General features: G+C 33.5%; 4 protein-coding genes, 1 non-coding gene and 2 pseudogenes across 7 annotated transcripts; 5 read left to right on the top strand and 2 right to left on the bottom strand.

Annotated features, from left to right (window-relative positions):
• Positions 1-1,428: 1,428 nt before the first annotated feature.
• On the top strand, positions 1,429-5,308 carry LOC112784543 (stearoyl-[acyl-carrier-protein] 9-desaturase, chloroplastic). Its single transcript, XM_025827783.3, has 3 exons — positions 1,429-1,864; positions 3,396-3,900; positions 4,400-5,308. Exons 1-3 carry the CDS (start codon positions 1,713-1,715, stop codon positions 4,958-4,960), a joined length of 1,218 nt encoding a protein of 405 aa, XP_025683568.1. The 5' UTR covers positions 1,429-1,712; the 3' UTR covers positions 4,961-5,308.
• A 10,221-nt stretch (positions 5,309-15,529) lies between these two features.
• LOC112783115 (uncharacterized) lies at positions 15,530-20,901 on the top strand (annotated as a pseudogene).
• A 1,062-nt stretch (positions 20,902-21,963) lies between these two features.
• Positions 21,964-24,566, bottom strand: LOC112782291 (proline transporter 2-like; annotated as a pseudogene).
• Positions 24,567-29,803: 5,237 nt separating this feature from the next.
• LOC112785790 (UDP-glycosyltransferase 76F1) lies at positions 29,804-32,258 on the top strand. Its single transcript, XM_025829220.3, has 2 exons — positions 29,804-30,535; positions 31,175-32,258. The coding sequence occupies exons 1-2, from the start codon at positions 30,061-30,063 to the stop codon at positions 32,050-32,052; spliced, it is 1,353 nt and encodes a 450-aa protein (XP_025685005.1). The 5' UTR covers positions 29,804-30,060; the 3' UTR covers positions 32,053-32,258.
• A 16,930-nt stretch (positions 32,259-49,188) lies between these two features.
• LOC112788516 (small nucleolar RNA R71) lies at positions 49,189-49,296 on the top strand. The gene has a single exon (XR_003195876.1). It is a non-coding gene; the product is annotated as a small nucleolar RNA R71 (small nucleolar RNA).
• Positions 49,297-56,182: 6,886 nt separating this feature from the next.
• LOC112782585 (UDP-glycosyltransferase 76B1) lies at positions 56,183-60,979 on the top strand. Of its 3 annotated transcripts, XR_003193042.3 has the most exons (4): positions 56,229-56,810; positions 57,518-58,443; positions 59,209-59,324; positions 60,215-60,979. XR_003193042.3 is itself a non-coding variant. In XM_072231341.1 (3 exons), the coding sequence occupies exons 1-2, from the start codon at positions 56,336-56,338 to the stop codon at positions 58,423-58,425; spliced, it is 1,383 nt and encodes a 460-aa protein (XP_072087442.1). In that variant the 5' UTR covers positions 56,183-56,335; the 3' UTR covers positions 58,426-58,443; positions 59,209-60,979. The 3 variants fall into 3 exon arrangements, 2 of the variants coding, with proteins under 2 accessions (XP_072087442.1, XP_072087443.1); XM_072231341.1 differs by having other exon boundaries at positions 56,183-56,810; positions 59,209-60,979; XM_072231342.1 differs by having other exon boundaries at positions 56,228-56,810; positions 59,201-60,979.
• Positions 59,900-63,568, bottom strand: LOC112782586 (uncharacterized). Its single transcript, XM_025825048.3, has 3 exons — positions 63,021-63,568; positions 62,444-62,824; positions 59,900-60,830 (listed from the first exon to the last, which is right to left on the bottom strand). The coding sequence occupies exons 1-3, from the start codon at positions 63,336-63,338 to the stop codon at positions 60,174-60,176; spliced, it is 1,356 nt and encodes a 451-aa protein (XP_025680833.1). The 5' UTR covers positions 63,339-63,568; the 3' UTR covers positions 59,900-60,173.
• Positions 63,569-72,089: the final 8,521 nt, after the last annotated feature.

Raw genomic sequence — 72,089 nt, 5'->3', positions numbered from 1 at the left:
GAGTAGTTTTATTTATTAGAATTTATATTTCATGGATAGAATATTTGTTTCGTTTTTTTCTTAGTTAGATTTTATGAGTATTTTAAACATTTGTTTCATTATTTAACTATATTTTAATTAATATCTTTTATATAAAGCCTGTTCTAATAATCTTTCTTAGACTTGTGACTTTAAATATTAGAATAAAATTGATTCATATCATATGCAAATATTAAAATAGCTTTTAAAATTTTTTATATAAGGTAAAAAGAATTTTAGAGGTAGGGTTATAAGATTTTATTATTTTTTATTATTAGTTAATTATTAATATTTAAAATATGGGTTAAAATATGTTGTTAAATTATTAGATTAAAGGAATTTGATTGATAACTAAAAATAATAGTTATAAATAATAAATTTTGATGATTTTTTTAATATTTTTCTTATTAAAATAGTAGTACCTGAAAGTTTATGCCACTAACAAAAATAACCGTTAAAAATATGAACCACAAATTAATAAATTCTTGAATGATTTGATCTCTAGAGTATTTTGTAGGTTTAAAAAATATTTGGTCATTTAAAATAAAATATTTTTTTAAAAAATTTTTTGATATAAAATTATTAAATTTTAAAGATAACTTTTTTTTATTTTTTTAATAAAATTTACAAAAAAAATTACAACAAAATTTAATCTTTAAAATTTTTTATAATATACATATTTAAGATATAGTTATTTATATCGTATTTTTAAATTTTTTAAAAATTTATTTTTTTATTTTTCTTAAATTGTTTGTGAATTTAAATTTTGAGTATCATTTTAGTAATAGTATTTTTTGAAGGAAATTGTTTGCTATTTGGAGAGGATATCTCTTAGTTTGGGATGTGGGTTAATGAGATGTTATTTGTGAGACAGATTGTGCAGAAGTATTTAATCTTGTTACTAATCATTAATATGGTTTTGGGTTTATTGATCTATTGGTGCTCAAAATAAGGGATATCATACATTAGAATTAGCATGTTGACTTTCATTTGATTATGAGAGATGTAAACACGGTAGCAGATGGCAAAAATAGCAATGAAGTTACAACTTTTTTATGTGAAATTTTTTTCACCTTAAAAAAAATTTAAGAATAGTCTTAAATACATTCACCCAAAAAATCTGAGAGATATTTTTTTTTTTGGCAACTACTCCCATGAAGATGGCAAAAACATCTTCTCATGATGATCCTTGTTCAAAAAGTGTAACTTATTTATTTAGCAACATTTTAAATAAAAGTAACACTTTTACTTCAAATCAAATCAAGCCCTACAATCTATCATCCAATGGTCAAAATGATGTATCTTCACATGATGATAATCATTAAATCTTCATTGGAGTAGCCACCTTTTTTTTTTACCCATTTTGGAAATAAGGAAATGAAAGTTGTTTTCCATTCGGGGGGATTATAGAAGGGTAAAAATGTAAATGAAGCAACACAGCTGGAGATAAAGACAAAACTACCCCCAGGCAGTGGTACTCAAGTAGATGGAAAGAGAAGGCATATACTCCCTCTCCCCTAAGGCCTTCTAAACCCATTAAGTGGTTCTAAATCATTGCCTGCTTCTTCTCTTCACTAAAACAAAACCCAAGCGGAACCTCTCTCTCTCTCTCTCTCCATTCAGAATCCTTCACTGCTTACTTACACGGATTCGAGCTTCTCTCTCTCGTCAATTTCGAAGACGCAACACGAAAAATGGCTCTGAGGCTGAACCCTAACCCTTCACAGAAGCTCTTTCTCTCTCCTTCTTCATCATCTTCTTCTTCTTCATCGTTCTCGCTTCCTCAAATGGCTAGCCTCAGATCTCCAAGGTTCCGCATGGCCTCCACCCTCCGCACTGGTTCCAAGTCTGTTCCTTTTTCCTTTCTCTCTTTCTCCGTTCCGTTCCTCCTCGATCTGCTTTTTCCCGATTTTTAATTTCCTGAAATCAATGCCAAGCACGCTGAAAACCACGCCTGATTTTTCATTCACTTTTTCAATTTTTGTTCTTTAATGCTGTTTATTCATTTAATTACTTCTGTTGAATACTGTGTTATGTGTGTCACCGTCCAAAAAAGGTTTCAGCTACTGTTGAAGATGCTGATTCAATTTTGTGGTACCTTCTTTGAATCGGTGCTGTTTGGTTTAGGGGATTGGGATTGGGAGAGGTTCGATCGCGTTCATTGATTCCTCTCCTCTTTCTTTCTGTTATTGTCATTTTTGTTTTATTTTTTTATTATTATTTTGGGTTAGAGTGATGTAGCTGCATGTCTTTTCTTTTGGGTTGTTGAGTCTTATATACACTTATTAAGAAAGAAATCCATCATCACTATTAATAATCTCAACAACTCTTATCTCTCTCACATAAGTCACAACCCCCCTTTTTCCGTTTTTGTTACTTGTCCGCACACTTCATTGTTTGTTTGGTGGGTGAACAATGAACATGCGACTAAAACAAAGTTTCAAGAAAAAGGAAAACTTGTAGTCGAAGTGTTTAACAAATTAAATTTGATTCATTAGTTTAACTATTTTTTGTTGCACTTGTTTTTCCCACCACCGGTTTTCAATATTCTTGAACAAGTTTGTTGGTTTTGTTAGCCTATGTTTTTGGTCCCCATAGTTTGGAACTCATTTACTCTTCTGTTGAATTTTTTTATTGAGATGCAGTCTTTTCAATTCTTCTGCCCTTTTTCAACATACAACTAAACTTTTATTTATATTTATATGTGGATTTAGCTAAAGAGTATCCTAATGAAAGTTGAAAGTTTTGGTTCTTTCATGCATAGAAAACTTGAAAAATTTTAATTTACATTTTCTATTCAAACTTTTTCTACTTCTGATGTCACTAAAGGGCATTTGTTAGGCTTTCTCAGTCATGCATAGGAACTTAACAATCATGCATGTGTATCTTTTACTTCCGTATGTTATCTATTTCTCCTCCTGATTTGGTACTCTGTTTTTTTCTCCTTGTTTGGCTATTGAGTTTGGATCTCTTGATACTTTCTGCGTAATTTTGTATGATTTTGATCAATGCTGTGAACCGATGAGTGTGAATTATCATGCATAGGTGACTTGGGACTTTTTTAAGTTTTGGTAACTATGTTGATTATGTTGTATGAAACTGCTTTTGGGTCTTTTCTGTGTCAAAGGTATTTTGCTGGCTCTTGTTGTGGTGATTTGAGTAACCTAGGCATGTGTTGGTTGCATGCTCTGCAAACCTGTTCCTGCTATGATTATGCTTTGTAAATCTCTTAACATAATAGTGGATATGGCCTTTTTTTTTCTTTCTTATTTTTGTTGCCGTCAATGATATGATCTTCGACAATTGATTTATTGTACTAGCATGGTAGGATCATTGTAGAATTATTAATCTGACATTCATGTGCTTTTCTTTTGTAGAGAGGTTGAAAATCTCAAGAAGCCTTTCACGCCTCCCCGAGAGGTACATGTTCAAGTAACCCACTCCATGCCGCCCCAGAAGATTGAGATTTTCAAATCGTTAGAGGGTTGGGCTGAGGAGAACATTTTGACTCTCCTCAAACCCGTAGAGAAGTGCTGGCAGCCACAGGACTATTTACCAGAACCTTCAGAGGATGGATTTGAGGAGCAAGTGAGGGAACTGAGAGCAAGGGCAAAAGAGCTTCCTGATGATTACTTTGTTGTTCTGGTCGGAGACATGATCACTGAAGAAGCCCTTCCTACTTACCAGACAATGCTTAATACTCTGGACGGGGTTCGAGATGAAACAGGGGCCAGCCTTACTTCCTGGGCAGTTTGGACAAGGGCATGGACTGCGGAGGAAAATAGACACGGTGACCTTCTTAACAAGTATCTTTACTTGTCTGGCCGCGTTGACTTGAGGCAAATTGAGAAGACAATTCAGTACTTGATTGGTTCTGGAATGGTAAGATCTTATTGAATCTAGTAGTATGGTTATCTTAAGGTAGTATAGTAGATTTCTTTATGAATTTGCATAATCATGCACCTGCTGAAAAGCCATTCAGACACATTAATATGTCACATTCTGGATTCTTCAAATACACAAATACATAGACATCTCTAAACTATTGAAGGCACACAGAGTTAAATAATACTGTGTTCCAAAATAACTATATTGGAGAATTATTGTGTCTAGATACCTATTATCCAGATACATTAATTTTCTAATGTATACCACTTTATCCAATTTGACCTTTATTTAAAAGAAAAGGGAGTACATTGATTTTGAGATCTTAAAATGAATGGGTAGAACAAATAGAAATGTTTCTGAATCCATCATATAGGACCCCTGGTACTAAGTTGCATATATAAATCATGACAATTACAATGGACAAGTTTTATTAGCCGATGCAATAGGTGCATTTCTCTTTATTTGGAAACTTTTAATTGGTATTGATGAATAGGATCCTCGGACCGAGAACAGCCCATACCTTGGTTTCATTTATACTTCATTTCAAGAGAGGGCCACCTTTATATCCCATGGGAACACAGCTAGGCTGGCAAAGGAACATGGGGATATGAAGTTGGCACAAATATGTGGTATGATTGCCTCAGATGAGAAACGCCATGAGACTGCGTACACAAAGATAGTGGAGAAGCTGTTTGAGATCGATCCTGATGGAACTGTAATGGCTTTTGCTGACATGATGAGGAAGAAAATAGCTATGCCGGCACACTTGATGTATGATGGCCGTGATGACAACCTGTTCGAAAACTATTCTGCCGTCGCTCAGCGCATCGGAGTCTACACTGCCAAGGACTATGCTGATATCCTTGAATTTCTTGTGGGGAGGTGGAAGGTGGCAGACCTAACCGGACTCTCTGGTGAGGGAAGGAAAGCTCAGGATTATGTTTGTGGGCTGCCGCCAAGAATCCGAAGGCTGGAGGAGAGAGCTCAAGGAAGAGCCAAGGAATCCCCAAGACTTAAATTCAGTTGGATTTACGATAGGGAAGTGCAACTCTAAACAAATCAAATGGAGGAGGATCATGATATGAATCATTATGCATCATTATGCAATATCCTATTCTGAGAAAGTGTTGAATAGTGAAGAAAGTTTTCAGTTTGTCATTTCCTTTTTTTTTTTTTTTGGGGTTTTCTTACTCTATATAATGTCATTTGCAAGGGGAAACAGTTGTTAAATGGTTAACTGGTTAAGGGTTTAAGCAGTTTAGGAGCTGTAGTAATTAGAAACGCTATGTTTTTGGTGTGGTGTCCCTTTTTTTCTTTGTGGTAGAAGTGGTATTATTGTCTAAGTATAAAAGAAGCAAATGTTTGTCTCTGGCAATTTTGATTATAAAGAAAATTTTACTTCCCTGGTGGTTTTAAAAAAATGCCGTTATTCTCAAAGAACAAAATTCAGTGGCGTACCTATGAGGTGTTACCATCCCCTTCTGTTCCTCCAATTGCGTTACTTTCATGAAGGTGGCGGAACTGTGCAACTTCAATGTTATGTTATTGTCGCCCTGTGGTCCCATGATTTTTCTATTTCTTGGTGAGCCAAGTACTAAAGTCCTATAATTTATTAGTTTGTTGAAGTCGCGCTGCATCACAATTTCTCTTATAAATAGACAACTAGGACTTGACAAGTTAATAAAGTACCAAAAAACCAAAAACCTCAGCCAACCATTTCATGTTATGATCCCGGATGCAACTACCGTTAATTTTGGAGAAAAAAAAATTCTAAATGAGTTCTGACAAAAAAAATTCTAAATGAGTCCTGACAATTATCTCGACGAGGTTCTCAATAAAACAAAATATTTTTTCGGCTCCTTATCTTTATTTTTATGAGACTGATTAGTCTCTCTGTCAATATTTTCTCTTTGTATTAACCGAATAAAGCTACATGACATGTTAAATTGTTGATTTATCTATTAAAAATCAATTAAAATTAACAATTTTTTTGTTAAGAATTTCGTTGTCTTTTAACAATAATTATTAAGGCCATAATTATTAAGGCCGTTTAATTTTTATTTTTATTTTTTATTACTTTTTTCAAATACATTAGTTAAATTTATTATGTAAAACTAAAAAATATTAGTGATTGTTAGATTGTTTTTACTTATAAAAATTAAATAGAATATATATCGGTAATTAACCTACCACATAAGTATGTTTTAAAGAGAGATTATTGACAAAAGGATTAACCAGTCTCACAAAATTAAATATTAAAAATTGAAAATGGTATTTTTTTTGTTCCAAACCATCGTAATCTTTCAAAAAAATTATCCAAAGCTGAATTGGGTATTCACTCTTTCCATTTTCAAAGGTACGGCAATGTTGAAAAAATAAAAAGAGAAATAGATACACTAAAAATTATGTCATGAATTAATTATATATAAAATATATATTGAAATATAGAATATATATTGAAAATAAATTTAAACAATACAAACACATTATACTGATTTAGATGCTAACTTTTTTATATCCATTAGTTTTATTTTTTTACTGTAAATTATATGCACGTCTCGACTTAGCTAATCATTATTATATTATCTTATAACGGGTAGTATTTTGGTATTAAGTATGATGACGTATTATATTTTGGTACTAATATGTATATCTTTCTTTTCAATCATTTTTTAAAAAAATATCTTCTATTCAATTATAAAAAAATTAATATTTAATGATTAAAATGCTACTGGTAACATCTTAGTTTTTGCGAGCAAATTTTACATTTTATTTGTATAACGTCTATGATAAATTTTTTTGTGATCTTTAAATAAAATAAATAATAATATAATATTAATATTATATTATTATTTAATTTTATTTGACGAAGAACAGTCACTTAATATTAGACCTAAAAGATTGTAAAAATTCGGCTTTACTAATATTATTTACATTAGTAATTTACTCAATTCTTATTTTAATTAAGTACCACCACTTGAGATAATTAATTAGATTTTATCATGTCCAATTACCTTAATTACCTTTCAAGATATTTAAAAATTAACCTCGCTGACTCAACAGTTTAAAATCGCGACACGCAGCACTTAATGCGCCACGTGTCATGACACGTGCCTCCTTCCCCTTAATTAAGTGACACTTAGTCACTAATCAAGCCATATAAAAGCATAAAATTCTCTCTCTTTCCTCAAGGAACAGCTGAGGCATGCATGGAGAGAAACTGGAGGATTTTGGTTGATTTCTGACTTTTCGAGCTTGATTTCTTAAGATCAGTGACCTCCACAAAAAAAATCTAATCCTATATAGAAGTGACTGTATCTTCCTCCTATACGCAGTGACGTACATTTTGTTCGGTGGAATCGCAAAGTAGAGCTGCCCCTACCAGGAACCAGTTCGGCCAAACCCAAAGAAGGGGAAGAGCCACCGAATTTTCGACGTTTTCACTCCATTTGACTGATTAGAAATCTCCTCCGATATCTTATGCGTGTGTGTTCTATGCTTTACAGAGGTAGTAGGTTTTGACTCTTTAATTGGTTAAAATTATGAATTAATTGATATATGTGGTTAGAATGTTGTCTGTTGATGTCTCGTGTTCAAATCTGTGAGTGTTGGCTGTTGAAATTTTAGCTGAATTGCTGCTGAAATTGTTGTTGTGATTCAGCCGTGTTGAGGAATTTAGAACTGAGATGTTGTTGTTGAATAATTAGCTGAAATCTGAGTTATACAATAGTATGAAATTGAGTTATGTCAGTTGGATGTTGATTTGGGATTAAATATAACTAAATCGAATATTTTGAATGGTGGTTTCGAGTAAAAAGAGGAGATATTTGGCTTTTGAAAAATATTTAATGAATAAAAATTATTTATTTGTAAACATATGAATTTTACTAAAATTAATTGAGTTTTATTTTTGAAGAAAAATAATTCGTTTGCAAAAAAAAAAAGGTTTAAAGTGGAAGACGATTTTGGAAAAAATATGGTTCTAATTGACCAAAAAGGTTTTATTTTGAAAATGGAAGAATCATGCCCAATTTACTATTTTAATGAAGTTTTGGGTATTTGAAAATTTGTACAACATTTTGAAAAATTTATAAAGTAACCAGTGAAGATTGGGTCTCTCTTATAAAAGTTCAGAGTAATTTTAAAGTACGTCAATTTAATTAAAGTAACTTGCAAAATATTCCAATTTTCAAAGTTTAAGTATATTTATGTATTTTAGTCCAATTTGTATATTTATGTGTAAACCCTGAGTAATTATTGAATAATTAGATAATAAATTAATTATTAATCAAATAAATTAGAAAATGAAATTTTATGATTTAGTGAGATAGAACTAATTAAAACAAGAATTTTGACATTAATTTTAAAAAAATTGGCCCAAAATTAGGCCAAATGGACCAAACCGGACGAACTGGGCCCATATTAGGCCCAAAGCCCAACCCAATTCCTTGATATAAATGAGCTTTAGCTCATTCCGCTTTTTTCTTCGTGCAAACGCCGAAGAACATAGCCATGGGGGAGGAGACGGGTGTAAATCCTTGTTCTTGTTTCAAATTTCAATAACTTTTGATCCGAAATTCCGATTGTCGCACCGTTTGCGGTCTCGCGACCGCAGCGTCAACCTCTACAAATCCCAATGGTCAATTTGGTAAGGAATTCACGTTTTTTTTTTTAATTTTCTCTTCCCCAATTTCGAAACCCAATGTAAAATTATGTTGAATTTTGCATGATTTTGGTGTTTAGGTTCGAGTTAACCTGCGGATATTGTCGGATTTAGCTTGTTTGAGCTGTGAGTCAAGTAAGAATCCTCCAACCTTTTGTGAGATGTTGATTTAGTGAACTCTATATTGATTATAGTGATAATTGTGATGTTAGATTGAAATTGGTTATCGGTTGGAGTTAATTTGAGAAATTGGAAGCTAGAGGATTAGTTTTGGAGGCTGGGTATCATTGGTGAGGGGGCTGGAGTTGTGGAGCTTGTGGTTTGGAAATGCTTGAGGTGTTTCGGATTACGAGAAATCGGCCAAGGTATGGTTTTGATTTCTCGTATATAATATGTAATGTGTCGTAAAAACTTAGGCTAGTTGACCCATAGAATAAGTTGAATTGATTGTTGGTTGTTGAATTAAATTATTGATTTGGGTTGAATATGAATTTTGGCAATTGATGTTGTAGTGAGAATGTATTGATACATGATGATCTTGTTGGATTGAGAAGCTCATGTATAAGTGTGTTTGAAATTGAGGTATGATTGGTTGAGGTAGGATGTGGGGATGTGTTTCTGTGATATGGTGTGTTTTGGTGTTGATTATGAGCCTAGGAAGTTAGTTTTGAATGGTGAATGGTTGAAAATGGAGGTTAGAGTATTTTTGTGAAAATATGATTTTTAGCCAAACTTCGACAAGTCATAACTTGGCTTCCGGACCCCCAAATTATTTCAAACTTATTTCAAATGAAAATTGGGTTCATGAAGTTTACGTTGTTCGAAGAACGGAGGAATGTTTTTAAACGAAAACATTATGTGCGTCGGAAGTTTGAAGTGCAAAGCTGGAAATTCTGCAATATTCAACATTTTGCTGTTCTGCATAACTTGCGTACGCGACCACTGTACGTGACGCGACCAACCTATTTGGGTTGGGTATCTTGCGTACGCGAGCAGAGTGCTTGCTGGTGCGGATTTTAACCCACAAACTAACTGGCAAGTGCACCGGGTCGTACCAAGTAATATCTCAGGTGAGTGAGGGTCGATCCCACGAGGATTGATGGACTAAGCAACAATGGTTAAGTGATTTACTTAGTTAGGCAAACAGAAAATGATGTTTAAGAGTTCAAAAGCATGAAACAGTAACTTCAGTAAATCAGAAAGCAAGCAGTAAATGGTTTGTGAAATATATATGGAGAAAACAGTTAAGACTTCAGAGATATCTATCTTCTGGATTGACTTTTCTTACTAACTATTTTAATCATGCAAGATTTATTTCATGGCAAACTGTATGTGACTAAACCCTAATTCCTTAGACCTTTTCAGTCTTCTCTAAAATTCATCAACCTCCAATTCCTTGATCACTGAATTCCAATTAGAGGGTGAAGTTCAATTCTAGTTTATATGCCACAAAATCCCTAATTACCCAAATATAAGAGGATTATATGTCACGTATGCCGTTAAGTCCAGATAATTAGAAATTTAGGAGAAATTATTTTCAAACTGTTGTTCAAGTAAAGAGTTTTTCCAAGTTATACAAGAACTCAATTAGAACTAGGGTTATACTTCCATTCGACCCAAATTCATAATATAAAGAGCGAAAATAATTCTTGAAATATAAATCAGTACATGAATTAAAATAGAAAAATAATAGTATCAATCCATACAATAGACAGAGCTCCTAACCTTAACAATGGAGGTTTAGTTGCTCATGGTTCCGAGAGAAAAACTAGGATTCGTAAAACTGTTAATTGCGGAATGAGGTAGAAGAGAAGAGAGAAGCCTGAAGGGCTGATTCTTTTTCCTTTTATATCTAATCCTAATAAATGTAAAATATATTTTCTAAAACTAAAATAATATCTTTTCCTAATTATACATAAAATAAAATTAAATCAAAATTAATTAAGCTTGGTGCGGAGCCTTGTATGAGTGCCTGGGGACCACTTGGGGTATTATGGTCCACGCTGAACTTGGAAATTCTCAAGTTCAGCATGGAGGAGGCAGTGGTATCTTGTGGCGTTCCTTGAGTCCACGCTGAACTTGGATTAACCCAAGTTCAGCGTGGTGACATGCGTGCTTCCCCCTTTGTGATTAGACTCCACGTTGAACTTGGAAATTTCCAAGTTCAGCATAGAGGAGGCCGCATTGAACTTCTTTTGTGCGTTGATGTTGGCTCTGAACTTGAATAATTTCAAGTTTAGCGTGGATTGGACAGCATCCATTCTTCACTCTCTCCATTCTCTAGCCTTGGCTTGAACTCCGTGAAATTCGTCCATAATATTACCTGAAATAAACAGAATTGCATATAACTCAAAGTAGCATTCATAGTGGCTGAAATATATTAAATTTTGATTAAACTTAGCAATTCAAGTGCAAATTCACAAGAAAAAGATAGAGAAGATTCTCACGCATCACTTGCGTACGCAAGCATTGAAAATTGTATGCCCACGCGTACGCGTGACCCTTGTTTTCAGCAAATAAATTTTGTGTTTTAAACATGATTTTAAATCTCTAAACCTCTGTTTTCACTCTTTTAACCCTAGATATTAGTAGTAAGCCTAACAATAGGATGAAACTAGGGAAAAGGTGTTAGCTTAGAGATGAAAATTTTTTTTTAAAAGGTAATATGTGGTGGGAGGAGAAGCTACTTGATATGATAAATATGATGAAAGTGGTGCATGAGGCAATTAAGAGAGGAATATGTAATTGAGAACGATGTATGAGAGAATTGATGAAGTTAATTAATTGGGAATAATAAACATATAATAAATGATTAAGTGGCTATGATTTATTGAGGAAGTATGGTAGTGTTGTGAGTACGCCGGAGATGCATATGTGAGCTAAAGGTTGAGTATTTTGAGCTTGGGGTACTGTCTTTCCCATGTCAGCCGAAAAATTTTTTTCGTGGATAATATTGAGTTTGGGGTGTTGTCTCCCCCATGTCAGCTTGGGGTGTCGTCTCCCCATGTCAGCATGGGATTCTTCCCATGGATATCATTGAGCTTGGGTTATTGTTTTCCCCATGTCAGCTTGGGACTTTTTCCATAGATGTTATTGAGCTTGGGATGTTGTCTCCCCTATGTCAGCTTGGGGATTCTCCCCATGGTGAGTTTTGAGTTTGAGGACATATCGGGATGACTACGTAACCGAAAGTTGATATCAACAGTCATAGGATAGACATGCATCATGTTGCATTTGTTTGCTTTGCTTGGGTGTGCTTAATTGTTTTGCCTTGTCTATCTGATAAACTCTGTCTAATTAGTAACTGTGATACTTGTTGTAACTGTTTTTTGAATGTGCTTGCCTTATATTTGCTTGTGTTTGTAATTGTCCTTCTGTTTTGAGTACTTTGATTGTGGATTGAGGATAATGGTGTTTTGTTCTGAATTGGGTCAGAGGCCGAGTTGGTTTGAATTTGGGCCTGAGGTCGTAATTGGTTGGATCAGCGATAAGTGTTAGTTAACAATGATTTACTAGTAAGTGGTAAAATATATAGAATATTATGTTATGAGAAAGTAAATGCAAGGGGTAGAGTTTAATGAGATAGAAAGTAAACTGCAGAGTTAGAGTTATATTGTGACTTGGATACTTTAGAGAGTTATAACCGAATTTATGGTTTAGTTATTTCCTTTAAGATTATATCATATCTTAGTGTCAGGGTTCTAGGATCGCCTTCGCCTTTTCCGGGACCTTATTTATTATATATGTGGGCACCTTAACCATACTGAGAACCCCCGGTTCTCATCCTATACAATATTGTTATTTTTCAGATGTAGGTTGAGAAGCACCACTTTGTATTCTGGAGACTCGGATGAAGCGAAGAACTCTTGGGGCTCAAGGACGTATTTTGTTTATATTTATATATGTATGTAGATTCTCCACCTTGTATTTTTATGTTTGTCCCTATTAGAGGTTGACTCGGAGAAACAGGTTGTCGTTTTTTTTCTGCTTTTAGTTATTTGGGATTCTCATTTATATATGTAAATATGTTTATATGCCCTGTCCGGTTCTAGCTTCGCGAGCCAGATCAAGAGCCTTGTTATCTGTATCTTGTAACTCTCTTATCCTACTTTATTACGTTGTCGCTTCGCGAGTGTTGTGCTTTTTGTTTTAGCGCTTTTGTTTTTACCTTTCTTCAAAGGCTCCTAGTTATAAGCATTTTCAACTATATTATATATAAATAATTTTACCTTTAGAGGTTGTAATACCTCACCACCTCTGTTTTATGACTTAAGCATAAGACTCTGTGTGGAAGGGTGTTGCATTAGGGTGTTACATTATTGGGTGCTATTATCCTGTTTATGTATATATTTGTTTATCTTTTTAGTTTGCATAATCTCACATTTCTCTTTATTCACGAATTATCTTTAAGGAAGTTTTTGTTTTTTTTTTTTCTAAAAATCAAGTTTCGTTAATCCGTTTGCAGGCTTGATATTATTAATAACAGTGTCAGTATAATTCAAGTTGGTAACACTAGATGTTTTGGTATATGTCATACTGAAAATTGGATCGTTACACTAATAATTGTCAATAATTCTTCTAATAAGCCTAATTCATATCTTTCTTATATTAACACATGATTTAATGATGAGACCCTACTTTCCAGAAAATAGAATTCAAATCAAAGACTTTTTCTCAAGTCAGTAGCCGGGACTTTACATACAACAATCAGGAGTGGATTGAAATCCTCAGCCACATGTGTGATCAGAGTCTTGTGTGGAGAGCACCCTGGATGGCTCCATACGATGTGACCTTCGGTCTATCACCGCGGAGTGCCGGACCTGCCTTCCCGAAAAGCACTCGCATACAGATTCAAAATCTTCGTTCGGAGATTCCACCTATACATTTTTCACTCGGGAAAATAACTCTAGCCTCTATTCTTTGCTTTGTCTTGAATCAAAGAGGAAGGACAAGAGCTCGGCTCAAGACCCAAAAAATATGTATTTAAAATTTTGTTCTCGAAGTTATGGCATGTAGAACCTACTTCATTCCCTTTCGATTTGGATGGGACTCGTCGGAAATCCGCCAAAATGAATAAGGTCACCTAAGAGTGAGATTGAATTAGTCCGGCTCAAAAGCTGTTGGTGACTGGATTTTCTGCAAAGTTGTTACAGTTTTTTTTTTCTATCACTCCCAACCTGTTCTTCTTTAAATATCTATTTCCATAAATGATTAAATAATTTCACACAAATAAAATATATACTTTTAATAATTAAATCATGACTAAATTAGATATTTTAGTAATTATCATATTTTTTATATTTTTATGAATTAATAATTTTAATATAAACATTACTTTTAGAAAAATCATATATTAAATAATTAAATTTGTTAATATTTAAATAAAAAAGAATAATTATGTGATATAATTTAAATATAATGACATTAATAAGAAAAGAATCAATTATCTATAATGAGATTCAATATATTATTCTATTAAGATAAAAATCAATCACATGATATAAATTAAAAATATAATATAATAAATTAGAGATTTTATTTATAAAAGAAATTAATTACGGAAGTAACTAAGATATAACGGGTATAAGTATTGGATATAAAGATTTTTATAGCTAAAATTGAAAAGGAAACTTAATAATATATAACACAATTTAGTGTGAATATTAGAATCAGTTGTTTGTATAATTGTATAAATCAATTTAAAGAAAGAATCAATTACAGTATATATTGGATGCAATCAATGTGCTTTTTTTTTTTTTAAAGAAAGAAGCTCAATTCTCAATTGCTTGCCATTATTTGCTGGAACTGATGAAAAGTTCGCAACTAATTAATTTTTGAAGGTTCTATTTTAATGTCGTCTGCCATTCTAGCAAGTGAAATCCAAAGAACTTCTAGTTTTAGGGCTGCATGCGGATCGGATCGGATCGGATATGGCCAAAATTTCGATCCGATCCGCACTAAAATCATCGGATCGGATCGGATCCAATATCAGCAGTTTTTAAGGTTGGATCCGATCTGATCCGATCCGCACATTTGCGAATCGGATCGGATCGGATATCAAATATATCTGCAAAATACAAAAATATTTTTAAAAGTTTATTTTTATTCAAAAATATCAATGAAATTCATTTTTTCTATTCTTTTAAATATGTTTACTCTTAAAATAATATTAAACATACTTTTTTTAAATAATAAATTAAAATAATACAACATATATGATAATTATTAGTTGAAATAAAACATAAAAAGAATATTTATTTATTTATTTATTTATTTTTGCGGATACGCGGATATGCGGATACCAACACAAAATCCACAATCCGATCCGATTAGTTTGCGGATCCGATCCGAAAGCCTTGCGGATCGGATCCATATCCGCAATTTTCGGATCGGATTCGGATAAATACCGCAGATATGCAGATCGGATCCGATCCATGAACACCCCTACCCAGTTTAGGCCGTCATCTCTATGAAGCAAGCTTTTAGTTGCATCCAATTTGATTTATCATTCTTTCTTCTTTAAGATTTTTCTTCGTTTTTTGACCACGCACCGTTGGATGAATACCTTCAGTATAGTGTTTTTAGAAAATCCTCACCTTTTATTATGCTGTCCTGCTTTTGGACATCTTTATATTTCATTTTTCAATAATTAATGAAATATAACCTACTATCTTTGACAAAAAAAAAAAAAAGGAACTAAAGATGTAAATGATATACAATAAAAATCAATAATAGATATATACATCTGAAGAGATAGAGTTTGGCGAAAAACTTGAGGACATATAGTATTTTGATAATAAAAAAAATATTAATCAATTCTTTCACACTAATCAATTTAAAAGAATAATTAATTGTTTGATATAATTTAAAAATTGGAATGAAATAAATTAAAGATTTTATTTATGAAAAGACTCAATAAAGGAGTTTACTTTAAATATAGGAATAAATTAATCATGATTCATGAGTATAGATATTTGAATATGTAAAATTGAGTGAAAATTTTGATGATAAAATCTACTCTCTTGCAAGTATTCGAATCACTTTACTTTATATATCTACTTAAAGGAAGAATCAATCTTAAAAATGAAAATCCCTTGGAGCAATCCAGTAGGTTTTAAATTCCTTTCCCTTTTCATTATTTTACTAGAGGAGGGGAATGGAACAATCAATGATATGGCATCCTATGCTGAAGCAAATGCATCATAGTCCCGAAAAAGTAGGTTAACAATCGAATTCTTTTCAGATGTAAATTGTAAAGTACATTCTTTAAATTCTTGATAATTTGTTCTATTTGTTCATAAAGTTGGCAGAAAAATTATGGGAGAAAGTCCTGGTGAGTGAAGCATCAATTTTCATCTTAATTTGTTATTTCTTGGTTCATTTATGGCAACACTAACTGTGAATATTCTTGTCTATCCATCTCAAATTTGTTTTAATTCTTCCAAAAAAAGAAAAAAAAAAGTGAATCCGTGATTATTGATTTGTTTCCATTCTTAAATTATAAATGTTTTGTTTTACTATTCAACAGTTCACTTCTGATAATGATTATGTCCTTTTTCTTTTATTTTCATTTGATTTGATATAATTTGGTACTTCTAAGTTCTAATGTTGCTTGTAATTTTCAATTTTCATTGATTCTTAATATGAAATCTCATGCTTTATATCTTACTATGTGGTGTATTGTTTTGTTGAAAGCTTTAAATTTTGTTTGCTTTAAAATTCATTTTTATTTTACTAGCACACAACCTGCTCGATGAAATGCTTCAACTAAATTCTGCCCTTATCAATGCTTTTATGACAGAACTGGAACCTGATTCTCCGGTTATCCAGGTGATAACTATGATCTTCCTAAGAGGTTATTTTGGTTATTTAAAAGTTTACTTTATGTTATCAACTAATGTTTTTCCATTGCAGTGTGATTATGGTTGTCTTCAATTGTCAACTAGTTCATTAATGGAATATAAATTTTGATTCCACTTATATATTATGGAGTTTAGCCTTTACTCATGAAAGTATTTTATCAGTTTAGCTTTAACTGATGACCAATGTTAATTTTGAAAAGTAGGATACAATATTATTTGATTTGGAAGAACCAGTATTTCTCATTTGATCTCTAATTTGTGGAGCATTGAAATGTACGTTTTAGATAGTATTTCTTGAGAGTTTAGAGAATGGGGAGTAACCTTTATTTTTTCTTCAATCCTTGTGATTTGGTGATTTAATTGGTATGTGATACATGCTGCAGTTGACTTGCCGCCATGGTTCTCTGTGCTATCTATAGTATTGAACTCAAATGTAGACCTTGTAAGTATATTCACTTCATACTTCTTTGTTGGTAGGAATGATGACTGTTAATTGAATTCATTTCATGTTATTCTATTTTGATGTCTTGTCTTATGATGCCTCATATTGTATTGGTTAAAGTTAAAATGAAATAGCGCTCTGATTATCATAGCTCTCTAAGATATCATCTTACTGTGTGATCGGTGGGCTCGGGAATATTTTTGCCTCTTTTATTTGTTTGTATGCACACTGTTTCAGGATGTCTCAAGAATAGAAACAGCTCCACAGAGTATGTTGCCGATCATATGCTTTAGAGATGGAAGTCCTCCACTGCCAGATGCCTTATCAATGGCGAATTCAGCAATCTCAGGTAGGCAACAAATTTGTTACACTTTTTCTTAAAACCATAGTTCTAAAATGCAAATTCCATCTTAATTTCTCTCTACTCTGAACTTGTATCCTTATTTTTAATAATTTTTAATAATTTTTAATAATTCACTTTTTTTTGTTCCTTTTTTTTTTTTCAGGGATAAATGGTCTTGGTATAGGCTGTGTTTTCCAATGCAGAAAAAAATCCCTATGACATTGACAAACAAATAACAATCGGGTATTTTTGTAGCTCCATTTTACTTTATAGCAATATCTTTGATCATAGTCATAGATGCTTATGATGATATCAAATTCCAAATGCCGAGGGATTTCACTCCTAAAAGCTTAAGTTGTTAAGGCACATCATTGGTTTTAAATCAAGTTTCCTGCATGCTCCTCAAAATTGACTTTGTATGGCTTGAGGAATGGATAATTCGACTTTCATAAGGAAGTGGAGTAGGAATACTTAGCCTCTGAATTGCAGTCATATAGACACTTTAACTGTTAGGTGAAGGCATAAGATTATTTTTATATCTATAACACCATTTTATTAGTGGATAAGGGTTAGTTTGTAGGATTATTTGGTGGCGAAGAGAATTGATGATGGTGAGCTCATCAAGAAATTCCATGTAATGATTGAGATATTGTATCTTATGCATTTGTTCTCCAACTTACTAAGGAATTTACCATTCTACTTGTTTATTTTCTTGACTCAGCTTCTGCTCTTGTGATCGAAACCATGGAGGCTTTGACTGTAGCATTGAAATTGTAACTCATCAAGGTACTTGCTTACCAGTTCCCAAATGTATTGATAGAATAATAGAATATATAGCCATAGGAAGATAATAAATAGGAGCAGATGAAGAATCTAAATTTATCAATTAATTCAACTATCAGAGTAAGTAACTACTACTATTTGCACTTTTTATTTTAAGCAGATGGCAAAATTAGATATATATGCAAGTCCAGATATTTTGATAATATCATTAGACAAATTAACGACGGTAAAAACTACCTGGAAAAAAAAGAGAGGTAAATAAGGTTTTTAGCCATCATTTTTTTATCGTTTAGAAAGCTTAGTTCATAAATAATTATATTACAATTTTATATACTTTCATCAATATAATTAGAAAAAGAGGCAAGCCTGAATAATCAGGCGATGAATAATGATTAATGATCTGGCAGGTACTTCTTGGGGACATGGGAGCAGGGAAGACAAGTTTGGTTCTTAGATTTGTGAAAGTCCAATTTTCTGAGTACCAGGTTACTCTTAGTTATTGCATTTTCTTAATATATTATATGGCTATTAGTGTTGGAAATGGATTAACCTTATTCTATGTGGAAGGATGCAGGAATCAACAATTGGGGCAGCGTTCTTCACTCAGGTTTTGTCTTTGAATGAAGCCACTGTCAAATTTGATATATGGGACACAACAGGGCAGGAACGTTACCATAGTTTGGCCCCTATGTACTATCGTGGTGCTGATGCTGCCATTGTTGTCTATGACATTACAAGCATGGTACTAACTACTAACTCTATTAATCATCTCATCACTAATCACTTGTTTCAATATTCGCTTATATCATTTCATTGTTTCTTACCCAAATGATCCTTAAATGAACCTCTTGAATTCATATCTATATAAGTAAACTTCACAGTTGTTTCATATCTATATAACTTCTAAGTGTTTTTATATGTTAGAATAAAATAAAACATTTTTGTAGAAAACTAGTCTTCACATTTAAAAGCTGAGGTTCATGGAAATTAGACGAAGCAAAAACATCCACATTGTTTTTAGGGGGGAAAAAAAGTAAGGTCCATACATGAGGAGTAGTGCACGAAAAATAAAACAAACGTGATGATTGATTTGTAAGTGATGCATTGTGTAACCAGGAATCTTTTGCGCGAGCAAAGAAGTGGGTTCAACAAGTGCAACGACATGGTAAGTTTGTCTATATCTCATAAATGAGTAGCGAGTAACTAGGATTCTAACTCAATTTATCTGATAAACCATGTGATCAGCAAATCCGAGTTTGATAATGTTTTTGGTGGCTAACAAGGCTGATTTGGGAGCGGAGAGAAAGGTTGCGAATGAGGTATTTCTTTTTGATATATATGCTTACATTACAGTGCAAATTTAATGAAAGAATCAGGTTTTGGGTGGTGAAACGGTGATGTTTGTTTCTTGTATATACAGGACGGTGAAGAATATGCGAAAGAAAACGGATTGTCTTTTCTTGAAACTTCAGCAAAAACTGCACAGAATGTGAACAAGCTCTTCTATGAAATAGTTTGGCGGTGTTAATCTCTAACTCTACCATCAAATAAACCTGAATGAGTGATCGAATGTGTGTTTCTTTCCTTTTCTTTTTGCAGCAAAGAGATTGGCAAAAGCAAACCCTTCACGCCAAACTGGAATCAAGCTGCATCGCATACCTCAAGAAACCAGAAGAAGCAGCTTGTTTTGCTGTGTTTAGTTAATGCTATTATCAATATAAGTTGAATCTGCATTTCATTTGTATTCCAGAAGCTTCTAACTTAGTATTTTCCTACTTTCAAGATGGATGAATAAAGAAACAAACCTGCAAAGTAACGCCCAAACCGCATGCAATAATTTATTCATCGCCTGATTATTCAGGCTTGCCTCTTTTTAAACCATATTAACCATATTTGCACTTATTAACCGTTAAAATAGTTTCTCCCGACTTTATTTTAGTTGTATCTTCAGTTGTTTGCACTGAAATTTGTAGATTCTATGCTCAAAGTCTAATTCAGGATATTCTTTTTCTTGGTAAAGTTTATGAGACTTTTCGTTGGTGCATTCCTAATTTTGATGATATTTAATTAGAAGATAATTTCATAATCTGTTATCTGGATTTTTGATGTCCTCCAAGTGATTGTAACTTTGCTAGGGAGATTTTGGTTCCACAAAATGCATATTTTTTTAGAAATGGCACTACTTGCTATTTGTTGTCTGTGTCTGCAATGCAAGCTTACCAAAATTTGAGACTAAACTCTACAAAATTTGAACCCTGAAACTGAACTTGTAATTTCAATTTGGGGAAAAGTTTTTACGAGGTAACTTCAGAATTTGATAACTTCACTACAGTGTGTTATGTTTAATGGATTGGATGAGTTCTCTATCTCTTATAGTGATATATTTCTTGTTTGCAGTGCAGGGAGATGGGTTTGTGGACACTACTAGAGGGGTTCTTGCTCCTTGCAAATGCACTGGCAATAACAAACGAGGATCGGTTTCTTGCACCGAGAGGGTGGGGCTTCTCAGATATTTCAGTTGGGAGGACAAAGTCCTTGAAAGGCCAGATTATAGGTCTCATTCATGCAAGTCCGTACATGAGAGTTCCTCTCAGTACTTCTCAACACCATCTTCATTATTGTAAAGTTTCTGTCCGGAAGATGATGATGATAAGCAAGCTGCGATGTCAATGCTTTGTTAGAGTTTAAAATTTAAATGATATGCTCCGTATATGTGTGTGTCATCCGATTGTTTCTAAGACTCAAGATAGTGGTTGAGTTAAATTGTTGACTTAAGATCAAACTGTTTTCTGAAAATTATTTTTCTTAAAGCCCCCAACTAGCAGGGCAAACTTGATTGCTGTTACAATTGTTCTATATGTTATATTGTTATGTAATATATTCATGTACACTTTAAACACAATTTAATTCGCAGTTAGTCAATTCTTTTTTCAATTTTAATCTTTTCTCATCTAATCCTAACCAATTTCAACCCTTCCAACTCTTCACCTCCCTATCACCACCACCACCACAATCATCACATCACATCCACCACTGCCACAAGCACTCCCCCTGCACCTCCTCATTTCATTATTTTCACTGCAGCCTCATTGAATTTTAAAAACATTAAAGACAAAAAACATACTAAACCTTTAACTGTATAGTAACTCATTGAATGTGCCTTGATTTAGAATCATGTTATCTGAGTTTGTATAGATGTATAGTTTTGGATTAAGCATGCAAGTCATTGGCTATGATGAGCCCTAGTGGTTAGTACAATGCAGTCTTAACCTAGATCCGTTTCTTATATGGTTGCAGGTTCCAGATCTTTAATTAGAGATTTCAGCAAAGCATTCTAGGCAACCTAGTTTATCAAATTCTACTTTAGACATGCCTATCAATGTATGTCTTTGTATTATTTTCACCCACATAATTTTCTTTACCATACATTATGTATATTCAATTTTTTTTATGAAGTTACATATCAATTATCACTTTTTCCTTTATATTTTCATTTTATTTTTGTAAACATCTTGCCTACTTAATTGTTGGAATTTAATCTAACTGATGCTGCTAAAGTAACTCATCTCTACTGATATGCTCATCTCATTATTAAATCTTAACTCTCAACTCCGGATATCTTATTTCATTTCATTTTATTTAGCAAGCTAACTTGTACTAAGCAAAATTAGTACACTGGCTGAAAGAATACAGAAAAAAAAGAGACTAAAAAGTGTCATTCAAAATAAAGATTTAAGAAAATGTGATTCAAATGAAAAAATCAGATCAATTTCTTACAAAAATCAACAATTAGGCTCATTAAAAAAAACACACACAATATGAATATGATCTTTATTCATATCAATCCATTAAAGATAAGAAAGACTCATTTCTAGATATGAATCATCATTCCAAGCAAATAAGAGAATTTCTTTCAACCATGCAAACGAAAACGACTTGATCCAACAAGCGATATCTCTATAAAGAGATATATAGCAAAAGATTACATTATAGATATGGAAGAAAATCTGCAAAGAAAACATTTAGATTTTGATCATAAATCAGCAAAAAGATGGTATGTTTGGGAGTCTACGAAGATAAGCCTTATGACCGAAACTGCTGCTACAAGAGACATGATGCTAAAGAAACAATGTTGAGCCAGTGCCAGAGTTGTTGCATGAATGATTGTTTGTCCTTCTTTGCCGTTAGGTACATATGGTTTGCAAGAACAAATGTGAGTGGAAATGTGCTTATTGCACCTGTGAGGCTCATGAAATCTCTAAGAAATGGTAGCAGAGCAGATACAAATGTATTGAAGGTGAGGTAGCCACCTCTTAGTAAAAACCTGAATGATAAGTTCTTAATTTTTAGGGCACTTCCGGTGATCCCATATTTGGTGTTCACATACTCATACATAGGACTAGCAAATATCTAGCAGAAGTGAAAATAGAGGATCATTAGGACACTCAAACAATTCGAGTAAACCAAATTTTATCCCAGACCAAAAACACGAGCTAATAAAGGATGTGTTTGTTTTGTGCTTTTCTTTTCAATTTTTTTGATATTTTTTGTTTTTATTGTTTTCTCTTTTCTCTTCACAAAATCTTGAAATAGAAACTATTGAAAATGAAAATGCAAACCAAACACATCTTAGTTTCTCAAGATTTGAAATTCCGGTTGATCTTTCTTTAACCAGTGAGAGACAACTTTGTTTTCCTTAAATTGTAAGATATGATTTTGGCCTGTATTATTTATCAGGGTTAAAACAATTGATAGTAGCAGAAGTTCAAGTTTAGATGTAAGTACATTCAATCCAATGACTGATTGAAGAAAAGCTGTAATGTTAGCTACAACTTTAACTCAGACAGGACCATTCACATTGTTCAGCAAATATGCTGATGTGGAATTTCCATAAGCCCAGTAACTTGTAAATGTAACCAGGTACAATGGAAGAACACCAACTGTGAATTGAAAATACAGGGCTTTCATCATGTTCTTCACAACTGGCTGCTTAATTGTTGCCTGTCATATACATCAATCAATTTATGTTGTGCATCAGTATCTATTTGTACATTAAATATGTTTGAATAACATGTAATGTAAGTTTATGGGACCTGTATTTCGGGAAGCATGTCAGTGTTATATGCGAACACGAGATTAGCGCTCGCTCCAATGATCGAAAATATTTTACCTGCGCCATCACCCGGAATACTGAAATCTCTAGGTGGTGCATTCAATCCTGATGTTAATAACAATCATCTTGTTTAATGGACAGTTAAAAAAAAATAGTGTCTTCAACTTAATGCATGAAAATTTTTAACTCAGTTCGGATAGAGATGTAAGATTTGTATTCACATGAATACCAAGCTGGCAATAAGACCTTGGTGGACAAAAAAAAACGGGGACACATAACGTAATAGCAGAAATGAAATATTACCATCTTTAAGGGACAGCACAAATGATATAACAATATAAGCTAGACTTGAGAGTTGAATTCCCAGCCAAACTCCAAGAGCTGAAAGAGTAGCGATTCCAGTGGCAAACAGTGCACACACAAAGCCAGCTATGGCAATAAAATATGGAAGTTTCATTGTGTGATCATCCCAGAATAGAAGATAAGTAGCCTGCACCACATTGAACACATAAAAATAAAAAAGAATTCACGAAAAGAACCCTCTAGAAATACCCAAAAAAAAAAAAAGAAATTCAATTACCAAATTAACCAATGCATATTGTTTTTATATATTTTTTGTATGCATGTAACAGGATGGCTAGACATACACACTATCTAAAGAAACATATTCTAAACTGAGGAAGAGATTGAATTTGTATTACTTTCAAGGCTGAACCGGCCAAAATGATGTAGCCAGTATTGATTAATTAAAGATTGACGTATTGTACAGCCCATGTAAGAGTATATGCCTTTTTTTTTGCGGTAAGAAAGGGATGAAACATGAGAGACAAAGAAATAGCTGCATGTTATTGGAAAACATTTGTAGAAGATGAGTATTTGTTACCGTATGTGAATCCAGCAAGGTCTCTATATCTGATGTGCCTTGTCCTCCCATACTCATGGAGCATAGCAACAAGAGCATTTGCATAGAGCGAAATCACGGTGGCCAGGATTAGACCAACCACGCCACCAACCCAACCAAGCGGCACCATGATGGTCCCGGAATATCCCAGCACATAAGCGCTGTTGATTCCGGTGGTTAGGACAAAAGCCACTTGAAACCATGAATCTGCCACCAAACAAATTCCAGAGGAAAACAAATTATGAGTTAATATTATGGAGATAAGATTGAACAGAGGAAAATGTATATATTTCACAAAGTTCCGATTTCAATTACACCTGGAGTGCCAGCTATATTGGGTTACAAATTTCATGCTTAATTATGTCATCTTCTATCTCAATCAGCAATATTTATGATATATAAGTAAAACCAATTATTACTAACCACTGCTAATCTGGTGCGTGGTTTCTGGCACTTTAACGTTGTCATTACCATCCTTGTGATTTTCATGGTTACTATCGTTCCTTTCCATTATTTTGTTAGGCATTGCAACGATTAAATCGCATAAGAAGATAGCAACACAATCACGCCAAGCTGCTCCTCAGCTCCAACAATGAGCCTGCATATATACGCTCAACTACTGTAACAAATTGAGATGTAAACTAATCTATTGCAGCGTGACAGCTGTATAATGTTAACAAACTATCTTGTCAAAAATGTTGTAAACTCATCTAACGAACCACTAGTATATACAAATGCTAATTAAATGTATTGAACTAATATATTACCTAATACCAACCCTCCCTAAAACCACAGTCTCTTATTCAGTCCATCACTCCATTCAAACCATTCACTTCCAACCAGCCAATCACTTTTTCCAATTTAGAATTACCTCCTTTTTTGTTCCAGTGCGAAACTTCTTTTACTACTTTGGACAGTTAGCCACTTAACTTTCTATTATTTTTTATAAAATAAAAGTAGGTATTGGGTATCAATCAATAAACGAAAATATTTTCATAAATAAAATAGTCAAACATGATGTTGGTTGGCTTAAAAAATGAGAAGCACAAAATAGAAAAGGGGATCACTCAAATAAAGATGCTTATTTCATATTTTTTTAAAGATGTTTTTATGTTGCATTTTAATTGGTTTTTGTTTAATTTATTGGATGTTCCTCGTCACGTATTATTAAATTTCTTAAAAGATTTTCTTTCCAAAAACAATAAAAACATTTAAATTAGACTAAAACAAAAAAGGTAATAGATTAACTATTAAATTTTTTCTGTAATTGTTTATATAAAAAAATATGTCACACTAATCATATATATATATATATATATATATATAAAACAAGCTCAAGTCTCTTAAATTTTTTACAAATAAAAAAATAATTAATTTATATTCGTACGATATGTAAAATGATTACTATATTATTATTCTATAGATTAAAATTTATTAATTTAAATTTATTTTTATTTTTAATATAAGTATTAGAAATAAATAAAATTTTTATAATTAGATGTAGTGTAACAAAATATATATAATATCAATTAATTATAAAAACATTCTGAAAAAAGTAAACATAAAAAGTGTTCACAGAAATAAATATGTTTAAAAATAATTTTTTTAATATTTTTTATTTTACAAATATATTTGATATCCGATCCAAATATAAAAAGTGCGGATATCGAATTCGATCTGATGAGTTTAGTATGGATTGTATCGAAATTTTAGTCATATTTAATTTGCGAACACCCCTAACAATAATAATTTAAAAAATTATAATGATTATACTTTTAACAGGAAAAAAAAAGAGTACCAAATATAAGAACAATTTAATCAAATATTAAAAAAAATTTATTAACAAGATATAGTTCCTCTCCAACCAGAAGACATTGGAATGGAATTAAACAAATCTTTTGATATTTTTATGGAACGGTTGATATAGGATTGTTTTATCCATATGAATCCAAGTCATAATTTGTTGGCTATGCAGATGTTGGATACTTGTCTGTTTCACACAAAGGAAAGTCTTAAACAGGATACCTATTCACATATGGTGATACGGCTATATCATGGAGGTCCACGAAATAGACGATTACAGCAACATCCTCTAATCATACAGAAATACTAGCAATACGTGAACCTAGTCGTCGCGAGTGTTTTTGGCTCAGGAGTTTGATCTAATATATTCTATGATCATGTAAACTGATTGATCATAAGATAACTCCAACTGTTCTGTTTGAAGATAATAACATGCATTGTACAACTTAAAGATATATTCATCAAAGGTGATAGAACAAAATATATTTATCCCAAATTCTTCTTCACTCATGATATTCAAAATCAAGGAATAGTTGATGTTCAACTAGGGGTGGCAAAACGGGTCGAGCCCGTCGAGCCGATCAGCTAAACCCGCTAAAAAAGGCGGATCGGGCTAGAATTTGGAGCCCGCCAAATAAAAAAAACCCGCCAAACCCGCACCGCCAAATTGGCGGGTTTTGGCGGGGCGGGCCGGTCCGCCGGGCCGAAGATTTTTATTTTTTTATTTTTTTTATTAAATAAAAGTGTGATTACTATTATAAAATTAATAATTATAGAATTTTTAAACACTTTTTTTTTCATTTTTTGTTTTTATTCTTCTTTTAGTTATTAACTTTATTTATTTTATTTTACAATTTTGTATATATGCTCAAATTATGTGACTTATTTTTTAAAATAAAGATGATTCTATTGACAAATATTATTTTGAACAATTTTATTGAAGTTAAAAATTTAAAAAAATAGTAAAAAAATTATATTATAATTTGACTATTTTTTATTTGTATTTGATTTTTTAATTATTATTTTTTGATTAATTTTAATGAATTTTATTTAAAAAAAAAAAAAGAAGCAGGCTAGCCCGCCAATCCGCCATAAAGCGGGGCGGGCTAGCATTTTGAACCCATTTTAGTTGGCGGGGCAGGCCGGTCCGCCCCGTTTATAAGGCGGGCTTAGGCGGGGCGGGGCGGGTTGGGGCGGACCGGCCCGCTTTGCCACCCCTATGTTCAACAGATCTGCTCAAACGATAATCTAACAGATTTATTTACAAAGTCATTTCCAAAATCCTCTTTTGAAAGATTGGTACATCAAATTGGGATGCACCGATTTCGAGATATTAAATAATAGTGACAAAAGGGAGAGGTTGTATTCTTTTTTCCTTGGTCAGTTTTTTTCTATTAGATTTTTCTTAACAAGACTTTAAATGAGGCAGTCCCACCACAAAAAATATTGTACCTTTTTTCTTTATTAAAGTTTTTTTTTTATTGAATATTTTTTTAATAAGATTTTAACGAGGCATAATCCTAAATGGACATTCAAAAGGATGTGCTGTGATAAATATGAATGTCCATTCTTCCAATCAAACCATTGTCCAAAAACTTAATAGTGGATGGTGCAAAAGTTCTAAGGTTGGACTACACATTTATGAAGCCATGAAAAATAGAGAATACTTCTATATATATAAATAGAGAAAGTATGGTCTGAGAATGACACACACAACAATAACCATAATCCTCCTTTCTTTATACTGTTAATATTTCTCATTCTCTCTTTACGTTACTATGTATATAAATAAATATATAAATCATCTCTATTATATTGAGTTAATTATATTGGTGAATGCCAATGAGTTATAGCTCAAATGACATAGTTTCTCCATATTCAATTAAGAGGTTATAGATTCGAATCTCCTATCTTTGGTAAAAAAAAAAATTATATTGGTAAATATTAATACTAAAATATTTTATTTACACATCTTTATTTTATATTTAGTACATCTTCTTTATTTATTTATTTTATAACAAAAAGTAGATATATAAAATAATTAAGAAAAATTAGCCGTAATATTTAAAATTAATTTTTTACGCTATTAAAAATTGAATTATGTAATATATATGTTGAGGTGTTGGTTGATTGAATATTAATAGAATATTATTTCTATTTCTAAAATTAATTATTAAAAAATAGTTTATAAATTTGTAATACTTTAACAAAGGAAATCTATATATATATATTATGAATAGTATATGTTTATGTATATAATTCTGCTAATAATTAAAATTATTCATTTGTATTTATGCAACCTAAAATTTTAGAAGAGATTATTTACCATATATTATTAGATAATATTGATAAAAAAATTTTAATAACTTCGATGTGAGTATTTGAATTGGAGTCTTACTATTTACATCGCACATTTTAAAAAAAAAATATTAGTACGGTTGAAAGAAAATTATTTATAAAAATAATATAGATGTTTATCTTATTTAATTTATAATACCCCTATTTTAATCATTTTATTTATAATTATACTATTACATTATTGTAACATGTTAATTTTTGTTGTTCATATATGAATATGTATATAAATTTGTATTTTTTAGTAATTATTAAAAAATATTTATACAAAAATATAATATAGCCTAATAAAATATAAATAATGATTAGAAAGTGTAATTCATCCTTTTAATACTTAAAAAATAGGACAAAACACTATAATAAAGTCAAGGAGAACGAAATTTTACACAAATCAGCTAAATGAAAAATTGATTCATGAATCCACCAATGCATGTTACTATATAGTTTGAATCAGTATGTTTTGAACTAGAACTACATATAATTCGAATCAACCTGATTCGAATTACACTCACACACGCTGCACATAGTAATTCGAATTGGCCATATTCGAATTACTCATGATTTAATTCTGCCCATTCTTTTATTAAAAAATTAATAATTTAAAAATTAAAAAAATATATATTTTATTTCATTCATTAAAAAAAAGCTAACAAAATATTTAATTACAAAACTTCTTTAAAATATTAATGAGTTACCAATTTGAATTTCATACAATACTCTTTTGCCCATTTTTAATAGCTCATGAATATTTTTTTATAAATTTTTTTAATAAATTTATTTAAATTATACCACAAAAAAATATTTTATTCTATACAAAATAATTTTAAAAAATGGCTTAAAAGATGTTAGGAGTACTATAAAAATTTGTAATGTCCTAATGACTTAGGACATTAAAGAAATACTCTACATAGTCAATAATAATTTAAAAACTAAAATAAATATAGTTATAACCAGTATTTACCTAAATTACTAGAATATTACAAACTTTTATAGTACTCCTAACATTTTTTAAGCCATTTTTTAAAATTGTTTTGCATAAAAAATGGCTTAAAAATGGGCAAAAGAGTATTGTATGAAATTCGAATTAATAGCTCATTAATATTTTAAAAAAGTCTCGTAATTAAATATTTTGTTAGCTTTTTTTTAATGCATGAAATAAAATATATATTTTTTAATTTTTAAATTATTGATTTTTTAATCAATTATTAATTTTTTAATAAAAGAATGGGCAAAATTAAATAATGAGTAATTCGAATCTGGCCAATTCGAATTACTATGTGTAGAGTGTGTGAGTGTAATTCGAATCACCCTTATTCTAATTACTGTGGGTGTAATTCGAATCAGGTTGATTCGAATTATAGTGTGTGTGAGTAATTCGAATCTGATTCGAATTACATGTATTCGAACTATATAGTAATGTGCATTGGTGGATTCATGAACCAGTTTTTCATTTGGCTTATTTGTGTAAAATTTTGTTCTCCTTGTCTTATTATAATGTTTTACCCTAAAAAATAAGATATATATATGTTATTTTTTAAAAAATTAAAATTATAAAAAATAATCAAAACTTTATTTATTTATAAATTAAAAAAAATAATTAAAAAGATGAGTTATGAATCTTAATCATTTTTATATAAATAGAATAAATTAGTATAAAATAAACTTAAAAAGTATTTATACATATTTTCTGTACATGGGACGAGTGAATACACTAATATTCAACCAAAGTCAAGTGGTACATAATCTAGTCCCATCAAACTTTCAAGTTTAATATTGAGGAGTTCAAAATAATGTGCTCTATTTATATTCACTCTAGACAATAAACAAGTGCAAGCAACAATAATTGAACTTATCAAGAACAATACATAACAAAGCAAGTAGCAACAAGAATGGAGAAAGTAACAGGAAAAGGCCATAGATTACTACTCATGCCATCACCATTCCAAGGACACATAACACCATTGCTGCACCTTGGAGACATATTGTATTCAAAGGGCTTCTCCATAACCATCATCCACACAAGTTTCAATTCCCCTGACCCTTCCACACACCCTCACTTCACCTTCCTTCCCATCCATGAATCCTTGTCTGAATCCGAAGCTTCGTCCATGGACTCTTTGCATCTCGTTGACCTCATCAACGTTAGAATCGTACAACCTTTGAAGGAATGTTTGGATAAGTTGATGCGGTCAAAGGAGGAGACTGTTTCTTGTTTCATTGCTGATGCTGTTTTGCATTCAACTCAATCTGTTTGTGATGGATTCAAGCTTCGGAGACTCGTTTTGAGGACCGGTGGCGCCACCTCCTTCGTTGTTTTTGCTTCAATCCCTCTTCTTAGAGAGAACGGTTATTTCCCAGTTCAAGGTGTGTGTTGACTTGACTTGTGTTCTTGAATCTTGATATTATATGTTGTTCTTCTCTTTCTGGATTGGCTACTATCCTTGTTTACTTTTCAACCATATTACATCAAAACAAAAAGTAGCACCAATCACTATGTGGTGTTTGTGAAAAAATTTGATTATGCTATTAGTTTAATTATTTGACTATGATAAATTTGATTATTTTGGTGACAAATTATTTTGATAGAAAAATATGGAAATATATGTATAAATATAAACAAATACATGATAACTAATTTCTTAGTTTTTTTTTTATGTATTTATTAAGTATTGTTATTTATTATTAATTGTAATTTTGGTATTTCGAGCAACATGCAAGTTGTATTTGAGTATGAAGATCGTTTGATTATAACTACTGCCGTATCATCAAGCTCTGGTGTTGAGAAATGTTTGCATAAATAAGTGTAATTTATTTTTTTAGGTAGATTAAAGTAAAAATTGATGATATCTATTAAAAAAATATATCTACAATGTAACTCATTTATATCATGAGTGCATATCTAAAATGACGCAATAAACTTGTCTCTGTTAAAAGGAAAAAAATATTCATCTTTGGATATGGTATATTCGAAATATGATTATGTATACTTTTGTTGAAATTCAGAATCTCGTTTAGATGAGCCTGTTGTGGAACTTCCACCACTCAAAGTGAAAGACCTTCCATGGTTCGAGACACGTGACCCTGAATTGTTCTACAATCTAACTAGTACCATTTTTTATTCATTGAAGGCTTCTTCAGGGGTGATTTGGAACACATTTGAAGAGTTAGAATCATCAACAATATCAAAATTTGGCCAAAAATTTAGCATACCAATATACCCTATAGGCCCTTTCCACAAGCACCACTTCCCAAAACCCTCATCTTCTTTTAGCTTATGGACTCCAGACACAAGCTGCATTTCTTGGCTAGACACAAAAGAACCCAAAAGTGTTGTTTATGTGAGCTTTGGTAGCATCGCATCGATAACTGAGGCCGAGTTTTTGGAGTTAGCTTGGGGTTTAGCCCATAGTAACCACCCGTTCCTATGGGTGGTTCGGCCAGGCCTGGTCCGGGGATCAGAGTGGCTCGAACTATTGCCGGACGGGTTCATGGAGAGTTTGGGTGGGAGAGGGTGCATTGTGAAATGGGCTCCTCAAGAAAAAGTTTTAGGTCATGAGGCAATTGGTGCATTTTGGACTCATTGTGGTTGGAACTCAACTTTGGAGAGTGTTTGTGAAGGAGTTCCTATGATTTGTATGCCTTGTTTTGGTGATCAAAAGGTGAATGCTAAATATGTGAGTGATGTTTGGAAGGTTGGAGTAAGATTGGAAGGGAAGGTTGAGAGGGTTGAGATAGAGAGAGTTATTAAGAGAATAATGAGTGGGGATGAAGGAAAGGAGGTTAGAGAAAATGTCTTGAATTTGAAAGAGAAGGCAAATTTGTGTTTGGAAGAAGGTGGTTCCTCCTATAATTACCTTGATGCCTTGGTTAATGCTATGTAAAGGTGAAGTCGACTGCACCTGAGTTTTCACCTTATATAAAACTTCGTCTATAGTTATATTTTAATGTTTCAAAGTGAATTTATTTAAAAACAAAACACCAGCAAGTGAAGCTGTCGGTGTGGAGTCACTAATCCATCTACAAGGTGTTAAAGGATCTAAAAGAAAAGAAAAAGTATATGGAAATGGTTCTGTTTTGCAAGAAGTCATGTACATGCTCAAATCTAAAATAGCTAAATGGTTAACTTCTTTGGTTTTGTTTAAAGATGAAATTCAAAAATGACAATTGTCAAAGAAAAAGATCTAGAGCTTAAAGAGAAGGAGATGGATATGAAAATCATTTATCAAGACGCATTAGGGATGAGCGAAGACGCATGTTTAGTATCTGTGATTTGCTTCATTTTTAATTTAATTTTCTATTTAAAAGTTTATTTTGGTCATGTTTTAAATTATGGAATGTCATGTCATGCACTTTAATTTTAAATGCAAGCTCTAATTTCAGAGTCAATTTAATTTTTATCAGCTATTGTAAAACTTTTTGTTGAAAAAGTAGCCATTTAAAAAAATATTATTTATATACTAAAATCTACTATCAATATATTTATATATAAATATAAGTGTTATTTAATTTATTTTTAATATATATTTATATTTTAATAAATATTTTATATTAATGATTGATTTTAGTGTATATATAGTTTAAATTATTTTAAAAAATATAAAAAAATTGTTATTCACCTTCAAATTATCAGAAATGGCTAAAAATTCTGACCAAACTAATGATAAATCCTTTAATGAAGTGTTTGAAGAAACTATTTGATATATTAATTTCTTTTTTAATAATACATTTTTAGGAATATTCACGGATATGGATAGTCTAATTATCTGTCCAAAATTAAATTGATCGGATTATATCAGTTCTATATATAGTCACCAAAAAAATATCAGTTCTATATATATTCAACGGGTAATTGAAGATAATTGGGTTCGATTCGATTAAACACGACCTTATTTGATTCGAGTTTTGGTGGAACTCGAACCAACCCAATTATCCAATTAGGTTTATATAACTTTTAAAAAATAAAATACAATAATATATATACAACTGAATATAATTGGTTTGGATTATCCGATTACCAGAACCGATCCAACCCCCGCGCCCCGTGCATAATCAGTTGTGATTGATTTGGATCCACTCACAAAAATTTTAAATCTGAACCAACCATTTGATTCGGTTTTTATTCTTTTTCAAATCCGAACTAACTCGACTGGTGAACACTTCTATACACTTTAGTGCAATTTTCTAGATGTTACACATAACTTTTGCGAAAGTTCTTACTCTTCCAAAAATCACTGGATGATAGATAAAGATCGTGAAAGAGGAGATAAATTTCTTACAATAACTAATTTTCCAATGATTAGGTGTACCATGAAGAGATATTTAGAAGAAGGTTTCAAATGGAAAGACGATTACTTCTTCGTATTGTAGAAAAATTGTCCAATATTCGTCTATATTTTCAACAATGAGTGGATACCACCTGCAAGAAAGAATCGACTCCATTGCAAAAATGCACAATAGCAATTCATATGTTGGCATATGGAATAGTTAATGTTGTTGTTGATGATAATGTGCGAATAATCAAAAGCACTGTAATAGAGTACTTAAAAAAGTTTATCAAAAATATTATTTTGGTTTTTGAGAATGAATACTTATGAAGACTAAAGTCAATTAATTGCAATATCTACCTCAAATGGAAGTGAGTAGATGATTCTCTAAAATGGCAGGTCATTGCATATACTAACAATGAAAAAAATTATCTAAAAAAATATGAAAATATATGTATATGAATGGTTGTCGTGGGATTATTCCAACTATAATTCTAAGAGTTGTAGCATTGTCTGATTTTTTGATATGACGCTAATTTTTTTTTTATGTTGATGGTTTGAACAACAATATTGATGTGTTAGATCATTTACTATTGTTTTATACGTTGAAAGGTTGTGCTCCAATGATTTATTATACTATTAATAGTATTAACTATACATTAGGTACTATGATATATATCTTGAATGTAGGGTTGTACATTTTGAATTCAAAATGTGATTAGCCGATTAAAACTTCATAACTACATTTTGAATAACTAATTTTTTAAAACAATTTTAAAAATTATAACCATATTTATTTGAAATTTGGTTTATAAAACAAAACTTTAACAAATAACTTTTAACCGGTTAACTAAAACTAAATCCTATTTCATCCTAAAAGGAGAAAATCAAGTTAAATCTCAATTTGGCCTCTAAAATTTGATCAAATACTCAGAATGACCCTCCTAATTTCGTTGGCCTCAATTAGAATCTTTAAATTTGCAATTATGGCTCCGTCCTACCCTTGCGATCATTTTTGTCACCGGAATGCTGATCTGGCACAATTGCATGACATGGTGGACACTACTTAAATAACGGCGCATTGGTTTCGCATTCAAACCCTTCGGAAACTACGTATTGTAAGGGTTTTCTTGATGTTTTGCATCTTATGATCGTCGTAGTGGAAAGAAAGAGAGTTTTAACCAAAAAACAACTGAAACGTGGTTTCCAAAGGATTTGGGCGTGAAAACAATGTCCCGTCGTTTAAGTAGTGTCCATCGTGTCATGTAATTGCATTAGATCAGCATTCCGGTAATGAAGATAATCGCAGGAGCAAGTCAGAGCCACGATTACAAATTTGAGAGTTTTAATTGGGGCCGTCGAAATTATGGGGATTATTCTGAGTATCAGACTAAATTTCAGGGGTCAAATTGAGATTTAACTCGAGAAAATCATATCAGAATATCTCAAAAGGCTACTCTCTAATGGCATGGATTCCAACTTGAAAGATTATAATCATTGAATACCCAAGCCCATTGCACGTCGCTACAGCTGAAGTTACTATTAGAAGCTGGAGCTAGTGTTTTTACTAAGGACAGGTACAAATTAATTGCATTACCAATTTTATATTTGATGGGATTAACATGGGTAATTTATCCAATGTTCTTTAGAATAGCTTTCACTTGGAAAAACAAGATCCAGTATGCTTATTTAACTCGGTGTATTAGGCATTTTGGGTTGTAATAATTTTGATACTATTCAGTGTTCTAATGTTACTTTGTTCGTTTTCATTATATTAACAGATGGGAAAATACCCCACTTGATGAATCCCGAATGAGTGGAAATAAGAACCTAATCAAACTAATTGAAGATGCAAAATCTGCACAGTAATCAAAATTGCTATGTCCCACACAAGAATTTATAGGTAATCTCATACTATATTGCCTTTTTTATTTTCTAACAGATGGTAGCAAATTTTGTAAAATATGCCGTACATATAAAGTTAAAATTGATTTTGTATAAAATTGGTTTTTAAAAGAAGAAAAGTCAGCTTTTAAATAAAAAAAAATCAATTTTTTAAAAAATAATTTTAAAAAGTTATCTGTTCAGCATTAAGAAGGACAACAAAAAATTATTGAATATGCTTTTAGAGTGTTATAATATGTTAAATATGTTAAATTGGTTTTTTAAAAAAGACTTTAATAGAACATATGACGATCACGATTTTATGTCTGTCAATAATTATTTCACAAATTTATTATAATTGCTCTAGGAGTTGTGGTTGTTTATTACACATTTTTATTTAGTTGTTTTCGTTAGTAGTATATAATCTTCATTGATTATATATTTTTTTTTATGATTGAAAAATAAAGGGTTAAGTATGATTTTGGTTCCAACGTAGAGGTCGAAAATCGATTTCATCCTGGGTCTTTTTTTCGCTACAAAATGATCCCTAAGGTTTAATATAATTTTAAAATCGTCCTTCGGACATTTATACCCTTATCCTCTATCACAATTTCGACATCTCCTTTCTTGCTCTTCTTCTTCATCTTCTTCAAATTATGCTCTGCTTCTTCATCTTCTTTAGATTCTTCAGATTGTGAAAAACAGACCAAAATATTTAAAGAAATTCAAGCAACATGCACTTTGAACAATAATCAACAAATTCAGCAGCAACAATATTCCAAATTCAAGCCAAATCAAAAGCAGAAATTCATTAACAGAGCATGACATTCAGATATTCAGAATCACCAAGCAAAAAATTTAGATATTTCACAACAAATTTCACAAAAAATTCAGAAGTTCCACAAGAAATTTAGTTCACAGAAGAAGAAGATAACAAATTCCATAACAAATTCAGATATTCCACAACAAATTTCACAAAAAATTCAGAAATTCCATAAAAAATCCAGTTGCGACAGGCGGTGAGGGTCGTGGAGCAGCGGCAAGAACGCGGGTAGCAGTGCGAGTGGCGAGGAGGAGGTGCGGCGAGACGAGGGCAACAGCGAAGGCGAGGCGATGATGTCGGCAAAGGCGAGGAGGAGGAGCAGAAACGGCTCGCAGTGCACGGTGAGATCCAGCAGCGAGGACTGAACGACAAGGAGCAGGAGCGGCGGCGGCGACGGCGAGGAGCAGCGGCGGTGGCCCTTAGCTTTCTCCCTTCTGATCTCTCTCTTCTCCCTTAGCTTTCTCCTCTCTTGCTCTATGTTTCCCCTTCCGATCACAGGCGGTGGTGCAGCGGTGCGGCCTTCCCTCCCCTCTCCCCTGGATTCTCTTTCCTCCCCCCTTCTCTTTCTCGCTCCCCCCTCCCCCGATTCTCTTTCTCCCTCTGATGCCTTTCTTTCTTTTTTTTTTCTTTTTTATTTTATTTTATAATTTTTTAATGAAGGGTAATTTGGTAATAAAAAAATAAAATTGGTAAAAAGGACGATTTTAAAACAAACTGAAATTTTGGGGACTATTTTGTAACGAAAAAAGGCCGAGGACGAAATGGATTTTCGGCCTCTACGTTGAGACCAAAATCATATTTAACCCAAAAATAAAAGAAAGAAAGACAAAAGTAAAAAAAACAAACAAGAGATACAGAGAGACTCTTAAAACTAAAACTACATCAGAATCCTTAAGAAGAGCATCTGTAATGTTGTTGAGAGATTCCGGCCATTCTATATATTCATTCGAGCTCCAAGCATCCTGCTTGACCATCAAATCGGTCATGACATTTGCTTCTCGAAGCACCAAGGTGAAATGCACCTCCTACTCTCTATTAATCAATTTTTGAATGCACAACACCAAATCTGCATCATCCCTTATCTCTGATTTTGGTTCTCTTTGAGTTGTAATAATGCATGCTTGAGTCAGTTTCACAGACAATTGCCTTTATACTACACTTCCAAACTAAAACTAGGTCTCTCCAAATAACAAAGATTTCTGCTCTTTTGATATTCCACATTAGGAGAATACCCGAACAACCCTTCACCCAAGCTCATCATGACTCCTAATCACACATCCAAAATCTGCTACCTGAACTTTTTCAAAATTGCTGGCATCATAACTTACTTTAACTAGTCTCGGCAAAGGACGATCCAACCTAACCTTGTTGATCTGTAATAGTTGACTCAGTCAGAGTGTAAGAATACTTCAATTCATGCTCCCATCTTTGAGCTAAAGTTACGACCTTTGCTTGCAACCACTCTTCATATGAATTGAAAATTTCTTGGTTAAGAAGCCTCCAAATCCACCATAAATCAAGGAGGAGAAAGGATTTTTGCCCCCAAAACATCCGCCTTCATCCACGAGAACAAATACCCACCAAGATTCAGAATTGATGGGTCTAGTCTCACCCAAATATCATGAACCTTTGTACAGTTCAGTAGGCAATGCATTGTTGTCTCTGGCTCTTGCCACACCAAGGGCATACCCCGATTTTGTAAGGCTATTACGATGTTGAAAGGCCTCCATGCAAGCCAGGTCAAATAGCTTCGACTTTTTAGGGTTGGCAGATCGCCACAAGCCCACAACCACTTATAATTCCATCCTTCATCCCCTTGATTCTTTCTTTTAAGTAACTACAGATACCCTTCTCTGGTGGAATAATCCTTATTAGAAGCTGAGTTTTAGATCCAACAAGGTTACGAGTTGCACCACCAAAGAAAATTAGAATTTGAATTATTCCTGTTCCGTTCTATTTGAGCCGAGGAGTGTGGCTGCTCTGAGTGGTTATTCGTCCTCAGCGGAGTTATACGTCGGCCAGGGATGGCGCGGTGAATAATCCTCGGCCTTCTGAAACACGGCGGCAGGAGCACCTACACAAAGCACTCCGACGCTCAAGTAAGAATGTGAGTTATGAGAAAGTAAGAGTAATAACTTAGAGTGAATTCTGTGACCTGTCTCGTGGGTTGTGTTCTCTGAGCCTTTATAGACAAGTGGTGTTAATTTGTTCCGATGTATATGGTCGGTGCCGTTATCAGTATCTTTTGTTGTGTAGAGTCGTGATCTATTCTGATTAGTGGGTTCTGTTCTTATAGACCACGACTAGGAGATAAGGCTGACTTAGTCAGGGGTTTCTGTTACAGTTTCCTTCGTTTTCGATCTTTAAGTTCGGTTTCGATTTTGGCTTTATTTCCAAGTATAACGGGGTACACATCATAGCCCCCAAGCTCGGCTGGTGTTGTGTTAGGAACGGTAGCCGAGCTTTGATAGGTTGGTTTTTTATTTTTCTTTTTGTGCGGTTAATGTTGGTGGGCCTGCTTTTTGTTTGGAGGGATTTTGAAAGGGTTTTGGATAGTTGGTTTTCTTTCATTTTGTTGAACCGTGTCGTCTTTATTGCGCTTTATTGTCGTTTCGATTTCCCATGTTTGTAGTGGATATGAATTTAAGTTGTGTTGCTCATCATATAGCTCGGTTCTCAATGTAGGGATGCCGACTTCAATAGGGATTAGCGCTTCCGACCCATAGACTAGTTTGAAGGGCGTTTCGCCCGTGGTGGTTTGTATCGTTGTGTTGTAACTCCACAATATTTCTTGAATCAGTTCCGCCCATTTTCCCTTTGCATTATTAAGTTTTTTCTTTATAGCCTGCAATATAACTCGGTTAGCAGCTTCGGCCTGCCCATTAGTTTGTGGGTGTTCGACCGAGCTAAAATGATGCTGTATGTTAAAATTTCTTAGAAGTGAGCCGAGCTTATTATCTGTAAATTGCCTGCCATTATCAGATACTATTTCCCTTGGTATTCCAAATCGGCATATAATATTTTTCCATATGAATGATCGTACCTTTTCGGCCGTTATTCTTGCTAACGGTTGTGCTTCTATCCATTTTGAAAAATAATCTATTGCTACTAAAAGAAATTTTACCTGGCCTGGCGCTATTGGAAACGGGACGAGGATATCGAGCCCCCATCTATGGAATGGCCAGCTTACCTCCATGCTATGCAACAGCTCGGCCGGCCTTGTGGATATGGCTGCGTGCTTCTGACAGTTGTCGCATGCTTTGACTTTCGTTATGCAATCCCTTTTTATGGTTGGCCAGTAATACCCGGTTCGGACGATCTTAGCTGCGAGGGCTCGTCCTCCAATGTAGTTTCCACAAACACCTTCATGAACTTCGTCCATTACTTCCTTTGCTTCATCTTTGTTTAGACATTTTAGCAATGGTTGTGAGAAACCTCGCCTATATAGTTTTCCTGCTATGCTTGTGTAAAGACTTGCTTTTCATCTGAAGTGTTATGGGTTGAGTTTGTCTCTGGGTATGACGCTTGTACTGATATATTCAAGGAAAGGTGTCCTCCAATCATGGAGGTGGTTAATATTTGTCACAGATAATAATTCAGTGCTCGGTTTTTTTAATGAGAGTTGTGTTAAGGCCGATGTTTGTGTGTCTGCCCTGGTGGCGACAAGTTTGGATAATACATCTGCTCTAACATTTTTTCCTCTATTCACATGCAGTATAATGAATGAATTGAATTTTGAAATGAGATCTTGTGCTATGAGCCAGTATTGCTCTAGCAAGGGATCTTTTACCTGAAATTCTCCTCGGATCTGTTGGACCACCAAGAGGGAGTCACAATGTGCTATCAAGCTTTGTACCTGGAAGCTCAGGGCGAGTTTGAGTCCTGTAATGAGGGCCTCATACTCGGCCTAGTTGTTGCTTGCTGGGAAATGGAACTGGAGGGCTTGTTCGGCTATCACTTGGTCTCCTTCTTTGAGAATTACCCCTGCTCTACTTTCTTCTCGGCTCGATGCCCCATCAACGTGTAGCTCCCATGACTTGTTGTGCTCATCAGGGGTCAGTTCTGAGATGAAGTCGGCAAGTATTTGTGCTTTTAGGGCCGACCTTGGTTGGAACTGGATATCGAATTCTGAAAGCTCGATAGACCATTTGGTGAGACATCCGGCCAGTTCTGGTTTTGTCAGTATCTGTCTTAATGGTTGGTTCGTCCTCACTACTATTGTGTGGCTTTGGAAGTAGTGCCTTAGTCTTCTTGCTGTGATCACCAGTGCCAAGGCAAGTTGTTCTATCCTCGGATACCTCTGTTCCGTCAGTTGCATGACTCTACTGACGAAGTATACTGGCTGTTGTATTTTTCCTGTTTCGATGACAAGAGCCGAACTTATAGAATAGTTTGAAACAGACAAATATAAGTATAAAGGTTTACCGATTTCTAGTCTTTGCAGCACGGGTGGTGATGATAGGATGGCTTTGAGCTCGGTGAAAGCTCTCTCGCCTTCTTCTGTCCAATGAAATTTCTTATTCTTTGATATTGTTTGGAAAAAATGGTATGATCGGCTTGATACTGCGGGTAGGAACCGAGATAGCGCAGCTACCTTTCCTGCCAATTGTTGTACCTCTTTTATCGTTTTAGGACTTGCCATGTTGAGTATTGTCTCACACTTTTCTGGGTTTACTTCAATTCCTCGTGATGTAAGCATAAAGCCGAGGAACTTTCCCCCTGTACTCCAAAGGCACATTTTTCTGGGTTGAGTCTCATATTATATGCTCGGATTTGTTCCAATATCTCCTTGAGGTCGTCACAGTGCGATTTTTCCTGAATGGTCTTGGCGACCATATCATCTACATAGATTTCCATGTTTCGTCCTATTTGACGATGGAAGACTTTGTCCATCAAACATTGGTAGATTGCACCGGCATTCTTTAGACCAAATGGCATTACTCTATAACAAAAATTTCCATGTTCAGTTATAAATGCTGTCTTGCTTTGGTCTTCTGGATGCATGAGTATCTGGTTGTATCCAGAGTATGCATCCATAAAAATCAAGCTTTTGAAGCCTGATGCGTTGTCTACAAGCTTATCAATGCATGGAAAGGGGTAGGCATCTTTAGGGCATGCTTTGTTTAAGTCTGTAAAGTCGATGCACATGCGCCATTTACCTGAGTTCTTCCTTACCATTACCACATTTGAGAGCCATGTGGTGAAGCGGATTTCTCTGATGAAGTTGGCTTGCAAAAGTTTGCTGGTTTCTTCCAAGGCTGCCTTTGATTTTTCTGCTCCTAAATTCCTTTTCTTTTGAGCTATAGGTCGGCTTGCTATATTAGTGGCGAGCTTGTGACAGATGACGTCTGGGCTTATACCTGGCATGTCCGCCGAGGTCCAAGCGAATAGATCAGCGTTGGCTTGTAATATCTTTATAAGATCCGACCTTTTTTGCCCTTGTAGCACCTGGCCGATGTATGTTACCTGTTTCGGTTTTGATGTCAGTTGGATTTTCTGGAGCTCGTCTGCTGGTTGAGGTGTTTCTTGGGTGTCTCCTCAAGGGTCGAGCTCGGCTATGGACAAAACTTCCTCCATGGTTTGTACTGCTTTGACTTCGTGCTGTTTCTGCCTTGTGTCCGACCTCTTTTGGCTAGAGTTATAGCACTGTCGAGCTTGTTGGCGGTCCAAGTGAATTGTTGCTATCTTGCCGTCTTGTGCCTGAAATTTAACACATAGATGAAAAGTTGATATCACTGCTCTGAACATGTTCGGAGCAGGTCTTCCGAGAATAATATTGTAGGGACTGGTGCAGCCAACTATTAGATATTGTATATCAAGGGTTCTTGACAGTGGATCATCTCCCATTGTCGTTTTTAGCCATATATAACCTTTGATTGGTACCCTTTCTCCGGAGAATCCTACTAGTTCTCCGGATGAGGGTTGCATAAATTTTTCATATAAATTCATTTTTAAAAAGGTAGAATAAAAGAGAACATCTGCACTGCTACCTGGGTCCAAAAGGACTTTTCTTACCAATAGATCGCCTGTTTGGATAGAGATTACCACTGGATCGTCTAGGTGTGGGACGGCCGAGTATATGTCTGCCTTGTTGAAAGTAATTTCTAGGTCGGGCGTATTTTGGCTGCTTGGTGGTGCTGTTCCTTCGATGGCTAGCATAGCTCGGTAGCTCCGTTTCCTTGCCGATGTTGTTTCGCCGCCCCCGGCAAATCCTTCGGATATGCAATTTATAATCCCTTTGGGTTGGGTGTTGTTTGACCATTTGTTGGCTTCCTTGTTTCCTGAGGCCTGCTGGCGTTCCTCCTTGTCCCTATCGCCTTCTTTATGTTTCCTTCCTTCGATGTACTTATCTAGTAGGCCTTGTGGTGCACGAAATTGTGATCTCAGGCAACGGCGCCAAAAACTCTGTACGCACGTCTTAATAAATTGTTTTTCATTCACAACTTCGATACAACTAACCAGCAAGTGCACTGGGTCGTCCAAGTAATAAAACCTTACGTGAGTAAGGGTCGATCCCACGGAGATTGTTGGTATGAAGCAAGCTATGGTCACCTTGTAAATCTCAGTCAGGCGGATATAAAATAGTTATGGAGTTTTCGAAAATTTATAATAAATAAATAGAAAATAAAGATAGAAACACTTATGTATATCATTGGTGAGAATTTCAGATAAGCGTATGGAGATGCTTTCGTTCCTCTGAACTTCTGCTTTCCTGCTGTCTTCATCCAATCAATCTTACTCCTTTCCATGGCTGGCTTTATGTAAGGATATTACCATTGCCAATGGCTACTTTTCATCCTCTCTATGAAAATGGTCCGATGCGCTGTCACTGCATGGCTAATCATCTGGAGGCATCACCGTGGTCAATGGCTGCATCCTATCCTCTTGTGAAAATGGTCCAAATGCTCTGTCATAGCACGGCTAATCATCTGAGGTTCTCGATCATACTAGAATAGGATTCACCCTCCTTTTGCGTCTGTCACTACGCCCAGCACTCGCGAGTTTGAAGTTCGTCACAGTCATTCAATCCCAGAATCCTACTCGGAATACCACAGACAAGGTTTAGACTTTCCGGATTCTCATGAATGCCGCCATCAATCTAGCTTATACCACGAAGATTCTGATTAAGAGATCCAAGAGATAATCATTCAATCTAAGGTGGAACGGAAGTGGTTGTCAGGCACGCATTCGTGGGGGAATGATGATGATTGTCACGTTCATCACATTCATGTTGAAGTGCGAATGAATATCTTAGAAGCGGAACAAGTTGAATTGAATAGAAAAGCAGTAGTACTTTGTATTGATTCATGAGGAACAGCAGAGCTCCACACCTTAATCTATGGAGTGTAGAAACTCTACCATTGAAAATACATAAGTGAAAGGTCCAGGCATGGCCGAATGGCCAGCCCCCAAAACGAGATCACAGGATCAAAAATACAATCCAGGATGTCTAATACAATAGTAAAAAGTTCTATTTATAATAAACTAGCTACTAGGATTTACAGAAGTAAGTAATTGATTCATAAATCCACTTCCGGGGCCCACTTGGTGTGTGCTTGGGCTGAGCTTTAGCTTTCCACGTGCAGAGGCTTCTTTTGGAGTTGAACGCCAGGTTGTAACGTGTTTCTGGCGTTCAACTTTAGTTTGTGACGTGTTTCTGACGTTTAACTCCAGACAGCAGCGTAGAACTGGCGTTCAACGCCCTTTTACGTCATCTAAACTCGGCCAAAGTATGGACTATTATATATTGCTGGAAAGCCATGGATGTCTACTTTCCAACGCAATTAAAAGCGTGCCATTTTGAGTTCTGTAGCTCCAGAAAATCCACTTTGAGTACAGGGAGGTCAGAATCCAACAGCATAAGCAGTCCTTCTTCAACCTCTGAATCTGATTTTTGCTCAAGTCCCTCAATTTCAGCCAGAAAATACCTGAAATCACAAAAAAATACACAAACTCATAGTGAAGTCCAGAAATGTGAATTTAACATAAAAACTAATAAAAACATCCCTAAAAGTAACTAGATCCTACTAAAAACATACTAAAAATAATGCCAAAAAGCGTATAAATTATCCGCTCATCACAACACCAAACTTAAATTGTTGCTTGTCCCCAAGCAACTGAAAATCAAATAGGATAAAAAGAAGAGAATATACTATAAATTCCAAACTATCAATGAAACATAGCTCCAATCAGATGAGCGGGACTTGTAGCTTTTTGCCTCTTGAATAGTTTTGGCATCTCACTTCATCCATTGAAGTTCAGAATGATTGGCACCTATAGGAACTCAGAGTTCAGATAGTGTTATTGATTCTCCTAGTTCAGTATGTTGATTCTTGAACACAGCTACTTTATGAGTCTTGGCCGTGGCCCTAAGCACTTTGTTTTCCAGTATTACCACCGGATACATAAATGCCACAGACACATAACTGGGTGAACCTTTTCATATTGTGACTCAGCTTTGCTAAAGTCCCCAATTAGAGGTGTCCAGGGTTCTTAAGCACACTCTTCTTTTGCTTTGGACCTTGACTTTAACCGCTCAGTCTCAAGTTTTCACTTGACACCTTCACGCCACAAGCACATGGTTAGGGACAGCTTGGTTTAGCCGCTTAGGCCAGGATTTTATTCCTTTAGGCCCTCTTATCCACTGATGCTCAAAGCCTTGGGATCCTTTTTATTACCCTTGCCTTTTGGTTTTAAGGGCTATTGGCTTTTTGCTCTTGCTTTTTGGTTTTAAGAGCTTTTGGCTTTTTCTGCTTGCTTTTTCTTTCTATTTATTTATTTATTTTTTTCGCTTTTTTTTTTTGCAAGCTTTGTTCTTTGCTGCTTTTTCTTGCTTCAAGAATCATTTTTATGATTTTTCAGATTATCAAATAACATGTCTCCTTGTCATCATTCTTTCAAGAGCCAACATATTTAACCTTCTTAAACAACAACTTCAAAAGACATATGCACTGTTCAAGCATTCATTCAGAAAATAAAAAGTATTGTCACCACATCAATATAATTAAACTAAGTTCAAGGATAAATTCGAAACTCATGTACTTCTTGTTCTTTTGAATTAAAACATTTTTTCATTTAAGAGAGGTGATGGATTCATAGGACATTCATAACTTTAAGACATAGTTACTAATTACTAATGATCATGTAATAAGACACAAACATGGATAAGCACTTAACATAAAGAAAACGAAAAACAGAGAATTTAAGAACAAGGAATGAATCCACCTTAGTGATGGTGGCGTTTCCTTCTTGAGGAACCAATGATGTCCTTGAGCTCTTCTATGTCTCTTCCTTATCTTTGTTGCTCCTCCCTCATTGCTTTTTGATCTTCTCTAATTTCATGAAGGATGATGGAGTGCTCTTGATGTTCCACCCTTAATTGTCCCATGTTGGAACTTAATTCTCCTAGGGAGGTGTTGACTTGCTCCCAATAGTTTTGTGGAGGAAAATGCAATTGAGGCATCTCCGGGATCTCATGGTGATGAGCTTCATGCGTCTCTTGAGCTCCATGAATGGGCTCTCTTGTTTGCTCCATCATTTTCTTAGTGATGGGCTTTTCTTCCTCAATGGGAATGTCTCTTTCTATGTCAATCCCAGCCGAATTGCATAGATGGCAAATGAGGTGAGGAAAAGCTAACCTTGCCATAGTGGAGGACTTGTCAGCCACCTTGTAGAGTTCTTGAGGTATAATCTCATGAACCTCCACCTCTTCTCCAATCATGATGCTATGGATCATGATGGCCCGGTCTATAGTAACTTCAGACCGGTTGCTAGTGGGAATGATTGAGCGTTGAATGAACTCCAACCATCCTCTAGCTACAGGCTTAAGGTTCAGTCTTCTCAGTTGAACCGGTTTGCCTTTTGAGTCAATCTTCCATTGAGCTCCTTCCACACATATGTCCATGAGGACTTGGTCCAACCTTTGATCAAAGTTGACTCTCCTTGTGTAGGGGCGTGTGTTCTCTTCCATCATTGGCAAGTTGAACGCCAACCTTACATTTTCCGGACTAAAATCTAAGTAATTCCCCCGAACCATGGTGAGATAATTCTTTGGGTTCAGGTTCTTACTTTGATCATGGTTCCTTGTGATCCATGCATTAGCATAGAACTCTTGAACCATTAGAGTTCCGACTTGTTGGATAGGGTTTGTTAGAACTTCCCAACCTCTTCTATGGATCTCATGTCAGATCTCCGGATACTCATTTCTCTTGAGTTTGAAAGGGACCTCGGGGATCACCTTCTTCTTGGCCACAACATCATAGAAGTGGTCTTGATGAGCTTTGGAGATGAATCTTTCCATCTCCCATGACTCGGAGGTGGAAGCTTTTGTCTTCCCTTTCCCTTTTCTAGAGGATTCTCCGGTCTTAGGTTCCATCAATGGTAATGGAAAAATAAAAAGCTTATGCTTTTACCACACCAAACTTAGAATTTTGCTCGCCCTCGAGCAAGAGAAGAAAGAATAGATGAAGAAGAAGAAGCAAATATGGAGGAGAGGAGGGAAAGGTGTATTCGGCCAAGAAGAGAAGAGAGGGTTGTGTGGTGTGAAAATGAGGAAGAATGGAGGGCTATATATAGGGAAGGGAGGGGGGGTAAGGTTCGGCCATAAGGGTGGGTTTTGGGTGGGAAATTGATTTTGAATTTTGAAGGTAGGTGGAGTTTATGAGATAGGTTTATGGGAAGAGTGGATGATGTGAGTGGTGAAGTGGTGATAGGGAAGAGAGATTGAGGTGATTGGTGAAGAGTTTTGGGGAAGAGTGTTTATTGGGAAGAGAGGATGAACATTAAGAAGAGGGAAGAGAGTGAGTGGAGGTAGGTGGGGATCCTGTGGGGTCCACAGATGCTAAGTTGATCCTGTGGGGTCTACATATCCTGAGGTGTCAAGGATTTGCATCCCTGCACCCATTAGGCATGTAAAATGCCTTTGCATGCAATTCTGGCGTTTAAACGCCGAATTGATGCTTGTTCTAGGCGTTCAACGCCCAGATGCTTGTTTCTGGCGTTCAGCGCCAGCTCTTCTTTACTGTGCATTTCTGGCGTCTGAACGCCAGGATGCTGCTTGTTTCTGGCGTTCAACGCCAGAAACATGCTCTGTTCTGGCGTTGAACGCCAGACAGATGCTCCTTACTGGCGTTTAAACGCCAGTGAGATCCTCCTCCAGGGTGTGATTTTTCTTCTGCTGTTTTTGATTCCGTTTTCAATTTTTATATTTATTTTGTGACTCCACATGATCATGAACCTAATAAAACATGAAATAACAATAAAAATAAATTAAAATTAGATAAATAAAAATTGGGTTGCCTCCCAACAAGCGCTTCTTTAATGTCAATAGCTTGACAGTGGGCTCTCATGGAGCCTCACAGATGTTCAGAGCATTGTTGAGACTCCCCGACACCAAACTTAGAGTTCGGATATGGGAGTTCAACACCAAACTTAGAGTTTGGTTGTGGCCTCCTAATACCAAACTTAGAGTTTGACTGTGGGAGCTCTGGTTAACTCTGTTTTGAGAGAAGCTTACTGTGCCTCTTTTCCATGTTTACAGAAGGATGTCCTTGAGTTTTAAACTCAAGGGAGTCCTCATTCAATTGAAGGACTAATTCGCCTCTGTCAACATCAATCACAGCTCTTGCTGTGGCTAGGAAGGGTCTTCCAAGGATGATGGATTCATCCTCATCCTTTCCAGTATCTAGGACTATGAAATCAGCAGGGATGTAAAGGCCTTCAACCTTTACTAACACATCATCTACTTGTCCATAAGCCTGTTTTCTTGAATTGTCTGCCATCTCTAATGAGATTTTAGCAGCTTGCACCCCAAAGATTCCCAGTTTCTCTATTACAGAGAGGGGCATGAGGTTTATCCCTAAACCAAGGTCACACAGAGCCTTTTCAAAGATCATGGTGCCTATGGTACAAGGTATTAGGAACTTTCCAGGATCCTGTTTCTTCTGAGGCAATGTCAGTTGATCCAGATCACTTAGTTCATTGGTGAACAAGGGAGGTTCATCTTCCCAAGTCTCAATACCAAATAATTTGGCATTCAGCTTCATGATTGCACCAAGGTACTTGATAACTTGCTCCTTAGTAACATCCTCATTCTCTTCAGAAGAGGAATACTCATCAGAGCTCATGAATGGCATAAGGAGGTTTAATGGAATCTCTATGGTCTCTAGTTGAGTCTCAGATTCCTTTAGTTCCTCAGAGGGAAACTCCTTATTGATCACTGGACGCCCCAGGAGGTCTTCCTCCTTGGGATTCACGTCCTCCCCTTTTTCCTTGGATTTGGCCATGATGGTCATTTCAATGACCTTGCACTCTCCTTTTGGATTTTCTTCTGTATTGCTTGGGAGAGTACTAGGAGGAATTTCAGTGACTCTTTTACTCAGCTGGCCCACTTGTGCTTCCAAATTTCTAATGGAGGACCTTGTTTCATTCATGAAACTCACAGTGGCCTTAGATAGATCAGAGACTAAGTTTGCTAAATTAGAAGTATTTTGTTCAGAGTTCTTTGTCTGTTGCTGAGTGGATGATGGAAAAGGCTTGCTATTACTAAACCTGTTTCTTCCACCATTATTAAAGCCTTGTTGAGGCTTTTGTTGATCCTTCCATGAGAGATTTGGGTGATTTATCCATGAGGGATTATAGGTGTTTCCATATGGTTCACCCATGAAATTCACCTCTGCTATTGCAGGATTTTCAGGATCATAGGCCTCTTCTTCAGAAGGCGCCTCTTGAGTACTGTTGGATGCAGCTTGCATTCCATTCAGACTCTGAGAAATCATATTGACTTGCTGAGTCAATATTTTGTTCTGAGCCAATATGGCATTCAGAGTATCAATTTCAAGAACTCCCTTCTTTTGAGGCATCCCATTACTCACAGGATTCCTCTCAGAAGTGTACATGAACTGGTTATTAGCAACCATGTCAATGAGTTCTTGAGCTTCTGCAAGCGTTTTCTTTAGGTGAATGGATCCACCTGCAGAAGTATCTAATGACATCTTAGCTAATTCAGACAGACCATCATAGAATATATCCAGGATGGTCCATTCTGAAAGCATGTCAGAAGGACATTTTTTAGTCAGTTCCTTGTATCTCTCCCAAGCTTCATAGAGGGATTCACCTTCTTTCTGCCTGAAGGTTTGAACATCCACTCTAAGCTTGCTTAGATTTTGAGGAGGAAAGAACTTGGCTAAGAAAGCCTTGACCAGCTTATCCCAAGAGTTCAGGCTATCCTTAGGTTGAGAGTCCAACCATATTCTAGCTCTGTCTCTTATAGCAAAAGGGAAAAGCATGAGCCTATAGACTTCATGATCTACTCCATTAGTCTTAACAGTATCACAGATCTGCAAGAATTCAGTTAAGAACTGAAAAGGATCTTCATATGGAAGTCCATGAAACTTGCAGTTTTTTTGCATTAGAGAAACCAATTGAGGTTTCAGCTCAAAATTGTTTGCTCCAATGGTAGGGATGGAGATGCTTCTTCCATGTAAATTGGAATTAGGTGCAGTAAAGTCACCAAGCATCCTCCTTGCATTATTATTATTTTCGGCTGCCATCTCCTCTTCTTGTTCGAAAATTTCTGAAAGGTGCTTGCTGGATTATTGTAATTTAGCTTCTCTTAGTTTCCTCTTCAGAGTCCTTTCAGGTTCTGGATCTGCTTCAACAAGAATGTTCTTGTCCTTGCTCCTGCTCATATGAAAAAGAGGAAACAGAAAAATAATAATAATAGGGATCCTTTTTACCCAGGTATAGAGGTTCCCCTGTGTGAGTAGAAGAAGAAAAGAATGTAGTGTGAAGAAGGGAAGAAAAAAAAACTCGAACACAGGGAGGGAGGTAGTGTTCGAATTTTTGGATGGGAGAGAAGTGTTAGTAGATAAATAAATAAATAGAAGGAGATGAGAGAGAAAGAGGAATTTCGAAACTTATTTTTGAAAAATGGTTAGTGATTTTCGAAAATTAAAAGAAGAAATAAATTAAAATTGAATTTTGAAAAAGAGGGAGATATTTTCGAAAATTAGAGAGAGAGGTTTAGTTAGGTAGTTTTGAAAAAGATAAGAAACAAACAAAAAGTTGGTTAATTAGTTGAAACAAATTTGAAAATCAATTTTGAAAAGATAAGAAGATAAGAAGTTAGAAAAGATATTTTAAAATCAAATTTTTGAAAAAGATAAGATAAAAAGATATTTTTGAAAAGATATGATTGAAATTAGTTTTGAAAAAGATTTGATTTTTAAAATCACAATTAATGACTTGATTCATAAGAAATCACAAGATATGATTCTAGAACTTAAAGTTTGAATCTTTCTTAACAAGCAAGTAACAAACTTGAAATTTTTGAATCACAACATTAATTGATGATGTTATTTTCGAAAATTATGTGATAAAGATAAGAAAAAGATTTTTGAAAAATATTTTTAAAATTTTCGAAAATAACTAAGAAAAATAAAAAAGATTTGACTTTTGAAAAAGATTTTGAAAAAGATAAGATTTTTTTTAAATTGAAAATTTGATTTGACTCATAAGAAACAACTAAGTTTTAAAAAGTTTTGAAAAAGTCAACTCAAATTTTCGAAATTTATGAGTGAAAAAGGGAAAGATATTTTTTTATTTTTTGAATTTTTAATGATGAGAGAGAAAAACATGAAAAAGACTCAATGCATGAAAATTTTGGATCAAAACAATGAATGCATGCAAGAATGCTATGAATGTCAAGATGAACACCAAGAACACTTTGAAGATCAAGATGAACACCAAGAACTTATTTTTGAAAAATTTTTTATGCAAAGAAAACATGCAAGACACCAAACTTAGAAATTTTTAATGCTTAGACACTAAGAATTCAAGAATGCATATGAAAAACACCATACAACACAAAACAATAAAATATCAAGATCAAACAAGAAGACTTACCAAGAACAACTTGAAGATCATGAAGAACACTATGAATGCATGAATTTTTGAAAAATGCATAGAATTTTTAGAAAAAATGCAGTTGACACCAAACTTGAAATTGACTCAAGATTCAAACAAGAAACACAAAATATTTTTGATTTTTTTATGATTTTATTAATTTTTTTTCGAAAAACATCTAGGAAAAAAAAAGGATTTCAAAATTTTTAATATGAATTCCATGAATCTTGTACTCTTAGTCTAAAGCTCCAATCTGAGGGTTAGGCATGGCTTAATAGCCAGCCAAGCTTTAGTATGCTATTACATGCATTGAAGTGATTAGTTGAAGACCAATCCCAAAGCAGTTTGGATATGGCTTTACAGCCAGATAGGATTCAACATGTTACCATGAAACTCTAGAATTCATTCTTAAAAAATTCTGAAATAATTTTCGAAAACAAAGGGAAATTTTTTGAAAGATTTTTGAAAAAAATTTTTGAAAACTTTTTGAAAATAAAATAAGAGGAAAATTACCTAATCTGAGCAACAGGATGAACCGTCAGTTGTCCAAACTCAAACAATCCCCGGCAACAGCGCCAAAAACTTGGTGCACGAAATTGTGATCTCAGGCAACGGCGCCAAAAACTCTGTACGCACGTCTTAATAAATTGTTTTCATTCACAACTTCGATACAACTAACCAGCAAGTGCACTGGGTCGTCCAAGTAATAAAACCTTACGTGAGTAAGGATCGATCCCACGAAGATTGTTGGTATGAAGCAAGCTATGGTCACCTTGTAAATCTCAGTCAGGCGGATATAAAATAGTTATGGAGTTTTCGAAAATTTATAATAAATAAATAGAAAATAAAGATAGAAACACTTATGTATATCATTGGTGAGAATTTCAGATAAGAGTATGGAGATGCTTTCGTTCCTCTGAACTTCTGCTTTCCTGCTGTCTTCATCCAATCAATCTTACTCCTTTCCATGGCTGGCTTTATGTAAGGACATCACCATTGTCAATGGCTACTTTTCATCCTCTCTGTGAAAATGGTCCGATGCACTGTCACTGCATGGCTAATCATCTGGAGGCATCACCGTGGTCAATGGCTGCATCCTATCCTCTTGTGAAAATGGTCCAAATGCTCTGTCATAGCACGGCTAATCATCTGAGGTTCTCGATCATACTGGAATAGGATTCACCCTCCTTTTGCGTCTGTCACTACGCCCAGCACTCGCGAGTTTGAAGTTCGTCACAGTCATTCAATCCCAGAATCCTACTCGGAATACCACAGACAAGGTTTAGACTTTCCGGATTCTCATGAATGCCGCCATCAATCTAGCTTATACCACGAAGATTCTGATTAAGAGATCCAAGAGATAATCATTCAATCTAAGGTGGAACAGAAGTGGTTGTCAGGCACGCATTCGTGGGGGAATGATGATGATTGTCACGTTCATCACATTCATGTTGAAGTGCGAATGAATATCTTAGAAGCGAAACAAGTTGAATTGAATAGAAAAGCAGTAGTACTTTGTATTGATTCATGAGGAACAGCAGAGCTCCACACCTTAATCTATGGAGTGTAGAAACTCTACCGTTGAAAATACATAAGTGAAAGGTCCAGGCATGGCCGAATGGCCAGCCCCCAAAACGAGATCACAGGATCAAAAATACAATCCAGGATATCTAATACAATAGTAAAAAGTTCTATTTATAATAAACTAGCTACTAGGGTTTACAGAAGTAAGTAATTGATGCATAAATCCACTTCCGGGGTCCACTTGGTGTGTGCTTGAGCTGAGCTTTAGCTTTCCACGTGCAGAGGCTTCTTTTGGAGTTGAACGTCAGGTTGTAACATGTTTCTGGCGTTCAACTCTGGTTTGTGACGTGTTTCTGGCGTTTAACTCCAGACAGCAGCGTAGAACTGGAGTTCAACACCCTTTTACGTCATCTAAACTCGGCCAAAGTATGGACTATTATATATTTCTGGAAAGCTCTGGATGTCTACTTTCCAACGCAATTGGAAGCGCGCCATTTTGAGTTCTGTAGCTCCATAAAATTCACTTTGAGTGCAGGGAGGTCAGAATCCAACAACATCAGCAGTCCTTCTTCAACCTCTGAATCTGTTTTTTGCTCAAGTCCCTCAATTTCAGCCAGAAAATACCTGAAATCACAGAAAAATACACAAACTCATAGTGAAGTCCAGAAATGTGAATTTAACATAAAAACTAATAAAAATATCCCTAAAAGTAACTAGATCCTACTAAAAACATACTAAAAACAATGCCAAAAAGCGTATAAATTATCCGCTCATCACCTTGCCGAGCAAGTGTTTCCAATAGGTCTTTGGCTATTACGCACTCATCGGTTGTGTGTCCATATTTCTGCTGGAAGGCACAGTGCTTGCTTTTATCTACGAACCTCTGGTCCTGATAGCTCCCCGCTCTCGCTAGAGGTTTTATGATCTTGGCGTTGAGTATTTCTTTGATTATCTTTTCCCTCCTTGTGTTGAACCTGGTGTAGTTGTCGAATTTTGGAGTGAGTTTGAATGGTTTGCCGAGCTCTTTGTTATGAGTCGACCTTGGTATTCGGTCTTCCTCCCTCTTAGGTTTTCTTTCTGTTTTGTTGGCCTCACGTAGTTCTTCAATCTCCATCTGTCTGGCTGCTCTCTCCCGGAACTCCTCTAATGTCTTTGGTTTGGTGATTGCAATCGTCTCTCTGAATTTTCCGGGTCGAAGGCCGGCCTTAAGGGCGTGTAGGTGGACGGCGGGATCCAGATCTGGTATTTCCATTGTTGCTTATGCGAATCTGGTCAGGTAGTCTTTCAGACTTTCCTGGGAAACTTGGCGGATGGTGCCGACGTAATCCGATCCGTAGACGTATATTCGTGCTGCAGCAAAGTAATCAATGAAAGACTTTGCCAACTCTTCAAAAGAAGAAATTGACCCTGCAGGTAATTTCGAAAACCAAAGTAAAGCGGCTCCGTCAAGGTAAGTTGGAAAAGCTCTACAAAGTACAGGTTCGTTATTAGAGCCGTTAAAAAACATCATAGACTGAAATTTTTTAATATGAGCCCGGGAGTCACCAATCCCCTTATATGGCTCGAGTGAGGAAGGCAGTGTGAAATGCTTTGGCATTTGGAAATTCGTGACTTCTTCAGAGAATGGGTTGTCTAAGGTCAGTCTCTCCTTCGGGGGGTTGACGCTTAATAGGTCGGCGCCGCCCTGGGCTGAGCTTTTGGAATTGCCCTCTTCCCGTTTGTTGGTGTTGTTATGTGCTGATAACTCGGCGAGCCTTTTGACCTCTGCTTGTAGTTCGGCCTGCGTGAGTTGATGAACTCCGTTGTCGGCCATGTCTGGAGGTCGCGAGACCCTGTAAAAGAAAACTCAAAGTGTAGTAATAAAAAGGAAAAAAGTGGGGTTAGTGTAACCAGGCCCCACAGTGGGCGCCAAATGTTCCGTTCTATGTGAGCCGAGGAGTGTGGCTGCTCTGAGTGGTTATTCGTCCTCAGCGGAGTTATACGTCGGCCAGGGATGGCGCGGTGAATAATCCTCGGCCTTCTGAAACACGACGGCGGGAGCACCTGCACAAAGCACTCCGACGCTCAAGTAAGAATGTGAGTTATGAGAAAGTAAGAGTAATAACTTAGAGTGAATTCTGTGACCTGTCTCGTGGGTTGTGTTCTCTGAGCCTTTATAGACAAGTGGTGTTAATTTGTTCCGATGTACATGGTCGGTGCCGTTATCAGTATCTTTTGTTGTGTAGAGTCGTGATCTATTCTGATTAGTGGGTTCTGTTCTTATAGACCACGACTAGGAGATAAGGCTGACTTAGTCAGGGGTTTCTGTTACAGTTTCCTTCGTTTCCGATCTTTAAGTTCGGTTTCGATTTTGGCTTTATTTCCAAGTATAACGGGGTACACATCAATTCCTATTCTTGCATGAATAAACTGGGTATAGCTTGTCCTCTTTACAGCCAATTCCGAATTTTTTATCTCGACTCTAAATTTCTTGTCTGAGAAGAAATACACCTTGGTGTTAGGAGAATAAAATGGGAGAGTACCTACAAAATGTACTCCAATACTTAAGGCAGTTCAATGTATATTTGTATGAGTCTTATAGAAGATAAACTATTTTACTTTTTTTATAAATAAAACGAACTATTAACAGTTATACTTTAGCAATTATTTTTATTGAAGAATAATAATACCATATCAAAAAGTTATAGTATACTTTTTGGTGTGTAAATCCAAATTATAACAACTATATTAATTTTAATAATAGATTCAGAAAGAGGTGTTGCAAAGTTGCTCCAAATACCAAACTCTTTCATTGAGTTCATTCCAAATTACCCTAATATTTATATTAGTATTGGAGATATGCACAAATGGGAGACTATCACAAATTCTATTCTGTAAATACCAAGCATCATATCAAAAGGATTGTTATATATTGTCACGACTCTAAGCCAATCCCTCCTATAAGTACTGCAACGCTTTTCCAGTACTCCTCTAATGATTAAAAGTATTTTTTTGAACAGGCATATTTAAAGAATGTAATCTTTTGAGATATTTATGAGTATAATTCGAATTTAAAGATAAATCACGAATACTTAGACCACCAAAATTTTTTGAAATAATCAATAACTTTTAATTAACAAGAGAAAAATACCTTCTTTCATTGTTATCTTTCCAAACAAATTGGCGAATAAATGAATTAATTTTATCATAAAGTATAATTTAAGAGAAAAAAAAGTATTGCAAACAGAATCAGAAATTACAGATTTAATTAGCCAAAGCATCGATTATGTAGTCATTGTAATGTATTTTTTGACAAGAGGACAAAAGGACAAAAGGACAAATAAGTTTTTAATCTTTTTGTCCGTAAATATTTATATTTTTAAAAATTTAAAAATATATTTAAATTTTTAGCTTTTTTAAAATTTGGACATATAGATTCTTAGGTTTAATATATTCCATTTTAAAAACTTGGATCTGCCGCACTAAGTAGATAAAACTTGGATTTGCGTACTAAAAAGTCAATGACCTATTTACCATTTTAATATTTAATAACTCAGATAAAAATAATTAACTTCTAATTTTATTATTTTACCGTCTCATCTTTTGGTATGCTGCAAGAGGAAGAGGTGTCCCAGTTCGAGTTCCCCTTCTCCTATAACGTGAAGAAATCCAAATTTGCTTTTTGGTTGAACTCCACACAGCAATGGTCAACGTCGCTGACTTATCTGCATCTGCTCACAAATAAAACGACATCGCTCGCTCACCACAATTGCAGTGTACTCGAAAATGGAACAAAAAGGGCGCAGATTGTTGCTGATGCCATCACCGTTACAGGGCCACGTCACCCCAATGCTCCAGCTGGCACACACTCTCCACTCTAACGGTTTTTCCATAACCGTCATCTACACTTCTTCCTTCACGCATCCCCACCTCTCTTCTTCCTACCCTAACTTCACCTTCCTCTCCATCTCCGACGCCTTGTCGGAACTCGAAGCCTCCACCTCGGCCTCCGATCCCGTGCACCTCACGCGCCTCCTCAACGTACGCTGCGTTGAGCCGTTGAAACAGTGCTTGGTCACCTTGTTGAAGAACGATGATCGTGTTGCTTGCTTCATCGCTGATGCGGCGCTTCATTTCACTCAATCTGTTTGCGATGGGTTTAAGCTTCCCAGACTTGTGCTTAGGACTGGTGGCGCTTCTTCCTTTCTTGTCTTCGCTTCTTTCCCTCTCCTTAGAGAAAAAGGTTACCTCCCTGTTCAAGGTTCGTTCTTCTCCATTCTTCACTTATGCAACCATGCTACGGGTTTAGGATTTAGAAATATATTTTTTTATCTTCGCGGTTTAATTTTGCGGTTGTAAAAATGTTTACTACTATGTCACTAGAAATTTGATTATTTTGGTGGCGGATTCTGCGGATTTTCATTGAGCATTTTTTAAAAGAGTTTGACCAATTTATATATAGTAATATATAATCTTCTAATCCAAGAGCCTGTTCTTGTAAAATGTTACGCTGATAAAATATTATTGCGATTTGATCGTTAACTCTATTTTATTTGATTATTGTTACAAATTTACTTCAATCACTCTGTGAGTTTAGTTTGTATTCTTTTTGGAAACTCTTATCGAATAAAGTTGGGTTCTCCGACTCTCAGCTTAGAGTGTTTTGTTCTGTTTCTTTAGCTTTTTATAGTGGCTTGCGTTAGATAGTGACTGTAATAAGCTTTGAATACCGTTAGTAGTGTTAAAAGACAAAGTATTTTTGAATATAGTTGTATAGTTTAGTGTGAAGCAATGTTTGTGTGAGTAGAAAGCTGAGCGAAACATGTTTTTAGCAAGGAGTAAATCTAGAATCAATGTTGAATAGAATATAGTTCTTTTTAACGATTAAAAGAAATATCAGTTTAACATGGAATATTGTTTCTGTATCATTCCAAAACATGTCATTTTTAACTATTGTTGAAAACCCAGAATCTCAGCTGGAAGAACCTGTGGTGGAGCTTCCACCACTTAAGGTGAAAGACCTTCCAAAGATCGAGACCCGTGATCCTGAGGCCTTCTATGAATTTGTTGTTCAATTTGTCGATGAATGCAAGGCTTCTTCTGGGGTGATTTGGAACTCCTTTGAAGAGTTGGAATCATCTGCACTGGCAAAACTGCGCCAACTATTTTCGATACCAATATACCCTATAGGCCCTTTCCACAAGCACTTCCCTGAAGGCTCAACTTCCTCTAGCTTATTGACCCCGGACACAAGCTGCATCTCTTGGTTAGACACACAAGAGCATAACAGTGTTGTTTATGTGAGTTTTGGAAGCATTGCATCAATAACTAAGGCTGAGTTTCTAGAGATAGCTTGGGGGCTAGCCAACAGCATGCAGCCATTCTTGTGGGTGGTTCGCCCTGGGTTGATCCGTGGTTCAGAGTGGCTCGAACCATTGCCCAGCAGGTTCATGGAGAATTTGGGTGGAAGAGGGTACATTGTGAAATGGGCTCCTCAAGAACAAGTGCTGGCACATGTAGCTGTGGGGGCATTTTGGACTCATAATGGTTGGAACTCAACTTTGGAGAGCATTTGTGAAGGGGTCCCTATGATTTGTTCACCATGCTTTGCAGACCAAAAGGTAAATGCTAAATATGTGAGTGATGTTTGGAGGGTTGGTGTGAAATTAGAGAATAAGCTTGACAGAGAGGAGATAGAGAAGACCATTAGAAAAGTAATGGTTGGGGATGAAGGGAAAGCGATAAGGGATAATGTCTTAGATCTGAAGGAAAAGGCTAAAATTAGCTTGAAAGAAGGTGGCTCTTCTTATTCTTCCCTTGATGGCTTGGTTACTGACATCTTGTCTTTGAAATCATCCACTTCTGAAGTTCATTGATCTCTCTACAAAATTCAGGTCTCAGTTAACATTGAAATACTTGTACTTCCAAAAGTTTACTTTTATAACGTATGAATCAACAAAATAGAATATTTTTATTAGGAGGGAATATGAGTTTGCATTGAATTTCTGTTGGATTAATCGTCTATGTATCACATGCATATGGCGAACTATGCTAATTGATAAGTGACTACTTTTTGCAGTTCACATCTGTTATGTTTATTTAAAAAACAAAGATTGAGTTTGTAATGTATACTTATATTCTCTGTAAAGAAAATGAAATCATATGTAGATAAGAATCTAATACCTTAGGATTACTCACAACTAAATTCAGAAACAAGAAACATATAATTCGAGTAAATCTTGAGCAATGCAACAATGACATTTTTACACAACAGTGTTATAATCTGGATGAGCCACTTGAACTAGTCCTTGTTCTTAAGTCTGTAACACTCACCATTATATCATACCCTTATTTAGTATTTTGAGCCTTTTCTTGTACGTTCCATTTCCAGCCTTTAAACTATCATTTTGATGTATACTTCAGCTAGAATGAATGTGACTGCTTTGCATGTGATTATTGATATTCTAGAGACTTCTCAATCACCATATTCCACACTGTATTCAACTCTCCAAACCCATCAAACCACAATTCACTTTTTATGCAATTCCTGGTTCCTTAATGCTAACTGTGTGATTCCATTACGTAATGGATTGGCCACATTATCAAGTGAAAGTTGCAAAGAGGCTATAGCATGCTTTATCACTGATGTAGTGTCACAGGCTGCTGCCGATGAAGTTGGAATCCCAAGGCTAGCGTTGAGGACAACATGTGTTTTCCTTCCTAGCGTGGCATGCCTTCCTACTATTGCGTGAAAAGGGTTAGCTTCTTCTACAAGGTGAGTCTCTCTAACTCTTGTATGCATGCTCATAGTTTGGTGCATTCTGCAGTGCAATTGAACTGTGAGGTATGATATCATGGTTAGAACTTTAGATTACGAAAGTCATAGGCATGAGTTATCTCCTTGATGTACAATTCAAAAAGTGATGGGTAGAAAGACAAATCTGGGTGTTAGGATAGCTTGTGTACAAACCTTTTTTTTTTCTTTTTACTTTTTTTTTTTCCCGGGCACAAAATAATTTGTTATCAAAATCTTAAAAAGGCTCTTGTGAAAAATGCTTTATCCTAAGAATTTAGTCTAATCTCAAAACCTACTAATTAGAATATGAAATATGACTGCCTCTGTACTGTAACCAACAGTTCAATAGTCCAACCAAACAAAAGATATATAGTTGTATTAGAATAGCTCTTTGTTCTGTTTCATGCTTTGATTTTTCACTAGAAAGTGAAATATGTAAAATGGTTAGTCAATCTTGGATCAATAACTTTCATAGTTTGATGGTCTTTCTTAATGGTTTAAGGATGATTAACTTCTTAATTCACTTTATAAGAATACTCACTTTAGACTATAGAGAATCCAAATCTGGTTGCATTGTAAATCACTCTATTAAGTCTTAACTATACATCACTGTCATTTCCAGCCACTGAAGGTTTCAGAAAATGATATTAGAACATTGGCTTCTGTATCTTCAGTTTCTCTAATCTCTAAGTTTCACTGAATTGACAAAAAAGAAAAGGAAAAAAAATTAAAGAAAAAAAAGTCCCCATTGATTATTGCATATTGCCACATTCCTATACTATATATGTTGCAACAATGTACCAATGAGGACAAGTCTATTTACAAAATTTACAACTCTTCTTCATTACTCTCATCATCACTGGTGCAAGAATCATCATCCATGTTAACTGCCGCCACTTTGGAAGTGCTGATCCTAAAAGAAGCTGAGCGAATCTTGTATGGCAACTTGGAATTTCCGGTAGGAACCACCCTGCCACCACCACAACCATCTTCGCTGCCATGCTCCTCCCTCCTCAAGTCACTAGGTGGCAAGAAACAATCCAAGGACAAGCCTTGAACATTAAAGTCAACTTCCTCAACCTGCCAACTCTCTTCCATCCTTGTCCTCGAATGCGTCTCAGGTCCCTCGCCAAACCGGAACAATGACACCCGTGTCGTCCCACCGTGCGCTATCTGGATGGCGTCGATGGCTCTGTAGTCTTGTATGAGGGACTCCATGTTGGTTTCCCAGTATATGGTTTCTGTTGCTGAGGTCTTGAGCTTGAGAAGGTGTGAGTCCTCTAGCTGCACCAAGAGGCCTGTTCTTTGGCTGAAGTAGCCCCACACGGTGTGCCGTACTATCTCCACGTTGCTGTTACTTCGTGCTTGCAGCGCCGACGTCTCAGCTTCATGTCGAAGTATGAAACAGTCCTCCATGTTCACTGTCTTCTCTCCAATGCATATGGAGTTGCTGAACAGATTTGCTGTGGACCTTGGATCAAGACCCTGTTAACAAAATATAAAAAGTTTATATATTTGAACATATATACTATGTACAATTTATTCCCAAAATGTGGATCCAATTTAAGTATGAATTGATGTGTTAGTATGTTACCACTCGTGTACTCATAATAATATTTTACCATTTGATCAAATTTTACTTTTGATATGTGAGATTCGTATCTTGTACTTATGTAACTATATGTAATCAAACTTATATATAAAATATTTTTACAACTGAAACATATCAAAAATAATTTTTTAAAAAGGAATAAACTGAGTCAAACACAAATTATTAGCGAGCTACTAAATTCTTGTTTAGATTCACTCTGCTTATTATGAAGAAAGCTTGACAAGGGCATGTGACTTTGAGAATCATGCCTCGTAGCATTTGGACCTAACTACTAACAAAACAATAGGATTGATAAGTTTTTTGTTGGGGGTCATATGATTGATAAGAGACTAAGCCCATAATACTGAACCAATGTAGTAGCAATATAAACTAGTTTAATTAGGTCATGGCCCATGTTTAAAATTCAACTTCTGTTTTTTATCTCTTACCAATCAAGTAGAAAATTCCAAATTGAATCACCCGAAGTTTCAAGAGCATCAACGGCAAAAGAATAAAACAGCTTAGGAATGCATTAGAACAGGTTGTCACAGGGTGAGCAAGGATTAATTATGATAATATTGTTGACTTGTCTCAATCGCAACTAACTAAATTGGAAAAGTGTCCCAATTTGACTTTAAGCTTTAGATTGAAGGAATTTCCGCGCATTCCCCTCTTACAAAATTTAGACCTTTGTTATGGAATTAGATGTGGGGAAAACTTAGATAGAAAAGGACAAATAATTGGAAAGAAAAACAATTTTTGTAAGTCAGACCTGATTATTCATGTATTTTTTTATCAATATAAATTTTTTAGATAAATATATTTATGACATAATATTAAAATTTTTATAATCAAAAGAGATAGAATCTGATCTTTGTTAATTCAGCAAAAAAGTCTTGTATTCTTTTCGTTTAATTTCCTTTCAAAATGGAGGAGCACTATGGGAAATTAGATCATTTGAGGAGTTAAAAAAAAATGAGTTTTGGAAAAACAGGATATATGAAACATTTAATTCACAGTTTCACACCTGAGTTAAAAAAGAAGCAAATTTGAAGAAAAAGGGAAGAACAAATAGCACTTTAAAAACCATATTGAATATTGACTTTAGGCTAATAAAGTGCCTTTTTTCCCATTCATATTGGTTAGGCGTAGGACTAAAGGAAGCCAAGCTATACAATTAGAAAACTAGTTCAAATAAATTACCATGAAAATCAATGGGAAGAAAAAAGGGAAAAAGAATCCTCAAATTAAAGTAGAACAAATGATTATTCACCCCAGGCCACAAATGTAATAAGAATAATCATAATTAAGCATGCTCCAATGTGTCCCATGGAAACCGAAAACAACTATAGACTAAAAATTCTACCCCAACAACAAAAATAAGTCAAACCTATGCATAGGGAAATATGAAATATGAAAATTCACTTGGTTGTTTTCCGATAAAAACTGTTAAACGATAATTTAGTTAAATATATTGAATTATTTAATGGCCAGCGCAAAAGGATACCTGTAGAAAACGGCGAAGAGGGCGTGGCGGGCCTCGAGAAGCGTGAGAATGGTGCCAAGGTGTTTGCCTCCATGCTACTTTGCCATCACTACCAGCACTGATCTTGCACCCTGATACCACAAGCTCCAAGCACCAAAGCTCTGGACTCTTCTGCCACATAACAAAACCCCCCATCTTCCCCTTTCTCTCCAACTTCTTCATCTTCATTATCTTATTATTATTTTTGTTTCCTTTATTACTCCCTTCCCCCGCCGCCGAAAACTCCGTCGTCGCCATCCTCACCTGCCCCATTGCATACATACTCTCCACTGAATTCACCGCACGCTCTCCCCCCACCGCCGCCACGTACTGCTTCACTATGTATTTTGCCATCGATGCCTCCTACGCCACCGTACAAATTCCATTCATTACATTTTAACAAATCAGAATTGTAAAATGATAAAACAAGATATTAATCATTTATCAATCGTAATTAAACTCTCATTTTCTCACTTTAACGACAGATAAAAGATAACGGATAATAATAAAGTGAAGCCCGACAAAATAAAGTGTAACGAGTGATTTTAATGTTACTGACAATGCGTTGATCTTTAATGGGTCGAGTGATGGGGTTGTTGTCAGAGGAGATAGGTGAAGGGATTAATGGCGCTCCTACAACACCCAACAAAAGCTGCAACTCTGTGTTCCTTCCTCCAAAAGCTGTAGCCATGGATGACGATCTTGATTCTCCATTATTGCTATTTGATGATAATGGCTGCTTCATCCATGACTTCATGTTCTGCCATGATGCTCTTATGGCTCCCCCTTTGTGCGTAAGTATCTCTTCCGGGATCGGAACCTCCAGCACCGTTTCGAGACCGTCCTCTCGATCAAGATTTGGACAAAGCTTCTTCATGTGTGAGAGAGAGAGAGAGAAGAAAGAAAGAAGTGAAAGTAATAAGGTTGTTCTGTTGTATATGTGTTTGTGTCAGTGATAGAGAGATGGGTACTTTGGAAGATAAAGGGTAATAGCTTTGGTTTATATCAAAGAAGTAACATGAAGGACAAGGTGGGCTTCATTTCTTTAACGGAAAGATAGAAAATAATTGGAAACAACTTGTTTGTGGTTTCTATGCTAAGAAATATAAATTTGTTATCTCAATATTTTCATATTATATATAAACAATACAATTATAACTATATTATGACGTATACACTAAAATCAAGGTTTTTTATTTAAATAAATTAAATAAATATTTTATTTATTAAAATAAATAATTATAAAGTTATTACAAAAATACCTCTCCCAGTCTTATCTCATTTACACTGTAAACGAAATATATAAAATTTAGAAAAATACGTATATCTCTATCTCTTTTACAGTGTAAACGAGATACATTCATAATTATTTCGTTTACAGTGTAAACGAAGTAAGACTGAAAAATATATTTTCGTAATAATTTTTATAATTATTTATTTTAATAAATAAAATATTTATTTAAATAAAAAATTTCTAAAATCAACCACTAAATTAATCCTTTATATGTAAATTGTATTAAAATTTTAAATATATATTAAAAATATATGAAACAATATACGTATATTTACACAAATTAATTATAACTAACGACTATATTTTGGTGCACATATAACTTTTTATAAAATATTCTATAGATACAAAAAAAATATTAGTTACATAACATACTTGTACATATAAATTTAATTTTCATGAGCATTAGTATAAAAAAATTTACACAAGCAATCGATGGATTATCACAATAAAATTAAATTTAGTTTATACATAGTATTCCGTATATTTTTTTCAGCAAAGTAATCTATAAAAAAATCAAACATTTTACAGTAGTATAATCAAATCTATTATGACCATAACTAAATTTTTTTTACAACAACATAATCGAATTTTTTATGAATATAAAATATGTAATTTATATATTAACAAAAATTTTTATCCATGTATAAATTATTTTAAAGCTACTTATCAGATTAATTCTATGTTTCTTAAACTATTTTTCTATATATATAGTGATAATAATGATCATTTATTAATAAATTCTAGAAAATATAAAAATCAGAGATTTTACGACGATGGGCAAGTATTTTTAAAAAATTAAATATATTTGACTTAGAGAATCTATTATTTATGGTGGAAATTTAAGTGCAGTCAACTTCACGTGAAGTAACTGAGAGTCGTTAGATAAAAATTTAATCAAATTAGTCAAATTATTTAATGATTCTCAACTATCAACTTTACATAAAGTTCACTGCACTTAAATTTTCACCATTATTTATTATTAAAATCGAATTTCTTCGATCAATAATATAGTGACGTGACATATTTTTTAATGTATTTTTTATTTAATTTAATTGAGATAAATATTAAATTATTTAGTATTTTATTTGACTATATAAATTATAACTAATCAATTACATTATTATTTAATTTGACTGAAATAAATTAATTAATTTTATTTTAATTTACATTAATTTTTTAGTCTTATGTATTTTGATTATTGAGTTTTAAAAGTATTATAATTTTTAAATAGCATATTTATAAAATATTTTTTTATTTAATTTAATTAATTCAAATATATATTATTTGATTCTATTTATAATCACGTTAACGCTTGAGTTGTTATTTACCAAAAAAATTTTCATTTCCTTCATTCGCCTTAAATTTTAAATTTTAGATTTTTATTCTTTGTTTATATTTTTATTTTAATATTAAATCTAATATTTTTATTAATTTTTTTTAGAGTAAAGTATCGTTTTTGTCCCCAACGTTTGGGGTAAGTTCTATTTGTGTCCTTAACGTTTAAATCGTCCTATTTGTATGCTTAACGTTTATAAAAGTGATTCAATGTTATCCTACTATCAATTATACTAACAAATCAGATTATATTTTTTAATTATTCTCACTTGGATGTGTTCAATTTTAATATTATACCCACTATTTATGTTTAGATTCAATTATGTCCCTAAAAAAGTGAATTATGTAAATGTTGTAGGAATTAGTTTCAATATTTGATGAGCTGTTTTTCGGAGTAGATCATCGATTCTATCCCAGATATTTGTATTCTAACTTTAAGAAGAAATTTTTAAAACTCAAACTAAAGCCTCATGATGTGTAATTGACGGCAGGATAACATTGAATCACTTATACAAACGTTAGGGATACAAATATGACGACTTAAACGTTAGGGACATAAATAAAATTTACCCAAAACGTTGGGGACAAAAACGATACTTTACTTTTTTTTGTATAATTTTTTGTCTAATAATTATATACCCATCATTAATTATATGGTCGTGAATATGTTTTCAATTTATTAAAAAATACAATTTTATTCTGTCATTTTTTATTTTATCTATTTTTATATTTTATAATTTATTTATCATAAAAAATAGAGTAAAGTATCATTTTTGTCCCTAACGTTTGGAGTAAATCCTATTTGTGTCCCTAACATTTAAATTGTCCTATTTGTATCTCTAACGTTTGTAAAAGTGATTCAATGTTATCCTGCCGTCAATTACACATCATAAACGCTTTAGTTTGGGTTTTAAAAATCCCTTCTTGAAGTTAGAACCACTCCGAAAAATAACTCATCAAAAGTTGAAACTAATTCCTACAACATTTACATAATTTACTTTTATAGGGACATAATTGAATCTAAACACAAATAGTGGGTATAATATTAAAATCGAACACATTCAAGTGAGACCTAATTGAGAATGAATACATCCAAGTGAAAATAATTAAAAAATATAATCTGATTTGTTAGTATAATTGATAGTAGAATAACATTGAATCACTTTTATAAACGTTAGGGATACAAATAGGACGATTTAAACGTTAGGGACAAAAACGATACTTTATTCTAAAAAATATATATGCTAAAAGAGAATCTTATTTTTTTACCAATTATTATTTCATTAAGTAATATCTTTTTTCTTATAATGTATTATTTTTACTCCTTTTTTATAAATTATAATATATTATTATTTTTTATTGTAATCTATCTCTTTTATTTTTATTTTGTTTTTATTTATTTAAATTTTATAATTTTTATTATAAATTTTATTATTTTTATCTTATACACGTTAATTTATTCTAACTATTCACATGTTGAGTCTTCTTAATATTTAAATTATATTTTTTACATGCTTAATTTCATTTTTAATTTAGAGGATTGAATGATAAAATAATATTGATAAAAATAATTATGTATCTTTTTCGTCTTTTTAGCTTATCTTCTTTTTTTTTTTTGGTAGGAATCATGAATAATTATATAATAGTACTTATGCATAAAGGCTAAGTATAAATTGTATCCTATTTTTTTTTAGTAAATTTTTGTTCTCTATCTTAAAATTAAAAAAAATATTATAAATTATTTTGGACCAATAAATCTATTATTTTTGTAGTCAACTGTAGAATTTAAAAAATATATTATAATTATTCAAAAGTTACTTTATTTAATTTAATATATTACTTTTTTTACTTGAATATTACTTTAGATTTGTGTTCAACTCAAACATTTTAACAAAAAGACATCTAAAAGGGTGCAACCCTTCTTAATTATAGAATGGATAAATTTATATGTTTATCACATTATAACTAATATTTTAGACTAAGATAAAGAAATGAATTTGTTCCTATTATAACATATTTCATAATATTATAACTTTATAATTATTATCTAATATTTTAGAAGAGTTTTAAGATGATGCACTTAAATATTGGATAAACTTTATTATTTTGTTCCTATTATTTTATATTTCACTATTTTTTGTTTAAAGTTTTTTAATACTATTCCTTTAATTTGTATCTTGGTATTTAAACAAAAAATTGGTCTAATATATTTGTCTTTTTGTCCAATAATAATTTTTTTATAGAAAATGATACTAAATTAAACATTAGTTAATTTCAAATTAAGAAATTATGTTAATTACTGTAAGTATTATCGTATTTAATTTAATTTTTTTGCACATTAATATAATTTATTGAAAATGAATGATAAATAAAATTAACAAATAATGAGAAAATAGAATGTTGATAATTACTTTTAAATAGATAATGAAATAATTTTTAGGACATTATTTATATTTAGATTATTAATAATTATAAAAATAGAATATTAGTAATTATGTTAAAATAGATACTAAAATAAGTTTTATAATATTAATTTATTTGGATTGTTAATATAGCCATAAAATACCTATTTGTTAATAATATGGAGATTATAATATTCTATTAACAATTTTTTTGTACAAAATTATCATTTATAAGATTATATTAACAATCTAAATAAATTTAGTATCATAAAATTTATTTTAATGTCTATTTTAATATAATTACTGACATTTTATTTCTGAAATTATTAATAACCCAAATATAGAAATACCCTAAAACTTACTTTATTATTTATTTTAAAATAATTATAAATATTTTATTTTTTAAATTATTTTTTAGTTTAATTTATTATTCATTTTCAATCAAACATATTGATGTATAAATAACTTAAATTAAATACAGTAATATTTGTACTAATCAACATAACTTTTTAATTTAAGATTAATTTATATTTAATTTAGTATCATTTCTATAAAAAATTATTATTAGACCAAAAAATAAATATATTAGACTAAGACTTTTTTAAAAGATATAAAAGAATAATATTAAAAAATCTCAAATAAAAAATATTTAAATATAAAATAATAAGAATAAACACAATAAAAATTTATCCAATACTTACTCACTGCCTCACTCGTATCTGCATTCTATCCATTCAAGTGCTCATCCCCAAAAATAAAGGCACTCAATCCCGTACTTTTCTACCCATTGATCTTCTGCTACATGCAGAGTTACATAGTTATTATCTTTGTTAAAATGGCATCCACAATAATTCATTATTTTAGATAGTTATGAACCACTAGAACATAAAGGAAAATGAGAACGTAATCCTTAAAAAAAGAAATCCTCACCAAGTTTAGCCCATATTCCATCATGGGGTTTCGCTTCGAAACTTTCTAATATTTTTCTTGTGTTGATAAGAAAAGAAATACATTTTCTTTTTTTGAAAAAAATGAAAATGATTTTATAAAAATTCAGTCTTTTGGAAATATAAGAAGAGAGTTTATATAGATTGAAAAAGAAGAAAAAGCGTGGAAGGGAAGAAGTAGAGCTTTGCCTTGGGGTTTGGGAGGAACAAGCGGTGAAATGATTAGGAATTGAATGAATTTGGGAATGAAATTAAAGTTAGACAAAAGGGTAGTTTTAAATTGTTTTTATTCATGAATTCATTTTTTATAGGTATAATATCAGTTTTTTTAATGAATAAATTTGTCAATTATTCAAATAATCGTGTTTAAAAATACAAATTTAAATAAAATTGATTCATTTATTTTAGTCAAATTAAATTAAATAATTAATATAATTATTAGTTATAGTTAATATATATATAATGAAACAAAATATTATATAATTTGATAATTAATTTCAATCAAAATAAATAATTAATTAATTAATTAACGTATTTAAATAAATAAAAAATATATTAAAAGATACCTTCAAAACATAACACTTCAACTATCTTATTAATTAAAAAATTCTATTTTTTAATATTATATATGAAAGATTTTAATATTTTATTATTAAAAAATAGAGTAAATCAATCAGATAAATAAATTTTATTTTATAATAATAATAATAATAATAATAATAATAATAATAATAATAATATGTAACAAATTAATATATTAATGTAAAATTTAAATTTAATAATAAAATAATAATATTACATCACACTTTGCTGTTTGAATTAAATTAGTTTAATTTTGAGAAGTGAATATAAAATTTGATTCAATCTAGACAGTTTATCAAAAATAAAATCTTATCTAATTTAAATTAGTGTGATTTTGATTGATTTTTTATTTTAGATTGGACAATAACTTTGTTTAGATTAGTTTGAATTTAAACACCTCTACTACAAGTAATGATAAGTTTATACTCAACTTTTATTTTCATATATTTAATGATTTAAATTTAAAATCTTAACATATACTCGGTATCTCTTTTATTTGATTTGTTGATATTATAAAAATAATATTTAAATAATTTTTAGTCACTATAGTTTAGTACTATATGCACTACAAAATTCTATCATTGTTGTTTATTTTATCAAAAAATATAAAAGTACTATATGCACTACAAAATTTTATCATTGTTGTTCACTTTATCAAAAAATATTTTATATGTATATATAATTGTCTCATAAATGTCTTAGAAAGTGTCTTAATAAATGTTTTTCTAAATGTTAAAGACTACTACTAATGGCTTCTCTTAGATATTAAAAAAAATGTATTATTCTTCACGTACTTACAAATCATTTTTCGATACAAGTCTATACAAATTATTTATATTCACGTGTATGTTTTTTTCGTGTCGTTACTACATATTTTTCTTCTTCATTATCTTCTTTTTATTCGTTGTTGAAGATAATGAATAATTTAAGTTCAAATTATCAATTGAATCAAAAGAAAATTGATTATTTTTTTTAATCCAATCAAGTGGTTGAGGTGTGGTTCGATTCTAGTTAATGTTTTCGTTAGTATTTTATGATTCTGTAGGTGAATAATATTTTTGTTTGTGAAAATTATTGTTCATCGTTGATGGTTTGAATTAAATGTAATGTAAAAGTTCTGTATTAGAAGAAATATTTTTCTATATTTGCAGCAAATTTGGGTATAATACGAAGATATTTAAGTGTATTGTTTAAGAATTTTCAGTGTTCTTCTTCTTTTTCATCATCATCATCATCATCATCATCATCATCATCATCTTTTTTCTTTTTTTATTCATATTTTTTCTTGTTTTATCTTCTCAAATTTTTTTTTTGTTTTATTCTCTTAACAAGAATAAAAATAAAAAAATCTAACAAAGAAGAAGAAACACATAATGGTACAAAATTACTTAGAAGAGGATGAACTTACATTTATTCAACTAAAAAAAAGAAATAAATAAAGAAAAAAATACAGCATTAGAGGAAATATTTTTCTATATTTGCAGCAAATTCGGGTGTAACAAGAAGATATTTGAGTGTAACATGATGTTAGGATTTGGTTGAATTAGTCCCACATTGCTTAGGATAACAAATGGAGTGGGTGGCCTAGGCTATAAATATGAGGCTAAGTTCTCCATTTGTTTTTGCACCAGTCAGAAACACTTTAAGCTTGTATCTGATTTTTCTTTTCCTCTGTACTCTTTGATTAGAGAGTGTTGTGAGGTGTAGTTAGATATTTGCTTTGAGAGAGTGTGGGTGTACTGGGGTGCCGGTGAGAGAAAGAAGTCTATGTGTTGTAACAATTTTCACATAGTGATATTCTCTGGTTGTCATTTGACAACGGCCGTGGTTTTTTCTCCGGTAATTAGAGTTTCCACGTTAAATTCTTGTGTTGTGATTGTGTCTATTTTATTTCTCTGTCAAATGTGTTTTCTCAAGGGGGAATGGTGTCTTATTTCCAACACATGAAGATATTTGAGTGTATTGTTTAAGAATTTTCGGTGTATGTGTGCTGATAAGTTCTGTATAATTCAAAATTCTTCTTCTTCCTCTTCTCCATCTTCTGCTGCTTCTTCTTATTTTCATCATCATCACCATCTTCTTCAATCTTCTTTTTTTTATTCATCTTTTTCTTTTTATTTTACCTTCTCAAATTTCTTCTTGTTTTACTCTCCTAACAAGAATAAAAATAAAAAAATCAAATAAAGAAGAAGAAAAAACACATAATGCTGCAAAATTACTTGGAAGATGATGAACTTACATTCATTCAACTAAAAGAAAGGAATAAATATAAAAAAAATGCAGCATTAGAGAAAATATTTTTCTGTATTTACAGCAAATTTGGGTGTAACACGAAGATATTTGAGTGTATTGTTTAAGAATTTTTGGTGTATGTGTGCTGATAAGTTCTGCATAATTCAAAACTCTTCCTTTCTCCTCCTCATCTTCTGCTTCTTCTTCTTCTTCTTCATCTTCTTATTTCATATTCTCATAATTCTTTTTGGGAGAAAAAAATGAAACAAAGAAGAAAAAATATATATAATGTTGCAAAATTAATAGAAAGATAAGGAGAAAAAAAAATGCAGCAACAACAACAGTAATAAAAAAACGATGATGAAGATGAAACACGCGAAGGAAAAGAAGGAGAAACGCAAAGGAGGAGGAGGAGGAGGAGGAGGAGGAGGAACGCGGGATACAAAGAAGAACAACGTAATTTTCATGCCGCGTTATGTAAGTGAATTTTGTTGGATTAGGGTTATCTTGTATGACTTGGATACCAAAAATACTTATGTGTCGCAGTACTCAAAAAAGTTATATGAATTTTCAACCCACAATAAGAGTAATGCTTCATGCTATTTATATGGATGCATGTTTTGCTCTTAAATTAATACATGATATGGATCAGAATTTAATAATAATGCCAAGCACATAGTGTTGGGAATAAAGAATATGATCACAATCCAATCAATTATGTGTCAAATAATTTGTTATTGTTATTATATTAAAATGTTAATATAATAAGGTTCTTGATTAAATTTAAAGATTTATCATTGAGATAGTTATCATAATATTGAGAGATAAATCTTTTA

The sequence above is a fragment of the Arachis hypogaea genome, chromosome 20 (assembly GCF_003086295.3).
Source record: "Arachis hypogaea cultivar Tifrunner chromosome 20, arahy.Tifrunner.gnm2.J5K5, whole genome shotgun sequence".
Taxonomy (NCBI): Eukaryota; Viridiplantae; Streptophyta; class Magnoliopsida; order Fabales; family Fabaceae; genus Arachis; species Arachis hypogaea.
The sequence above is the reverse complement of the archived record's forward strand: the minus strand, read 5'-3'. Positions and strand labels throughout refer to the sequence as shown.

Excerpts from the sequence above, each read along its gene's own strand:
- LOC112785790 (XM_025829220.3), top strand. The coding sequence starts at position 30,061 with ATGGAGAAAGTAACAGGAAAAGGCCATAGATTACTACTCATGCCATCA. Across the intron at positions 30,536-31,174 it reads CGGTTATTTCCCAGTTCAAG|AATCTCGTTTAGATGAGCCT; the intron begins GTGTGTGTTGAC and ends GTTGAAATTCAG.
- LOC112784543 (XM_025827783.3), top strand. The coding sequence starts at position 1,713 with ATGGCTCTGAGGCTGAACCCTAACCCTTCACAGAAGCTCTTTCTCTCT. Across the intron at positions 1,865-3,395 it reads ACCCTCCGCACTGGTTCCAA|AGAGGTTGAAAATCTCAAGA; the intron begins GTCTGTTCCTTT and ends TTTCTTTTGTAG. Across the intron at positions 3,901-4,399 it reads ACTTGATTGGTTCTGGAATG|GATCCTCGGACCGAGAACAG; the intron begins GTAAGATCTTAT and ends ATTGATGAATAG.
- LOC112782586 (XM_025825048.3), bottom strand. The coding sequence starts at position 63,338 with ATGAAGAAGCTTTGTCCAAATCTTGATCGAGAGGACGGTCTCGAAACG. Across the intron at positions 62,825-63,020 it reads CCATTAAAGATCAACGCATT|GAGGCATCGATGGCAAAATA; the intron begins GTCAGTAACATT and ends ACGGTGGCGTAG. Across the intron at positions 60,831-62,443 it reads CTCTTCGCCGTTTTCTACAG|GGTCTTGATCCAAGGTCCAC; the intron begins GTATCCTTTTGC and ends TTTTGTTAACAG.
- LOC112782585 (XM_072231341.1), top strand. The coding sequence starts at position 56,336 with ATGGAACAAAAAGGGCGCAGATTGTTGCTGATGCCATCACCGTTACAG. Across the intron at positions 56,811-57,517 it reads AGGTTACCTCCCTGTTCAAG|AATCTCAGCTGGAAGAACCT; the intron begins GTTCGTTCTTCT and ends TTGAAAACCCAG.